This window comes from Alexandromys fortis, unplaced genomic scaffold (genome assembly GCF_014885135.2).
Source record: "Alexandromys fortis isolate MF-2015 unplaced genomic scaffold, M_Fortis_MF-2015_v1.1 scaffold_9, whole genome shotgun sequence".
Classification (NCBI taxonomy): Eukaryota; Metazoa; Chordata; class Mammalia; order Rodentia; family Cricetidae; genus Alexandromys; species Alexandromys fortis.
Genome location: NW_026067892.1, coordinates 13873150 through 13934861, shown reverse-complemented (window position 1 = coordinate 13934861; position 61712 = coordinate 13873150). Strand labels below are relative to the sequence as shown.

Genomic DNA, 61712 nt, shown 5'->3' with positions numbered 1-61712 from the left:
TTGGTCTCCTGGTGTCTTTACTCACCTATAGGGCATTGCCTGGCCACCTGCCACGAGGGATCTCTGTGCATCTGTTTCTTTGGATTGCTCTGTTGCTAGGTCCGTTTTCTTCCTTCCTCCTAGTTTCATTTAGAGTCATGCCAGTCAACAGAAAGGCATAGCAGTTAGCAGCACACCGTGTGTATTTGAGGCTCACCTCTTCCCCATGGAGCTGCCTGGGTCAGGGTAAAATTAAAACGAAGGCGCTTACATCCCACAATTGCTAAGAATGCTTTAGAGCCGTAGAGCAGGTACAGAGCCCACCTGAATGGAGAGGACTGCTTTACGACGCTTTACGACACAGGTTACAGGCCTACGAAACAGCTCTGCTGCTCCAGGCTAGCCAAGCAGCTTGTGAATAACATATTTGCTGATTCCTGTCCTCTGGTCTTTAAATGAGGGGCAATAATAGTTCTGTCTCACAGAACTGCTGAGTGACTAAACTCGATGATAATAGAGTGTGTTTTACGTAGGACAAGATGCCTGTCAAGTGCTTAAATAGGATCGCCTGTCCTTATTAGCCAGTTTCAATTTGTATATGAAGAAACTCAACATCCCAACAAAATGAGCAAGTACGAGTAATATGTAGATCATGTAGGCAGAGCAATTGCATTGGCATTCTTTCCTTTGCTCAAATCTGAATCATAAGAACTAGAAACATTTTAGTATAAATTGTCCAAGTTGGCCCTTGATCCCCATTCACTTTGGCAATGATCTAATCAGATAAAATTGAATTAGAAACTGTAGAAATGTATTGTAAAGGCCAAATACTCTATGAAAAGTGAACCAGGTGAACCAAAGAGGTGGTTTGTATAGCATTGCAAATTTCAGATCAGCCTGGGCTGCATAGTGAGACCCTGTCTCAGGATGAGGAAGGAAGGAAGGAGGGAAGGAGGGAGGGAGAGAAGGAAGGAAGGAAGGAACGAGAGAAAATAAAAAAGTACCCGTGATAGCTTTGAAATGACCATTGCATACTGTCAGTTCTAAAAAATATCAAATGTGAAAGCCATATGAAAACTCGGTTCTAACTAGGGAGGATTCATGAGCCCCTCCATCCTGAACTGAGGGCCTATAGATGACTGCTAGTAGAGAGAGAGCTGGGGTTCTTTAAAAGTGTGTTTTCTGGTAGCTTGAGCATGCTCTAGGGGACGGCTCCACAGTCAGGAGTGTATGGGCATTGCAGGTTAGAGTGATTGGGTTGTTTTTTTTAAAAAAAAAGGTGTGTGGGGAGTGGGGGGAACCACAAGGTTGGAGAGGTAGGGAGATGGGAGTGTATCTGGGAGGAATTAGGGTTGGAGTGAATAACAAATGATGGGAAAGGAGGAGGAACAAGAAACTTGACTTACTGAATATTTCTGTTCCAAACACCTCTGGCAAACAGTGTACTACAGAGCCACGTGTTTCCACGTGATCAAGTGGCTGTGAGGAGCTACTGGGCCAGGACAAAAAAGGCATCACACTGTAGAAGACCAGCGTGGGGAAAGACCAAAGTTCAAAAGTCCAGAGTTAAAATGTCTGGTGACTGGACATCAGTTTCACATCATAAAGTATCAAAAAAAAAAAAAAAAGGCAAAACCCACCTTGGCCCTAGGTGGGGCATTGTGGTGTCCTCCTGCAAATCCAGGAATCACGGGATGAGGCAGGAGGTTTAGGAAGGAGTTAGAGGCCAACTAGGAATACATGATGAGTTCTAGTTAGTCTGGGCTATACAGCAAGACTTGTTTGTTCATTTGTTTTTTAAGATAAATAAAAACAAAGGTTTTGTCCTTTTATAGAGAATTTAAAAAATAAGGAGAAAAAAGTTAAAATTGTATCATGAAATATACAAGAAATACGGAGTAATTTAAAAAAAATGAAACGAAAGGAACAATAACCACATAGCTTTGTCAACTCTTAACATCTTTATGTGTTTACTTTCAGACTTTAATTGTAAAATATAAAACACAAAAATAGCAACCCAACGAAATAAGTGCACAGTTTAATAAGGTAAACATGGCTCTACCCACAGCTGGAACTAGAAACAGAACTGGGGCACCCACACTGCAGCTCCCTCGGGCCCCTTCTGTCTACAGGCCCTCCCTTCTCCCCTCCGAGGCAGCCGGTCTTCTGACTTTTATAGAATTCACCAAGGAGGAATGTTTATTTTGACTCAGACAGGGAGAGAATCAGAAATCAATTCGGAGCATATAACGGGAAAGCAGCAGAACCGATAAACAGCATCGTCTGCAAAAATCCAAGACGCAAGAATAGCTGTTTCCCTTGGGTGCTGGAAGACTTCCTACACTCCCCTCAGATCACCAAGAGCTCTCCTCAACGCAGACATGGGCCCGACATTTTCCAAATTTTGATGTACTTTGGCACTCGAGAATCTGTTCCACCTCCGACAGTGAATGGCACACACTGTAGTTATTTTATGAAAGCAACAAAAACTGGCCAGCATTCAAAGTTGGAAAGACAATTAGCTGGCTAAAAGTTCTGCTTCTAACATCAATAACTTTACTTTCCTTTTTAAAAGGAGTTTTATTTTAGTGTGTGTGTGTGTGTGTGTGTGTGTGTGTGTGTGTGTGTTGGGGGGTGGATATATGCATGTGAGTGCAGTACCAGAAGAGGCCAAAAGAGGGAGTTGGATCTCCCGGAGCCTGAGTCACCTGATGCAGAGAGCTGAACTCAGGTCTTCTGCTAGGAGTAGTGTGTGCTCTTAACAAGTGAGCCGCGTCTCCAGCCCAAGACATTTGTTTGTTTACTTGTGTGTGTCTGCACATATGTGAGTGTAGGTGTGTTTGCACATACCTGTGAGTGGTAGAGAGTCCCAGGTGCCTTACTCTAACAGTTTTGCCCATTGCTGGGCAGCATGATCCCTCCCTGAGCCTGGGGTTTATATTTTCTTCCCGCCAGGCCAGAAGCCAGCGAGTCTCAGTAACCATCGCTTCTCTTAGAGCTGAGCCTACAGGCAGGTGAAGGACACCCAGCTTGTGAGGATGCTGGAAATTCAACGTTGGTCCTCAGAATTACACAGCAAGTGCTCTTAACCATTGAGCCCTCTCTCGGGCCCCTCAATAAGAATACTTTTCATGTCAATGAAATTGTCTGTCCTCTTTTCTCTAGCATGCAAAATGACTTTTTATTCCAAGCTGATAGTTGAGCCACATCTGGAACCTGGTAAGGTCAAGGCTTCCTAGAGATCCACGGCACTTTGCACTGGAGAGAAACTTTGTAACTATTCCTCGCTTGGTGCCTGCAGTAGACACTTCATAGACTGTAACATTAACATTAGTCCGCCTGTATGCTAGACTCTCATTGAGAGAAAATAACTAACGAAAACTTGTTCCCATAGATACAGACCCCACAGGCTTGTGCCACCAAACTGCAAGACAAATGCAGAAGCATCAGCAATGCCTTCACAGTTGCATTTACTCCTCAGCTTGGCCTCTGCATTGCTGTGACATCTTTTCTACCCCTGTCTAGGTTTCAAACCTGAACGTAGGGTTATAACTGCCGCTGGCGGCCAGTTCAGTTTCAAACCTTCCTTTCCTAGTGGGAATCAGGGTCCCTCTCTTTGACACAGGCAAAACTCCGGAAATGTCCGCTGAAGATACAAGCATTTAGTTGTACACAATCTGTCTGGCACATGCACATGTGTGCACACACATGTGAAAATCAGAGGACAACCTTGGGGAATCATTCTTTGGATGCTGTCCACCTGGGTTTGTTTTTTTTTTTTTTTTTTTTTTTTTTTTTTTTTTTTTTNTTTTTTTTTTTTTTTTTTTTTTTTTTGTCTTGTTTGTTTTTCTGTTTCTGTTGTTGCTTTGTTTTGTTCTTACTTTTGAGACAGGGTCTCTCACTGGCTTAGAACTCATTAAGTAGGCTAGGTTCTCTAGCCAATGAACCCTAGGAATCTGCCTGTCTCTGCCTCCCCGGTGCTGGGATTTCCAGCACGCACCACCATGCTCAGCTTTTTCATGTGGGTTCTGGGTATCAAACTTGTGTCCTGACAGTTGCACGTGCTTTACCCACTGAGCCACCGCCCCAAATTTTTTATGCATAATTTTTATATCAGAAGGGAAATCCACCCCAAACAAAGCAAGCTGAAGTATTTATGGAGAAGTGTGCTGGTATCTTTCAGTCTACTCTAAATACATAAAAAGGAAGCTAAATGGACTAACTGTGGAGATGAGCGGACAGTCAAGAGAGGACTGTCTAAATAAGAACTAATTATTAGCTAGATAATAATGAAAATGTTACTGACTAATGGTAGGGTTCGAGCGGCAAACGTTCACCATCCAGTTCTCTCAGCGTCGCCGTGTGTGTCAAATGTTCCCATGGTGAAGTGTTTGGGCGGGAATGAACAAGGTCTAACCCACAGCAAGCACTGCGATATCAACCAGCCCTCCTGACAGCAAGCTGAATGACGTGTCCCCGAGCCTCTGCACCACAGCGACATCTCTCGTTGCCATTCACAAAGTAAAGCTAACAATTGAATCTGGGTGGAAAAATAACAGCGTGAGCGGCCAGTCTTACCTACATGTCTAAGGACAGGCTAGCCTTCGACCGTTTGCTAGACCCTAGCTTTGGAAGGAATCTGTTTATACTGTTTAGCATCTGGCTCCCAGGAAGCCTAAATTGTGCATCTAAAAAGAAACATTTAAAGGGTCTGAGATGACTCTGGCCGTGAGGTACCTGCCTTGCAAGTGTGAAAACCTGAGTTCAATTCCCAGCACCTACTTAAAGTACCAGGCATGATGGCATTTGCTTGTATCTCCCAGGGCTGGTGAAGAAGAGGCAGGGGGATGGATACCTGAAGCTCCTGGGCTAATCAGCCTGGCTTCATTACCAGGCTTCAGATCCCAGGGAGAGACAAGGTGGACAGGCCCTATGGAATGTCATCTGAGGTTGAGTTCTGACCTTCACTCGTATGCACACACATGTACTCACATGGGCATGAGCATGCACACACATGCCACACACACACACACATACACACACACACAAATGTATTGCTTAAGCATAGCTTCTTAAATGGAAGGCTTTACATATTGACTAGGGTAGAAGTGGGGAAGGGAGGGCAAGCCAGGAAAGGGATGGTTACCCAGTGATTACAGAAAGGAGGTTAGTGTTTTCCCCATAGCCATACGAGGAGTCACACAATTATTTATAACATATAATCACCTATTAAAGTATATATTTTGGCAGTAAATCATTAAAATGCCCAAGTGTCTGTCTGTCGCCTGCCTGCCTATCTATCTATCTATCTATCTATCTATCTATCTATCTATCTATCTATCTATCTCTTTTCTTTCCCTCCATCCCTTTCGGCTATTCGATGTTTTAGAAATGGGATTTTATCAGGAATTTTAGTAGTCAGCACCAGGAGATAACACACCCTTGTCGAGAAAATTCAAAACACATTTGAATAGCTCTTAATTGACAGGAACATGAGGTCAGGTTTGCTAAATGAAGCCGTGTGTCCTCGGCTTGGCTGCAAACCAACAGGCAGAAGCCACGGCGATCCCAGCCCCACTTCTTTTCCCGTTTGATTTAGCAGCGGCCTCGAGGAGGCGCTCTTCTGTCCTTCACTGTCACCTCCTACGCCTCGAAACTAGTAACTCGGGCTGTTCGTCTCGGGCTGTTCGTCTCGGTTCCAGGCCAGAATGAGGAAAGAACAATCTCAATCCCACGAGCTATTATTTCACCCAGGCTGTTGTCACAGTCCGGGACTGCACAAGATGGCAGGACCTAGAGAGTCAGCCCCATGCAGGCCAGTGAGACGGGCTCAGTAAAGATACGACTACCAAGCCTGATGACTTCTGAGACCCACATCAGCGAGTTGTCCCTCTGGCCTCCGCATACACGCATACACAAAGTTTTAAAGGGAGTTAGTCACGTGGGATGCTGGGAAGGAATTGAGCCCCTGGCTTCATGGGTCTGTAGCCGTGTGCCCAACCATGCTTCCTGACTCACATTACAGCAAGGAGCAAAAGACCCGTGCCTTAGCGCTTCCCTGTTTCCTTCTGCCTAGTCTTCCAGAGTTCCAAAGATAAAAATAAGTAGCTGTCATACTGACAGTACCAGCTTCATTTCTGTAGAACTTACTGAACACAGGCTCCTTTGGGGTGCAACTCTGAGGCCCCGTTATTTTAATTTTATACTTGAAAGAAATCATGGCATGCGGAAATGGGGCCACGGCTGTAAGAGATGAACATACTCTCCCCTGACTCAGGCCACACTCCATGGGGCAAAAGTTCAAGGGCACTAATCATTGCCTATCTAAGCTGGCATGGCGAGGAGGCCTGGCTTGGTTTCATTGTTTATGTCAGCATCATTTCCTGCTCATGGGGCTGTTCATCTGCAGAGAGAGAGAGTGGAGGACACTTACAATCCTATTGCTGTGTGCGCAACTTCCCAGCTAGGAGGTCAGCACGGGGCCGTGACTACGGGCTTTCTACCCATTTTCCTCTTGAAATCTTCAACCCCATTATTTGTAAGTTAAGAGCTACCATTTCGGTTTTCAAAACAACAGTGGCATCTATTTTCTGCGTAGAGAGCAGGGGAAGAAAAAGCACCTCCTCCGGCTGGTTTTGATGTTCTGAACCTTCTCCTCGAGGGGGACATACAAATGCCAAGTTGTACCTCTGGACTGGGAACCCTCTCCAGCAAGCTAACTCCACAGAGACAAGCAATCCGAGGAGAAAGACATTATTTGGGACGTGACCTAGGAAAGGCTCGATGTCCAGTTGTAGCGGATACGAAAGAAGAAGCACTCAAAAGGATGCCAGGAGTCCGGAGGGGTTTGGCCACTCTCTTCTGATCACTGGAGAGCGCAGTGACCAATTCGATGATTTCAAAGGACAGGGCTGGAACTCGTCGTTAGAGAAAATCTGCTCATCACAGACAGTAAAACTGGCCATTGATCCCGTCAATGCCCCATCAGCTGGCTCAATGCTTGCTATAAAAAGGGCCCCCAAAATGACATTTGTCTAAGATACAGGAATGGGCAAAGCTGACCACTGTCAGGGTATCTGCCCTTAATAGAGCGTCCAAGGTCCCAGAAGTTGGGAAGCTCTTGAGCACACAGGGGATCGCATTGACTCTGTGATGGTGCTGCTCTAGAACTGGGGTTGGTCAGTAGACACGTCACATGGCGGGAGTGGGGGGATGTTACCAGGACAGGTTCGTATTCCTCTCTAGAGACAGTTAGGAGTAGAAGGCAAGCCCCATATCCGCCTCCCCTACTAAAGGATAAAGAATATCTTTCGGGATATAGAAACAAAATGCCGCTGAGTGCAGGGGTCCGGATGGGGGCGGGGTCCCCTCTGAGACAGCATCTGAATAGTTGGGCTCGGTGGAAGAGAGATTGAAGAGCTGAGGGCAGATAGCTGGTGAGGCAAAAGGTATTTCTGCAAGGTTGGACATAAGGAAAGGGCCAAAGAGATTATTTAGATATCGATTTATAAACGGTTAAACAAAATCTATGGCTTCAAGCTTCTATGGGTAGGAAGGAAGAAAACAAGTCCATTGTTTCAGCTCCAGCAATGGTAGCATATGCCCGAGAGGACCCCATCTACCACCAATACGATCACCCTTAAGCGTCCCCTGGATTCTACGTACGGCTAATTAAAGCCCGGAGTCTGATTGCGCACTTCATCCGCTCTATAAGTGTGAGTCAATGTATGGAATTTACATGCCAGCTTGGGTTAATCTTCAAGCCTTCAATTTAGCAATGAAATTTTCCATTTCTCTTCCTGCTTGGGGTCCTAGCTCTTTAAATTCTATCCTTATTGGCAGGCTGTTGTCATGGAGAAAAAATAACTTTAAGTAGCTCTTTGGAAAGCGTTGAGATGCTGTTCCCTGCTATTTAAAGACACCCCAGCGAAGCAAAAAGCACACTCCACTTCCATATAAGGCTCTGCCACTCCAAGACAAGAGTATCACTAGGGCTTGGTTCCACCCTCTCATTGCGGTGCAAGGCATGTCCCAAGTGTCTGAGGATCATATTTATTAAATATTCTCTATCCAGAATGAGAAGGCAAAAGAAAGGTAGGGTGCACTCTGTCATCTGGATTGACACACTGGGCGCCACAGACATTCCTTATTCATTTTTGGTTTTTCAAGACAGAGTTTCTCTGTAGCTTCGAGGCCTGTCTTGGAACCAGCTCTTGTAGACCAGGCTGGCCTCGAACTCACAGAGATTCGCCTACCTCTGCCTCTGGAGTGCTGGGATGAAAGGCGTGCGCCGCCACCACCTGGCTCCACAGCCATTCTGAAGCAAAGCAAATGAGACCAGCTCAATCCCGGACTCACCTGTTCCTCCTCTCATCTGTAGGACTGGCTGTCGTGTGTCCATGAACTACATTGGTAGAATCCATCTCCTCAAGAGCTAGAAGTCAAGCATTTCAACGCCTTAATTTTCTTCCATTCTATTTACAACCAATTTACAGGACACACGAAGACCACTTAGCCTCTGGCTGGACACCGGACATGGACGTATAAATGATGAGTCTGGCAGAGTAAGACCTAAGAGATAAGAGGCAATGGAGAGAGCAGATGGACTCCCTAGTGAGGTGGAGAATGAGTGGATCCTGACTGTGGCTGACCAGGCTTCTTAGGGAGCGGCTATTTCAACACACAAATCCCAAGTTCTTGGGTTGGCTCATTGACTCAGAGACTCTAGAAGTGGCCTCAAGAAGCAGCAAGATGTTGCCCTATGGAAAGTCCTGGATTCGCTAATTCGCTATGATTCCTAACATCCCTGATCCTCTGTTTTGTTATCTATCAAATGGGAAGAGAGCGCAGAGGGCACTTGGCTGCCTTTTCTAACAGTTCAGCTACTTGAAGTATATGTGGAGAGAGAGAGAGAGAGAGAGAGAGAGAGAGAGTGTTTTAGATAACAGACAACACCCAAAAGTCAGAGAGCTTGGTGGATAATGTTGGAGCAAAGAAATCCCAATGGATGTGGTGTGAGCCCAAGCCGGGACTTGAAAGTCACAACCTCTGATCTGAATCTCAGCCCTGTATCACGCTAACCATGCTTGGCCAAGCAGCCCCACCTGTCTGGCTATCCATTTGTTAGCATTAACAGCAGTGTCTACTTATTGGAGTTGTTACAATGATGGCGTCAGACAGAGGGGGCAGAGCACAGGGACAGGGCTCAGTGTTGGTGACAAGAACAATTCTCCCCGTGGGCGGCTTCTTTGTTATGTTTCCCATTGTTGGGACAGAACCCCCTGAAAGAGCAGCTTAAGGAAGGGAGGGTTTATTTTGGCCCACAGGCTCAAGGTGCAGTCTATCAAGATGGAAAAGCATGTGGCAGGAGCCGGAGGCCTCTGCCGTCACCGGGGCGAGCATGATGAATGCTCGCTTTCTCCCGTCTGTAATCCAGGACCCAAACCTATGGAACGGTACCATCTACTGTGGGTGGGTCCTCCCACCTCAGCTGACCTCATATAGCAAATCCCTCACAGCTGTGTCGAGGGTTTTGCCTGCCAGGTGATTCTAGATGGCATGGCCTTGGCAATAGAGATTAGCCACCACAGGTGGCGATGAGACAAAGGAAGTCCATTTGGGGCACAGCTCTGAGCCAGTGTGCGCAAGCTGCAAGGGATATGATGTCCTGGGTGCAGAGGGAGCAACTGGCTTGCTTGTTAGGAAGACAGAGGTAAGCTACGTTGGCGACGATGAGGTCAGATTATTCAGTGGTGTTGTGCAAACCCCTCAGCTTCTTGCAGCCAAACAGATCACTTCCTGGACATGGCACCCCGGGCAGACGCTTCACCAGTGACAGGTCCTCGGGCACACACAGAGAATTCAGTTTGTGCCCACACAGAGAATTCAGTTTGTGCTTCCCTAAAGAGTCCACCTGGCTTTGTCATAGTGGGTCAGAGACAGCCCAGCTGATCTCAGCAGAAGAGGCAAACACACATCTTCACGGACTCGGTATGAGGAGACTCAGCCTTGCCCTGTGTTAAACAAGCCAGGTTCTTGCCAAGAAGAGACTCCGGGAGCGAGTAGAAAGCCGGTTAAGTTTTCTTGAACTTGTAACAAATCCAGAGGTACTCCAAGGTTAGGAACCTGAGATGATTTCCCTTGGTGCCTAGGCACCCAAGTCTTGTAGGATAAGCATTATTCTTGGTTTCTATTTCTTTTCTTGGTTTCTGTTTATTTACTTGACATCAAGGTAATTTTAAACAGCTTCGTCTTCTTCATTATCGAAGAAAATATTTTGCCTACTTGAGGAGATTTTTTTTCTTTTTCTTAAAATGAAATGATTTGTTTTATCAAACGTGTTCAGGTCTAAAGGAATAACATTAGAGACTGAAGCGTTGATGATACCATTTTCTTTTTTTTAATGATACTTTTTTATTGTTTTTTATTTATTTTTTTTCATTAAAAAAATTTACACTTCCTCCCCTCCTCCCATTTCCCTCCTGCNCCCCCTCCTCTCTCCCCCTCCCTCCTTAAGAGAGGGCAGGGAACCCTGCCCTGTGGGAAGTCCAAGGCCCTCCCCCCCCACATCCAGGCCTAGGAAGCTTTGCATCCAAATAAACTAGGGTCCCAAAAAGCCAGCTGAAAAATACCTTCAGTGATGTGGCAGGATACAACATCAACTCAAAAAAAATCAGTAGCCCTTTTATACACAAAGGACAGAGAAGTAGAGAGGGAAATCAGAGAAATTTCACCTTTCACGATAGTCACAAATAGCATAAAGTATCTTGGGGTAACTCTAACCAAGGAAATGAAAGATCTATTTGACAAGAACTTTAAGGCTTTGAAGAAGAGGACACAGAAAATGGAAGGATCTCCCATGCTCTTGGATGGGTAGGATCAACATAGTAAAAGATGGCAGTTCTACCAAACGCAATCTATAAATTCAACGCAATCCCTATCAAAATCCCAACAACAACCTTGAGAGATGATACCATTTCCATGCGCCGTGTGTATATGACGAGCTTCGCGAGGCACCAGGCGGAAGTTCACGAATGTGTAGATTTGTGAATTACTGGGCAACTTGCAAAGAGTCCGACTCATCGTTTTGGAGCAGGGCCTGGGAATCTGTTTTTAGCAAAGCTCGGATCGATTTGGAATGTTCAGACTCCGTTTAGAAACCGTCGTATAGATGATGCACGGATGAGTGACTTCCGGTTCTTCGTAGCCTACCCATCGAGTGGGGATGTACTTCCCCACTCCCAACTTCCTGCTTCCTCTCGCCTCCCCCGCATTTACCAGTTTTGTGTACAGTCTGTAATCCCTGCGGTGGCAGGGTAGACAGATGCAAAGGAAGCGGTCTGCCCTCCGAGGACTGTACGCGGAGTCCGTCACTGTTTGGACAGCTGACTACAGTCATCTGCGATAGATGTGCATTCTACGTGAAAAAAGCCAGTTAGCTTAAGGTCCCTATCTGGATTCCAGGCTCCTTAGATAAGCATATGAGTTTAATTACAAGAAGTCGCTTTGGTGGAGTACAGAAAAGAGAAAGAATAAAAAAAGAGCTCACAGGGCTGGAGAGATGGCTCAGAGGTTAAGAGCACTGGCTGCTCTTCCAGAGGTCCTGAGTTCAATTCCCAGCAACCACATGGTGGCTCACAACCATCTGTAATGAGATCTGGCGCTCTCTTCTGACATGTGGGTATACATGGAGGCAGAATGTTGTATACATAATAAATGAATAAATATTTAAAAAAAAAAAAGAGCTCACAGTCACATGACAGACACTTATGTAGCCACTACTCCAACAACACCCTGCAGTTTTGAAGGGTCAAGATTTAAAATGAGATGTTTTAGAAGGATGCTAATATTTATATTGAGTTGGATAAAATACAGCTGGTTTCCAGAACGGTAGATCAAATTAATAGTGGCAAAAATAATGACGGCATTAAGTAAATGGCGTGCACTGTAAAAAGCAGGAAGGTGGCTGGCTGTTCAAGCTCACCAGCAAATAAAGCACACCAACTAAGGAGCACAATAGCGCTCAAGACCTGCATACCTGCCGGTCAGCTCCCAGCAAGCCAGGCTGATTCGTTGTCAGCTCTCGCCCCCTAGTGGTGAAGAGGAGACTTACCACGGGGCTCTGCGTTTATGAGCATTTCTGAAGCAAGTAAAGTCAGAGGAAAAACAACCTGTGCACGGAACATACTACTACACATGCATACTAAAAAAAACGCATATGAACACATGCTAACTTATAAACACACATGTAGTAATCTAACCACATACTAAGAACAAACCCATGCTAACACATACACATGAACACACACAGAAACATATTAACAAGTAGGAAAACACAGACTAGAATACACAGAGCACACCCATACTAACATACACATGAACACACACAAATACACTCACGAACACACAAAATGCTAATGCACATAACAACACATGCACACTAATATATACACATACTAACGTGCAGAATACACCCCTACTCATACATACACTAACACAGACTCATACATACTAACAGACAAACATAAACATAGATATCCATATACTAAAATACACTAACCACACACCAAGACCCATATTCATTAATGCACACTAACATACCCAAACATACTGACACATACATATGAACACACATACCATGCTAGCACTAATCCACACTAATATATACATACTAACATGTGACACGGCACACATAAATGCATACATATTAACATATATGCATGAATACACAAGTATGCAAATTTAAGAGCAAAAGGCTTACGAGCCTCCCCTGAATAATATGGCAGCCTGTTAGCTTCCTGGAAAATACATTTAGAGCAAAATAACTCCTTAAAGGGCCCTTGATGCCGCCTCCATCACCACAACTGTTCCCAGAATCCTTCCCTTAGAGACGTAAGGAAGAAGGCAGCAGGTGTCTCCTTTAGAAGAACAGGATTCCCCGCTCACATTTCCACAGTGACTTTATGCCATGGAGAGAACTTACAAAGGCAAAAGAACCGGCACGGTGGAGCTCAGCTCTTTAAGACAAAATCAACAAGCTGCTTCCTAAAGCAACTGAATTGGTGGCTCATGCGTTGAGGCTGAGGCAGGGGGATGGATGGGACCTTGAGGCAGGTGAAGGACTCATAGTGGGTTTCAGTCCAGCTTACCCTACACTGTGAGACCCCGTTGCCAAAAATTTTTTTCAAAGGGAGTGAAAAATAAATTCATGGGGAAGAAGTGTGGCTCAGTGGGCAGAGCATCTAGTGTGCAGCAAGCTATGGTCTCCGTCCTCCACACCACGTAAAACTTAGCACAGCGCTGCACAGCTGGAGTCCCAGACGTTGGAGCACAGCAACGGGAGGGTCAGGATCTGTGCGCACACACACAGTGCTCAGGCTCACTCATAGGCAGCCTCAACTACATGACAAGCCCATGGACACTGTCTCAAAGAAATAGACTAATGAAATGTATTTTCACAGTAGTTATATCCAGCCAAACTCCTAGTCATAATCGTCAGATGCTTAAATGACTTCAGCCACATTTCCCTATCTCTAGCATCCTACTCCCCCAGACACCCACAGAAACGTGTATTTCCTTCTGTGCGTGTGTATGGTAAAAAGATTTAAACATGGACGACTCACGGTGGTGTGTAGTACAACGCCTGCTTTACGGCGCTATGCACTATGGGACGGTTTGTGCGTTGGGGCAAGGGTCTGGAGATCGAAACACACAGAGAGACACGGATAACGCCAAGAATGCCCCCAGAATGCCCCTTTATTGTGTCCCAGGGAAGCTTATATAGGGTCTCCTTGACTAATGGCCACACCCTAACTCTCAGCTGCAAGCCCACCAGAAACCACTTCCCGAGCCATCAGGAACTCCTGAGGGTCTCGTGCTCAGAGCCGCTACAAAACAAGTTGTTTGCTCAGAGCAGCTGCAAGCACAGGAAAACAAGGTGTTTACTCCAGCAGGCGGGGGGGGGGGGGGGGGGGGGGGGGTCACAGGAAATTCAGGGTCTGGGGGTCCACAGTCCGCAACAGTGGTGGGGCGATTCTGAAATCGCTGAGAGCAGAAAGGGCGTTTTCTCGTCGGCGCATGTCCTTGTGGCGTTGGACTCTCCTGCTCTGAGAGCTAAGAGTGAGAGAGAGGCTTCCAAGAAGATGCCCATCTGCTCAGAGGATACCCAGATGCGCCTCCACAACATCTTTTGGGTGCTGATTATACTCCACGCGTGGAGTTGGGTGTTTGATTCTCCTGACTACGTCACTGATAAGCCTGTGGGCTTTTTTGGCTAATTGGTTCTATGCCACGAGAGGCAGGATATTAGTCATTTCAATGGTGTAGATCATCAAGGGCCTGGAAAGAGACTTAGGGAATGTTTACCTCCTACTAAACACAAATTTCTACTGAAAATCTCTCTGCCTTGAAGTACTGAACTGGCTCCATAAATGACTAAAGTCTTTTTATAGGTCATCAAAAATTGTCGTTATTTGTATGCATTGTTGCCAAAAATTGGACACACTGTTTCACTTTCTTATGTAGTTAAATTTCAATGACTATTACTCGTGCCTGTTACTTTTCCTCCTAACTAAAAGGATTTGGCTCTGGGCTGGAGAGTTGGCTCCATGGGTAAAATGCTGACTCCTCAAATATGAGGGACTGAACTTGGATCCCCGGAACCCAAGGGACCTACTTAACTTGGCATGGCAGGGGAGGACGTCTCAACTGAGAGATAGCCTCTATCATACTGGCCTGTGGGGGTTGTCTTGATTGTTGATTGATGTAGGAGGGCACAGTCGACTGTGGGGGGGGGCACCATTCTCTCTGCAGACGGTTCTGAGCTGAGGTCTAGCTGAGAATGGACCTGACAACAAGACAGGGATCAACATTCCTCCAAGGCTTCTGCTTTGAGTTTGCCCCGGCTTTCCTCCAGCAGTACCCAGTGACCAGCAACCCCTTTCCTCCCCTAGGTTGCATTTGGTCAGAGTGGTTCATCATAGCAACATAAAGGAAATTAGAGCACTGTGTACCTCCCGGGCACAGTGACATGTGTCCAGGGGACACAGCAAACTTGAGCTTTGGTAGGAGACCGTGCCTCAAACCGAGGTGGAGAAGCTGTGGAGGGAAGGCAAACCAGCATCAGCCTCTGGTCTCCTCACGTGCCACACAGGCAAGTCCGTCTGCATACACACATGCACACACATGACCCAGAAATGAAGAGGAGGAAAAGGAAGGGGGAGAGGGAAAAGAAAGGGGATGGGAGTACTGTGTACCCTCCTTCAGCCATTAAAAAAAAAAGTCCCAGTGATTTAGCATAAAGTTTTTAGTTACTTTGTGGCGGCTAGTCGATATCTCAGTCTATTTAACTTGTATGGCTAGTGGGACTTTCCTATCTGTCTAGAAGAAAATTCCCATGCCTGCAAAATTGGCAGCTTGCCCGATTGGGATTGCTAGTTTTCTGCCAACTGTAGTATCTTAGCTAAGGCAGCAGGTGGCGGTAGCTCCTTTACACGTATATAAAAGAACCTCACAAATACATGATCTCCAATAGCATATCAGTGTGCATCGCCTAACCCAGACACAAAACTTTCCACCTAACATTTTGTCCCGCCTGCAGAATGTGCAGGGGTAATGGTGGCACAGCATTTGTGAGAGAGGCCAACCAATGACTGGTCCAACTTGATATCTGTGCCACTAGAGGGAGCCACGCCTGACCCTGCCTGGATGGTCAAGAACCAAAGGCTGGATAGTCCGGTGACCTAGGCTAGAACCAAATAGGACTCGGAAAAAATAAATAAATAATTTAAAAGACAATGAAGTGATTCCTATGATACTCTGTTATATGTGTAGATTGGAGCCTAGCACAATCATCATTCTAGAAGCTTCATCCAGCAGCTTGGTGGAACCAGGTGCAGACCAGTAGTCAAACATTAGGCAGAGTTGGGGGAATCCTGTGGAAGAGGTTGAGGAAGGATTGTAGGAGGCAGAGGGGGTCAAGGAAACCACAAAAAAAACCCTTATGATCAATAACCCATAGAGACTGAACTGTATAGGTCTGACCTGTGTTCTTGGCATTTATGTTATGACTGTGTAGCTTGGTGTTCTTGTGGGACTAATACTGTAAGCAGGGGCTGTTTCTGACGCTTCTGCCTGCTTTGGGGACCTTTTCATGCTACTGGGCCTTCTCCAGCCTTATATGAGGAGAAGTGTCTATTTTCATTGTAATTTGATATGCTGTGTTTGGTTGTTATCCCTGGGAGAGCTCTGCCCTTTTCTCAAGGGAAAGGAGGAGTGGGTCTGGGGGAAGGGGAGCTGGTGTGGAGGAACTGGGAGAAGAGGAGAGAGGGGAAACTGCAATTGGGATGTAATATATGAGAACAATAAAAAAGGAAAGGAAAGAAAGAAGAAGGGAGGGAGGGATGGAGGGAGGAAGGAGAGAAGAAAGGGAGGAGGAGAGAGGGGGAAGGAAAAAAGGAAGGAGGAAGGTAGGAAGGAGGAAGGAATGAAGGAAGGAAGGGAGGGGAAAAGGAGGAAGGAAGGAGGAAGGAAGGGAGGGGAAAAGGAGGAAGGAAGGAGGAAGGAAGGAAAAAAGGAAGGAAAGAAGGAAGGAAGGAAGGAAGGAAGGAGTGAGTTAGGGGTAGAGTTCAATCGACAGGGTGTTTGTCATCTATGCCCAAAGCCCTGGGTTACCATATTTAGTCAACGGGTCAAAATATATATATATATATATATATATATATATATATATATATACTCATTTGATTTCGTCGTCTAAGGACTTAGACATTGCCAGGGATTTGGATGAAAACGTGGCTGCTAATATCGATGGTAAAAAAATCCCTTTCCTCTTAGCTAACAGGATGGGTGGGAACTGGTGCTGATGCTGCTGCCGACTCTTCGGCTGAAAGCGAACTAGCTTCCCTTGGCTTTCGCAGGTGTCTAAATGCCTACAGCGCCTCCTACCTTACTGTCTCGCTATTCCTGAAAACGAGCTGCTAAGATTCCCCACTCTCCTGGCCGGAGAGCCTTACACTGTTCTAGCTCTTCCCCGTCTCAATCACCAGCTAGCAGGAGGCGCATGCTCTCTCTTGACCAGACCTAAGGCACCTGTGTGGCCAAGCAGACTCTCCTCTTCGGGAGAAGCATTCCAAAGGTCAAGTCACCCAGAAACAAGTTGCTTCCAAACACTGGGAACCTGTGCTCTGGGCTAAAATTCCGGTTAAGTCCTCAACAATCTAAACATTTATTTGGCATGTGGGTGTTGCTATAACCCTCCCCAACCTCCCTAGGAAGGGGAGACAAGATGGACCCTCTCCCTAATCATTCTCTGAGACCATGTAGCTGGGTCCGACAAGATGGCGCAGCTGCTAAAGTCTCCTGTTGCCGAGTACGATGACCTGAATCCCATGCACATCCAGGGACCCACAAACAGAAAACCAGTTCACCGGCGTGGTGGAAAGGGAACGACCACATGCGTTATCCTTTGGTCTCTGCATACACGCGTGTGGCACGTGAGTTACCCACCCCAGCCCTGCCACCTCCACCTCTTGCTTGTCACCGTCAGGAATGGTTTCATTTATTTGTTCACTCATTTGTCTCCCCTTCTAGAATACAGTGCTTCAAGCAAAGCCCTACAGCAGGGCCTGCTTCGTGGGAAATCTCCAGAAAAACTGGTGAATTCCCAAAAGGAGGCGTTTCCTTGATGAACAGGGTCCGATGCAGGAAAGGCTGAATTTTTAGTCTTCTGAATGAGGTTGCTCTTTTGTCCGGAGATGGAATTGTGAGAAGAAATGTAAGCTGCTTGAAGAAGCTGCCCAGAACTGGCATTCCACGGGGGCAGCACCATGGTCGTTCTGACTTCGTATATTCCACCTTGTATGGAGAAGTCTCCCCTTTCACCACCCCTCACCTGACGTAGGCGTCCTTCCTTTTGTGTAGCCAGTTCAGGGGGTTTTTCAGAGCAGGTGAGGTCTTTGCCTGAAGCCAGCGTTGGCTGGTCCTGTTAACATTCTTGATGCCTTCCTCTCAATGACTACAGACCGTTTTAAGTCAGAGTGAAAGACAAAAACAGGCTCTTGAGCTGTTCAAAGGACTGGTGTGTGTGTGTGTGTGTGTGTGTGTGTGTGTGTGTGTGTGTGTGTGTGTGTGTGTGTGTGCTCTGTGTGTGCCCTGTGTGTTGGTATGGATCAACTCAGGTCTCTGGAAGATCAACAAGACATCATACCTACTGAGCCATCGTTCACTCCAGCCACGTAACCTGTCTAAACTCCAGGATGAATGACTGGACCTGGCCCTTTCTGAGGTGTCCATGCAGAAGAAAAGCAACAAACGGACCTTGAGTAGTTAGTCCAGGTTGGGTGCACTGGAAGCAATGTCCATCCACATTAAATCTTACCTCAGACCAATACTTCTCACCCATAACCTAGCTCAGCTGTTTGATTCTTTTCTAGTTTAGACAGAGAAATATAAAGAGAAGGGTCAGGATGCGTTGAAGGACCGTTCAGCAAAGTTAAAGTTGGCTGATATCTTACTGAGTGTTTCCTAAGCTTCCAAACTCGTCTGAAGAGCGGTCACCCAAGGAGCCGATTAACACCGGTTCTCAGCCCTAATGATCTGCATTCAGTTCACCTGGGATGAGGCTAGGCGTGGCCCTATTTTTAACAAGTGATTTATTTTACCATTTTATAATTGTGTGTGCGCGTGCGCACATATGCACACGTACGCGCATATTTTTAGGTAGATATGTACGTGCATTTGTGAATGCAGCTACCTGAAGAGTCTAGAAGAGGGAGTCAGCTCCCCTAGAACTGAAGTTACAGGCAGTTGTGAGTTGCCCAACCTGAGGGAGCTGAATTCGGATCCTCTGCGGGAACAGAACACTCCTTGAACTGCCGACCACCAGACTCCCTCCACCCATTTTCCATCTAACTGAAAATGTCCACAGTGAATACACAGAACAAGAGAACTGGAAACTCCCCACGGCGGTTTTACTTCCTCAGTATTTCCAAGGAAACTCTTGACCGATTGCTTTCAATATCCCCTCTTTTTTAAGCATCAAGACTTCCACTCCCAGTGTACGCAAGGCCTACAGTGGATTTGGGGGTTTTAAAAACAGGGTCTGCAGGTGACGTCTTGGGATACTTCTTGGCTCTCTGTTGGGGTTATGCAGAGCTAACTTCAGCCTCTTGACTTCTACTCTGAATCCATGCCAAGTACCACTCAGTTCAATGTGAGTAAAGAAGTTGGCAAGATGTTCAGAGTGAGGGTGTCTTCATCAGAAACGAAAAGCCATTACTAATGTGTTTTCACTCCCGAAGCCCATCTGTTCATGAGCAATGTGTAGTTTTCCTAAGAAGGACATCATAGTGTCAGTATACTAAATGCTTAATACTTGAAATCAACGAGACAGAAATATCCAGCAGTCAGACCCAGTTCTTCGCAACCAACCCGAGAGCAGGTGAGTCAGCTGCCTTAATGGCCCAAGTCAGTGAGTCATAGCCTACTGTCTGAAGGAATTCACTTCAGGAACTCAACTTCTGGGGCCTCCAGAAATTTATTAAATCTTTTAGTAACTCGTAAGCCCTTTCCTTCACCCTTTGAGTCTTTGGTTTGGTTTTGTTTGCTTGTTTTATGTGTCTTTATGTATTGTTTTCGCTTTTGATTTATTGAAGCTGGCCTCAAACCTATCACGTATCAAGAGTGACTTTCAACTTCTGACCCCCCTCCCACTTGGCCTCCTAAGTGCTGGATTACAGGTATGTGCTGCCTCCCCCAGTTTATATGGTCCTGGAGCTGGAACTCAGGACTTCACGCATGCTACCATCTGACAAGCATTCTACCATCTGAACCACATAACTGACCCCATCTGTGTTTTTATTCATCCCCAGAGAAGTCCAAGTTGAACTTAGATCAAGCTTTTGCAAGGAGAAGCTCATACTACAGCAATGTCTACTTCCTTTTGGCTTGGTTTCCCTGCTAATCTGACCCTCAGAGGAAAACCGGAGTGTCGTGAGGCTTTCCCGGATCATACCCTTAGATGTCCTAAGCCTCATAATGACTGAAAATTGAGTGCCAAGCCTGGTTTACTAGGAGCGTGCTCAGTGTAATCCTTAGGGTTTAAAATGGAATATTCTGGGGCTAGAGTGAGGGCTCAGTGGCTAAGAGCATCTCTTGCTCTTCCAGAGGACCCAAGTTTGGTTTCTTCATCTCTTGGGCAGCTCACAACTGTGCGCAACTCCAGTCTCAGAAAATCTGATGCCCTCTTCGGGCTTGTGCACATATTTGCACACACATGCACACAAATACAAATACAAACATAAATACAAATAATTCTTTAAGAGGCTATAGATACAGTTGAGTGGTTAAGAGTGCACACTGCTCCTCCGGAGGACCGGGGTTCAGTTCACAGCATCCACATCTGGCTGTTCAACAATCACCTCTAAGTCCAGCTGGGGAGATCCTAATGCCCTCTTCTGGTCTCCTCAGGGACTTCATATATAATGTACACAAACCCTTAGGCACACACATAAAATAAATACCTAAGTAAATAGATCTTTAAAAAAAAACTTAAACTAGAATAGCCCGAAGGCAGATTTTTTTTCCTACTATTTGAAGCAAAGTTGTTTTCTGTGATTCTTTTTGATTTTACTAACAGATTTGGAAGTCATTCTGACCTTCAACCATCTCTGACTTGGTTCTTTCAAACTTAGCACTTGTCATGGTCAGATAGACTAGCGCTGGCTGCTCTATTATGCTGAGGGCTTATAGTTCTGCAACATTGGACCAAATCGGAAATATAGGAAAGTTGGTTACAGAGGTCTTCAAGACAGTGAGTGTTCACTCTCGAGGGAATATGAAGCATTAATTAAGAGAAGGATTTATAAGATAACACCTTCAAAATGCCAATGGTCAGACTATCTGCGCCACATTAAGGGGTGAATGGCAAGTTGTTCACTTCAGAAATCCCACTGGGAAATCGGACCAGAGAATGGAGAGCCACTCGATCCACAGGATCTGCATAGCATTCTGTTGCAATGTCTAAAAGCACTTCTTCTGGCTTTGGAGGATGCTGAGGGTTGGATGAAGTAGAATGCTGCTTCATAGCCTCTCTGAAGCAGATAGAAAGATAGCTGGGGCCACATGGCAGAGACAGCATCGGAAATATTATGACAAATGGTCCTCCTGACCCCTCTGCTCTCATCAGCGCTGGCCTGGGCAAAGGCTGGGCTCCTTGCCAGAAGGGCTCAGGTTTAAAGGGCTAAGGCCTGGACATTTAACCAGTTTCTACTCATAACTGCACCCCCAGACAACCCAGGTGATAGTCAAATCAATAAGAAGAACGTTAAAAGTGGGCTCAGAGATGTTCTGATATCTTATAGATGGGAAAGCTGAGGTTCCAGAAGTGGATTTTGCCCAGGATCACAAGATGTATTCGTTACCAGCTCTAATATGATTCTAGAGGCTCCTTCTTTCTTTGTCATTATTAGATCTCTCTGTAGTTAGTAGAGCCATTGATCACAGTGGGTCCTTATTAGGACCAAATGTCACTTAAGGCTCTAGCTCGGCAGGGAAGGCAGTTGTGTGCAAGCGTGAGGACCTGAGTTCAAGTCTCCAGTGCGCATGTAAGAGACAAACATGGAGGCATGCATCTGTAAGCCTGGTGCTGGGAGAGGGGAAATGGGTGGACTCCAGATTTGGTGAGAGACCTTGGCTCAAAAACTAAGGCAAAGAGAGGTAGAGAGAGACAGCTAATGTTAACCTCTATCCTCCACATGCAAATGTACAGGCAGGTAAACACACACACGTGTGCACGTGCACACACACACATACACACCACACACACACACACTGGCAGACTGGAAAACCTTCCACAAGGTTATTTTTATAAAATCATTTTGAAAATATTGCCTGTCTTTGTCCATTCTTAAATCCCAAAGGCCTGTTTTGCTTTATTCTCATCAATAAAGGATCATTTTGTTACACATATCTTTCATGTGCGTATGAGTTCATGTTTGCATGGATGCTTATGGGTATGTGTGTGTGTAGGCCAGATGTCAACCTCAAGTCTCAGACCTCAGATATCCATCTGAGACAGGGAGTCTCACTGGCCTAGATTAGTAAGATAGGGAGATCCTCCTGTCTCCACCTCCTCCACACTGGGATTACCAAGCACTTACCACCACGCCAGCTTTTAAAGCAGCTTCTGGGGATCAAACTCAGGTCTTTCTTCTGTGTCCAGCAAGCATCGTACCGAGTCATCTCCACATATACATTTTGACCTAGAGATTTGTGGTAGTTTGAAAGAAAAGGGCCCCCAAAGACGTACAGGGAATGGCACTATTAGGAGATGTGGCCTTGTTGGAGGAGGTGTGGCTTTGTTGGAGGAGGTGTGTCATTAGGAGGCAGACTTGGAGATCTCAGATGCTTAAGATACTACCCAGTGACACAGTGTAACAGTGTCACTTCCTGTTGCCTGAGGATCCGAATGTAGAACTCTCAGCTACCTCTCCAGCACCATGTCTGTCTGCATGATTCCATGCATGTCTGTGTGAATCCATGCTTCCTGCCATGATGACAGTGGACTAAACCTCTGAACTGCAAGTCAGCCCCAATTAAATGTTTTCCTTTATAAGAGTTGCCGTGGTCATGGCGTCTCTTCACAGCAATAGAAGCCCTAGCTAAGACAAGGTTTATTCTAAACATGCACTAAACATGCATTTATTTATTTATAAATAAATACCGTGTGACTTATTCTAAATACATTAACAGCTACCATTTTCAAAAACAAAGCATAACCATCAGTAGAGGACAGACATAAAGACATATCTGAGTCACATACAGACTGTGTCACTGCTTTTAAAAAGAAGCTGGAAGACTTACACTCATTGATATAGAAAGGTGTTTAAGCAAACGGAGAATTTCATGTGTAAGCCTCCTGCTGAGTTCTAAATGTTTTTATACATACATCCACCCTTGTTTCTGTAAAAGATATTCTGGAAGGCTACCCAAGAGTAGTTTTGTTTTTATTGTTAGCATTATTGCTTGCTAATAATTTCACAAATAATTAGAAGGAACAGAAAAGTCAATGTGTTGTTCCAAGTCTAGAGCTGCTGGCCAAAATCAATAGATCTGACCTATTTGTATAAAGGAGCCAGTCTCCCAGATAGAGCTACTGCAGCTGAAACCAAGGAAATGTGATAGAGACAGATGGTGAGGCCCGTGGCTTTTTACCAACTGTTCTGGTTTTTCCCTTTGGCCAGACACATCCTGAGTTGTTGAAAAGAGAAACACTATAATTATATCCCGAATGACAAATAAAACCAACAGCGAAGAACATGATGGATTCCTAGTCCTCATTACCACTTCTGTCAAAACAGGCGTGGCAGCCACTCACTTGCTCACTTGGGAGCACACCTAAGGCCACACCTTGATTGTCAGATGATATCTTGTTTGTCAGGTGTCTTGTGCTTGGTCTGAAGTATAAAGAAAAATCGCCAGGGTAATTTACTCGGCGCGTTCCACAGGTGAGCATGTGTGCCCACGGACTTCGCAGGTGCCTCTTTCTCCTTCCCATTCCTGTAGCTTGCACTTCCGTGACAAAGGAACGATTGTTTGATAGAGTTGTCAACTAATCTAGCATTTCACGCGCTCCCTGGGGTCTGGGTGTTATGCTGAATAAAGCTTAAGTTTGAAAGGCCCGCGGAGGAGCTTGAGTACAAGGCTCAGTTGATAGAACTGAGAACGCTTTCTTTATGCACTGAGCGCTGTGAGCGATCCCTAGCTCGACGTAAACCAGTCCCGGGACTCAGAGGGCAGAGGCCGGAGGATCTGAAGTTCAAGATAGCCCCTGAGTACCTAGGAATCGCGAGGCTACAGGTCTCAAAAGTTAAATAATAAATAAAATTAATAGAAATGATATTTTAAAAATCTCATAATAATGTCATGGAAAGTTCAAATAGAAGGATCCTTATAAATGTTTGGGGAAAATTTTGCAAGGGTACTTTCTATTCTATTTCTATTCTATTCTTTCTATTCTATTCTATTCTATTCTATTCTATTCTATTCTATCTCTTGTTCAACTTCAGTGAGAAGAGCATTTGATACCATGCCTGTAATCTCAATCTCAGCATTTAGGAGGCTGTGGCAGAAGGGTTGCTTCTAGTTCAAGGGCAGCCTGGAGTGTCTAGTAGGTAAGGCCTTATCTAAAAATAATAATAGGTAAGTAAAAGAAGAAACAGAAAACAAAACAAGAGCTTCAGAGATTCAGTGTAGCGAGATGGATCCCAAACGCCACCTCAGGCGTATAAAACAAGAACCTTAAGACGGTCATACAACCACTGTGTTTGTAATCCCTCTCTAAGTGACCAATCAGAGGCATACATGGGATGTTCTGGGCTTACAGCATCGAAATGGAATGATGCTTATACTTAACAATGGGTAATTCAATTATGCTATGTTTGTCAGAAAGAACATACAGTATCATTAAAAACATTAATGGCAAACAAATATCAACTCTGTTTACTTAATGTCCTTCTGATCTCATGGTTCACATGCCATCACTGGCCTTGGGCTGTGGCCTGGTCCTAGCTAACGATCACCTAGGAAGCAATACTGTTGCAAGAATATCGGAGCCCCCTTGACCTTTTCTGCAGTTCCAGCCATGACTGCTGGCCATCAGGAGAATGCCTGCTTCCACCTCTTCATTTCTTAAGAGAGAGACAGCAATGGGAGAGAAGTGTATCTTTATCTCTTCCTTTGACCCTGAGCCAATGGCTGAAGCTTCCTAAGAAGTTAGAAGAATAGCCCATCTGTGGGTACTGTGCACCAATAAATGAGCCATGACAAACTAAAACAAGACATCCTGAGATTTTCTGCAAGAGAGAGGCACTTTATTATTTTTTACATCCCTGTGATGTCTCTGGCAAAAAAAAAAAAACTTTAAAAAAAAACTTTAAAAAAAAACTTTAAAAAAGACAATTTTATTTGGTTCATTTGTCGTGCTGGGAAGGAATGATGGAGCATCTCAGCTCATATCCTCACTAGGCAGGGAGCAGAGAGCAAGCAAAAGCAGTAGTGGTGGTGGTGGTAACACTGGCAATGGGATTTAAACAATCCCAAGGACCCATCCCCAGTAGCCCACTTTCTCCAGATGGGCTCCACCTCCTAACAGTTCTAGAACCTTCCAAAAGTATTACCATTAACTGAAAGACTAATTGCTCAAAAACTGTGTCTATGGGGCCTATTTCATATTCAAGTGAAAGCATACATCAGCCTTCTACATGAATGCAAACTTACTGTGTGCACAGGGGTTTGTTCACTCATGCATGCTCCCCCACACACACACACATCCATACAGAATTTAGGAATGATTACCGGGTTATTACATTATTAACAATAACTGAATAAATTTCTTGACTAGCCTGAACTCACTATGTAGACCAGGCTGGCCTTGAACTCATAGAATTCCACCTGCCTCTTACTCCCAAGTGCTGGGACTAAAGGTGTGTTCCACCTTGTCTGGCTTTTGTTCATCTTCTAATTGACTCAAAAGTTAAAAACCACTCCCTAGGGAAGTTTACTATGAACCACATCTTTGAATGACAAATGCACTTACAATGTCCCATTTCTTTGTTGTTGTGTTTTATAATAATAATTATTATTAATTATTATCTATATATGCATAATGTACATAAGATAAAAGACTAAGGAGTGCTTAGCCCTAACTGCAATTAAATCAACATCACAATCTCTCCCCAAAGCTCAGGGATCTTTTTATTTTATTTTATTTTATTTTTACTCTTTGCTGGGGGAACCCTTGTATATTAGTTCCAGAGTGATTACCAACCAACCAACCAACCAACCAAATCCCTATTCATTTATTCTCTACCACCTCTTTATCTTGATTTGATGTATGCCTTTACTCACAAAACATTATATGTTCAGTGTGGAAGCCAGGGTGAGAGGTGGAGACAGTGGCAAGCAAAGTCCATCAGTTAGGCGTGCGTGCATGCGTGTGTGCGTGTACGCACATACCCACACCCGCGAGAGACACAGGGGGAGAGAGAGAGAGAGAGAGAGAGAGAGAGAGAGAGAGAGAGAGAGAGAGAGAGAGAGAGAGAGAGAGCTCCAATTAGAGTTCTCAGGAATTGGTTATAATGAACCATTTTTGTTTTCCTGCAGATAATATTGTGTGGTCTATTACGAAACCTCATTAAAAACACAAAGTCATTTGTAATCAGATTTATTTTTTTCTTCATCAAGAACTTCTGCCCTTAATCTATTTACAATTGTTTTCTCCTACCGTAGATCCAAAGACACCGTGACACATGGCAGACTCTGTGAACCTGAACACATTGTCTAAGACTAAGTACATCCCTTTCTGAAAATAAGAATGATTTCAATAATCAGGAAAACCTAGTGTATAATCATAGCGCCAAATATCATGCTAGTAATTATAACTATTTCCCGCTCTAAATCAATTGGTGTGCAAGCTCAAAGCTCGCATTTCATTATAGCCTAATTGGATCCATAGAGCTGCGTTCTCCTGGTAACCCTAGCCCCTGTTATAAAATGGAAAAAAAAATCATCATTAAATTTGATTTACATACTTCTCTTTCAGTATCACCTACATTGCCCTCATAGCAAGGATTTTCTGTTAAAATTTTCTTTTGAATGAAGAACTGTAGTCATTTATAATAATCTGAGGAGAGCCTTTTATAACCCTCCTCAAAGTTAAAACAGAAATGTAATACTTTTCCCTCATTTTCAAAACTAAATATTATCTCAAATCCTAATAAAATATTCCAAAGAAATTCTGAAATCACTAATACTGTGACGGGTCCCCTTCATTCTGCTTGTCATGAAATATGTAAGATCAAAACACATGGTAGTGTACTAACTCTTAGAGCTCTTGCAATTGGTGTTGTGTGTGCATGTGTAAAATGTGTGTGTATGTGTGGTGTGTGTGAAATGTGTGTGTATGCATGGTGTGTATGTGGGTAAAGTGTGTGTATGTGTGTAAGGTGCGCGCATGTGTGGATATTGTGCAATGTGTGTATATATGTGGTGCATGTGTATGTAATTTGTGTATATGCGTGTGCAATATGTGTGTGGTATGTATGTGTGTGATGTGTGTGTATGTGCGGTGTGCGTATGTGCAGTGTGATGTAATGTGTTGTATGTGTGGTGTACGTGTAATATGTGTATATGTGTGGTGTGTGTGTGTGTGTGTTGGTGCATGTGCACACATGTGCATGTGGAAGCCAGGAGTTGGGTGCTTTCCTTAAGTGCACTGTCTTTTCTTTTGAGATATCCTTTTTGCCCATGAGTGGGCTGTTTCAGTTAGACTGGCTGGCTAGCTCTTCTGCGTTAGGGCCCTGCCATCTTCGTTGCACTAAGGAGCTCTTTCCAGTGACAGCCTTTCCTGCTGTCATCTCTCAAGACAGACACTGTAGAGTGTCCCAAGGACACTTACCCCGTTTTTCTCAATGTCTTGGTAGGAGACTGTCCCATGCGCTCTTCTTAAAGGGTCCAGTGAGAGCGGACAGCAGGGCACGCATGACAGACTTGTAGTTTGAGACATGAGCTCTTAGCTGTTTCTGCTGCCATAAAAAGACATTTGGAACCCAGATGTGTAACCCAGATGTTCAGTCCAGATGTGCACTCCAGATGTGCAATCCAGATGGTCGGTCCAGACGTGTGTTCCAGGTGTGCAGCCCAGAATGAACATCTGGAACGCACATCTGGAACGCACATCTGGATCGCACATTTGAAAATTAAAGATCATTGTTAGAGTCAGAAGTTTGAGTACGAGGAAGCATAGCAGAGACTTCTCTAATGGTACAATTTCCTGTCTCTTCTCTAAGTAGACAGAGAACTACTTCACCATGCCATTGTAATGGCAATCTCAGGGACCAGTCATGTCCATTGTGACTAGAGTTACTGCTACACGGGGAGGAGGCAATAATGACTCTGTCTCACAAACCTAAATCCTCACAACAGGTGTGGATTGAAGGCTGGAGGCTCCCTGAAAGATTATTTGTATGATTCTTGCATGGTCAGTCAGAGTTTGTGAAGAGTCTGTTGGTTTTAGATTATTCCCCCACAATATGAAAACCAAAATTCAGACTGGCTCTGACTCCCGGGCCCTAGAAACTTCTGCAAACCACAGTAAGCCCTGCTTCCACTGTAAAACATGATAAAGTTACCTTCGCAACTATTTTCATAACAAAGACGAATGTTGATGTAGAGCCAACACGACATGCGACAAACCGGAGGAAGACACGACACTGGAGCCTGACATGGCACACCTCATGTCTCAGTAGGTCCAACACGGCCAAGTTCTCCTCAGTCCTGGAAAGGATTGCTGTTGATGCAATGGAACAGCAGATGAAGCAGCTGCTGGCTTGCCTTCAGGAGCCATGTTGTAACAAAAACGAGCCTTCTCTGAGCGCATTGCCTCCACACTCAGCCAAGAGAGACACACATTGTGCAGAAGCCACTGTGCCAAACTCGCATCTCTCGGTACTCCGGCCACAGTTTCTCCACCTGCTTACAACAGCACAGTGCGCTTCTGTACTCCCTACCTGTCTCCCGAGGACGCTGGAAGGGCAAACGCAGACCCATGTTTCAGAAAACGTTACAAAGCCCCCACCAGCAAAATAAAATCTCCCAGATTAGCGTGTCACCTCTATGCTTGCTTTACGTGGCCAACATTTACATTAATGCATATCTGTACCTAATGTCATTACAGCCCAGGACCATCTTAGAAGTAGTGAGTCTAACGCCACTGTAAAATCCTACCTGTCATAAAGCTGCTCACAGGGAGCTCACTTGTTCCCAATGTAACCCTATCAATGCTGTGCTTAAGACATTTTGATTCCTTAATGACTTGAAGAAGTCTGCTTCTTTTTAAAAAAAAAAAAATTTACATTTTACATACCAATCCCAGTCCCCCCTCCCTCCTCTCCTTCTACTCCATCCTTTCCCCTACCCCACCTCCTATCCACTCCTCAAGAGAGCTTAAGGCCTCCCCTGACAAGTCAACTAGTCTTGTCCCACCCCCTCGTTGAAGCAGGACCAAGGTCCTTCCCCCATCCCATGCCTAGGCTGAGCAAGGTATCTCTACATAAAGAATGGGCTCGACAAAGTCAGTTCATGCATTAGGGTTAGATCCTGCTCCCACTGCAGTGGCCTCACAGACTGCCCAAGCCACACCACTGTCACCTGTATTCAGGGGGCGTGGTTCAGTCCCATGCAGGTTCCCCAGTTGTCAGTCAGGAGTCAGTGATCTTCTGCAAATTTGGGTCAGCTGATTCTGTAGGTTTCCCCATCATGGTCTTGCCAGAACCTGAAAACAACCTAGATGCCCCTCAACCAAAGAATGGATACAGAAACTGTGGTTCATTTACACAATGGAGTACTACTCAGCAGAAAACAAAAACAAAAACCATGACATCTTGAAATCTGCAGGCAAATGGACGGAACTACAAAAAACCATCCTGAGTTGGGTAACCCAGACTCAGAAAAATAAAGATAGTAAGTACTCACTCATAAGTGGATACCAGACATAAAGCAAAGGATAACCAGCCTACAGTTCACAACCCCAAAGAAACTAGAACCGTTTTCTAGAAGCAGATGGAAGCAGATACCAAGATTCATCACTGTGCTGAGCTCCAGGGGAAGAGAGGGACAAGCGATAACATGAACAAATGTTTCAAGACCAAGATGTTCCCCTGATTCTTTGTAATCTTGTCTGACTGACTCCAGCAATGTCTCCTGCAGACACAAGGCAGGCTGTCCTCCATATGATACCACAGATACATGAAAGCAGCCATCATACCCCCGTCTTGTCACAAGACCAGGCCTCATGTACCATTCTGGGTACCTGCCACTGTGTATGCAAAATTTATCAGTGTCCCCATTACAGGGTCGCAGAACCCAGCCTGCCCGTAGATCAAATTCCTCTCCGGGGTAGTCTTTTCTATCCCAGGAAACGGCTGCCTATGTCTTGTAGTGAGACAGGGTAAGTAGTTCTTCACACATGTTCATTTCGTTGACACAAGACTATGTCCTAAGCATCTACTACCTTGATGCCACAAAAGGGATAAATGCAGATGATTTCTGCCCACCTGTATCTATCTGTCTCACTTTCTTAACAATTCATTTATGAAGTTTCATGTTTTGACAAAGTAAGTTTTGCCAGTGTTGTCTCTTGTGGCACATGGTGTGATGCCCGAGCTAACAAACACAATGAAAAGTTGACAAGATTTCGCCACCTTTACTTTAAAGTTTGTAATATAAAGGTTTAAATGTGAGGTTTGTTTTGAGTGTGAGCATCACTGTGTTCTCTGTGGAAATTTAGTGTTAGAAGCGTCTGTGTCTTTTTTTTATTAGCATGTATTAATTATACCAACTTCTTTCCTTCCTCCCTCCCTCCCTTTTGTCCTTCGTTCTTTCTTTTCCTCCTTTCACACAGACCCTCATGTATACCCGCGTCAGTCTTGAACTTTCTATGTCTCTGAGGATGACCATGAATTCTTGATCTACCTCAAGAAGGCGGAGGAGACCTTTTGGGTACTGGGATTACAGACTCCACACCAAGCTCAAGTAAAGGCGTTGATTGTCTCATTTCTTCATGTGCATCCAATGTCCTTGGGTCGCTTTGTCTCCTGCCACCCTGTATTATTCTTTTCCCCTATTCTCCTGCCTTTCCTGTTCTTTGTCATCTCCCCTTTAGTCTCATGCCTTTCCATTGCTTGGTAGCTTTTGCAAATGAGAGAAAACATGTTCAGACCTGACAGAATCAAATGGATGGAGCTGATGACATCATGCTGGGCTACCGAGGCCCCTAAAGGAATCCAATTTTTAACATGAACCAGCAGTCACTGTTTGGAATCTCTCCAAACCTCCTCTTCAGGACTGTACATGCATGCCATCCCTGGAATTCAAGACACTAACTTACATTTCTGGATGACAGGGAACAGACGATTGTGCTAGTTCCCAAAAATAAACAAACAACTATAGCATGGTACCCCAACTAACCTAACCCTAGTTAAATACCGAGAGCAGATCAAGGGCATTTCACCAGTAGCCCGAACAGACTGCCAATTGGAGTCCCCTGAGTTCCCACAGCTCCATGCTCCTTAGAAGACCAGTGGCTAAAAGGTTCCTTCCTCTCTTTGCAACCTGTTCCAAGTCCTCTCTGGGATTTACAGCAATAAGGATGGGCAGCAGACCCAGGCTGGGGTACACTGTGACGTCTGTTTACGGTTTTTGCTAAGAGTTGACAAGTTGAAAACTGAGGTGTTGGGAAAGCTATTCATAGTCATAGAGGAAGGACAGGGAAGGATGCTGAGCCGGCTTCTAATGAGTTCCCTTAATGTGAACGGACGTGGAAAGAACATTGAGATATATGACCAGAGTGCGTGCAAACGAGCAAGCTAGTTTTCCTGAAGGCCAAGAGGTGTGTAAGGCCACAGTGATTATGTCCATAATGAAGAGTTTATTTGTGAAACATTGTTTCGGTTCACTGCTAGTGGTGCAATCAACTCGACTTTCCCAAAAGACTTGACCTAGAAGAAACAGGCCAACACGTTAGTCAGAAATATAGCTTTATTATCATAATATTTCATAATCTAAAAACTTCCTTTTTTTCCATCCTGGGAACAGAAATATTCTAACTTCTATACAATTAACTGGCCCTGCAGAATACTGGAATACAGCATCCAAGCCAGCAACACTTACAGATAAGAATCTGTTTTAGTTTGGGGGCGGGGGAGGGATGAGAGGAAAGAACAGTTCAACAGATCCTTTCTCCTTCCAAAATAAATAATAAAATTCAATTTCTACTTTAGTGAAAACTTGAGTATGGTTTCTCAAAAACTTTGGTGATTTATTCAGAAAGCCACTGCCTCAACTCTAAGGTTGATTGCCTCAGGGGACAAAAAAAATCTGAAAATAACACATAAATGGAACTTGGCCATGGTGGAGTGAATGATCTGTTCTGTAAGCCAGTTCCCATACTTCAACAGCAGATTTATGTCTCTAGGAAGTCTACTGAACTTAGTACATTTCCTTGTATGGGGGTCAGAATCCAGTTGAAACTTAAAAGATTTTTTTTAATTTAGTAATTAGATCTCAAAGCTATTTATCTTGTGTAACGTCTACAGAGTAGATACATGATGGTGCTTTTCAAAGATGAATGTGTATCACTGTTAGAGAGGGCTGCCATTCCTTCTAGGCATGTTAAAAACAAAACCCACCAAAAATGAATTCGTTTAAATAAAATGGGAAACAAATCTGGCTACACTAGCTTCGAAACCAAGCAGTCGCTGTGGAGCACACACTACGGGACAGGGGGCCATGCAATAATACAATCACCCAGTCACATTTTCAGCGTGGAGAAAGCTAAAATGCAACCATGACATAAACGCCAATGCTAAATAACTATGGAGGGGGTTTCTTCCCCCAAATAAACGATAACCTCACCACTTCCACAACGTCAGCCTCAACAGTGATACCTACAGCTGTGTTCTTTCCCCTACTTGGCGTCCGCCTAGGCACCACACAGAAGATCCTGCCCCCAGCAGTCAGAAGTCAATGGAGACTCAGACACCAGCCTTCCCCTGAGGACGGGCTCGAAATACCGGAAAACGATGAGCTCTCCTTTTCAGTTCACTGGCATCCTAAGCCACTGCTTTAGTGTCTATGTTTTAACGGGATGCCACTCGGGTGCTTGTTGCCACAACAGTAATTCTACTAGTGTTACCTAGGTTACGGTTTTAACTGGTAAAGCAAAAGAATCCGATTCACAGAAACAAAGCTATATAGTTTTAAAGCCACCCACCACAAGCACACACTTTTTCCATGAGTATTTAAAAATAAATTATTAATATACTTGACATATATATATATTGTGTATGTTTTATATATTTATATAATCATGGACAACATTATCCCTGTTTTAGGAAGGATGTCAGCATGTGTACACTCTGGAGACCTGATGGTACTGTGCAGTTTAAGGAAAAATATGAAAATTCCCTCCAGAAGAGAATTTAAAGAGAGGAGATTCTGGAGAGTTCTTTTAAGGGGACGATACCATCTGGGAAGGATGGTGTCAAAGGTCAGATCCCACATACATCCTCTTTTTCCCTAAAATTACAATAGAATGCAGCACACCATGAACACCCTAGGTGTGTGGCTGACAGGTAGGAACGTGGACGTTAGTCCTGGAAGCTACAGGAGGTGAAGTGAGCTTCTGGGTGGGGAAAGAAGACACCAAAGAGAAAGGCATGCTCGCTCACAGTTAGCAGATAGCAAGCCAGTGGTCCTTCCGGGAAAGCAGGTGGTAGCGGAAGCTGGGCGTCCCTGCAGCACGCCCAGGGTGCTCCCGGCACACTGAATGAGCTCTCCTCGGGCACTTCAAGCACTTGGGTACCACATCAGTGATGCTGCTGACCCCAAGGGTTTTAGCAGCTATCTAGACAGAGGCTGGCAGACAGCTCTGAGGGTGTGGCGTGCTTAGCCAAAGAGGCAGGTAGGGTGTGCCCAAATAGGAACGACTATGCTCTGAAGGACCCCAGATCTGAATCAAACAAACCTAAAGGCCATCTGGCAAAGTGAGAGCTGAGGTCTAACTGAACCCTCCCGGTAAGCCACCCAGGAGATTAAAGTCTTGATTAACCAGAACTCTCAAGGGTAACCGGAACTTTTCTTATAGAGACTTTCAAATGGATCAAAGTTGTGTCTAAACACAAACAAGAACAAAAAACCTCTTATTTCACTGCTCTCACCAGATTTACACCCCCTAGCTGGGTGTGGTGGCACACACCTGCAGTCCCAGCCCTCGGGAGGCAGAGGCAGGAGGATTACTGCAAGTTCAAAGCCAGCCTGGTATATATCAAGTTCCAAGCCAGCCAGGGCTATATAACAGAACAATGCCCTGTCTCTAAACAACAACAATAATAATATATATTATTTTAAGAAGTAGAGGAACTTCACAGTCCCATTCCTTGCCTCATAATTCAGAGAGCAGCAGACATCAGAGCCCGGCATCTTGAGTGGCCCAAGTACTAATGACCACTGCATAGAAGCCCAGGTAGAAACTGGGCCAATTATTTTAGAAGTTACAAATTCATGTTTACAAGAACTAGAGGACAAAAGCGCTTCAAGTTTTGCTTTAATTATTTCTTAGTTTTTGCCTTGCTTGCACTTAAGGTAGATTGAAATACAATCTTGGTTCTCGGAGACCCCCTTTGTTAAGTTCTGGTTAATCAGGGTGTCCCTATGTGTTCCTTGCTCTGCTATGTCTTCCTATGGCAATGTGCCCCAAAGGACAACCCTGTTGGTCCCTGGAACATCATTCCCCAAGCCCCAAGGTGATGCATCTGAACCATCCACGCTCTAGATAATATTCACGATGGCTGTAGGCTTTTTCTTCGCCATTTTGGGCCTGAAGTTGCCTTTCCGGCTCAGGCCCAGATGCTCCCCCTTTTTAGCTGGTCTGAAGAATTCTCTCGGAGACTCAGCCTGTTCGTGAATGGCCTTGGCAGGCTGCATCCCGGCTCTTTCATCCTTGACTTTCTTCAGGTAGCTCCTCCCTCTTAGATGGAAATGGGCCCTCAGCTCTGGGTGGTTGCACACAGAATGTGGGTGCCCTCGGATTCTAGAAGGGTGGAGGAGAGGGACACATAGGGAGAGGCTTCTTTATCCCTTAAAAGCAGCATAACTAACCACTGCTGTCCACCATGGCGAACCATGCTCCCGCTGAAGATAAGTCACAGATACTGATATTTTAATTCCCCACGGTCCCTGTGACTGAGTGATGCTAAATCCCAGGGAGATATTACTATATTACTAACTCTACTATTAATGATGAAACAGGCACAGAAAATGTAAATGACTTCCGGAATGCTATGCAGACCTGCAGGTTGCAAACTCATATCTCATAACGCTTTAGGTGACCACCAGGAGACTCAGCAAAAGATGGTGTCGGGGACTGGAGAGATGGCTCAGTGGTTAAGAGCATTGCCTGCTCTTCCAAAGGTCCTGAGTTCAATTCCCAGCAACCACATGGTGGCTCACAACCATCTGTAATGAGATCTGGTGCCCTCTTCTGGCCTGCAGGCATACACGCAGACAGAATATTGTATACATAATAAATAAATAAATATTTAAAAAAAAGATGGTGTCAATATATTTAAAGTATGTGATTTATAGAAATAGTGCAATAGAGTAGTAATATACTATATTCACATTAAAATGTTATATATGTGATATATATGTGTGTGTGTGTGTGTGTATATATATATAAAATATTAGTAAGGAAAAGATACAGTAGCTAAGTCCTGGGAGTATCACTCCAGTGTTGCTATAGCATCACTTGCTGAGCAGCTGCTAGCTTTTTAAAAGTGTCACAGGCCTGCAGGCAAATGTCCAGGTAAGCCTTTAAAACTCCATGTGTGGACAGCTACCTTCTCAAACACAACTGGCTTGAGAAATCCACTCATCGACATCCAGTGCAATAGGAAAGCATACAGTGTAAACATGATCCCACGGCCCAAGTATAAACAAAGACATACGTACAGACATCTGGGCTTCCTATTCGATGAGATGTCTGTGAGCTGATGGGAAACAAAAGAGAGAAAACATTAGTTCACTTAAAGGCTGGGTGTGGTGCCTGTATGTGCATGTGGTGGGGGGCTAGTGAATGGAATATCCCGTGGGGGCCCACAGCATTTAGAGAAAGACACTGGATGTCTTCCTATGTTAATCTCCACCCTAGTCTCTCAAGACAGGGTCTCTCGCTGTACCTGTAGCGTATTGTTGTCACGTAGGCTGGTGGCCAGTAAGTCCCAGGGATCTGCCTGTCTCCCGAAACATCACTTCTGCAGTCCTAGGGTTACAGGCACACAGAGCCACGCTCCACTTCTTATGTCTGCCCTGGGGATCTGAACTCAAACCCCCTTGACTGCATAGCAAACACTTCATCTACCGACTCTTCTCAGCTCCTGGACAGCGTTTTAAACTCTGTCTTCTTTAAGACGCACTATTATCATTAAGAAAATCTGTAACTAGGTGGTGGCATTACCTAGGGAGCATTGCATCCAAGAACAAGAGTGTCCCAGCTTGACATACCTAGTCGGCCTCTGTGGACACCTATCTCGGTTTTCTAAGGTGTGCGTATCAGAATATTTCAAAACTTTCCAAAAAATAAAAATAAAAATGAAAACTAAAATTAAAAAAGCTCCCCAATAAATCCAGGTCAGAAAAAAAAACCATGTCTTTAAAACCCAGCACAATGGGTTATTATTTCTCAGGATCTGGTTGTATTTGCAGCTGATTCAGTACAGCTGTAGCTAGCCAGTCACAGAGTACCAACGGAGAGGAAATGAGCGTCAAATGTTATTTCCGAAATATATCATTTCTAAACTGAGAACATATGAAGACCAACCCCACAAATGTCTCCAAGGCCATCTACCATCGAGATGATGTCCGTTCCTAATAGCCCATGCAATCCAATATCTGGCTGCGCTCTGTGGCTGGGCTCAGAGTGCCTTCTTTGGCAGTACAAATAGATGATTATCATATTGTGACCCAGATATCATCATTCCGCATATGGGGAAGCCCAGGGTATTGCCAGCCCTAGGTTCCCAACCTCCCTCAAGCTGTTCTCACTAGGATGAAGCCGGGCCACATCTTTAGGCAGATTCCAAAAGGAGAACGATGGAGAAACTATGGGAGGAAGGCCTCCTTGGGATTCGGGACAGGGGGATTACGACACGTTCGATATCGGTGGAGGATTCGGTCTCACATTGTTTCAGGCCACCTCCTCAGGTTATCCTCCAGCAGTTCGTTCCTGATCCCCCTGTTCTCCTTGATGTGATCCTCTGTATGCTCTGGATATGTTTTATGACCCTTGGTTAATAAAGAAGCTCCTTTGGCCTATGGCAGGGCAGAATATAACTAGGCGGGAAAACTAAACTGAATGTCGGGAGAAAGAAGGTGGAGCCAGGGAGACACCATGTAGCTCCCAAAGGAGAAAGATGCCAGAACCTAACCAGTAAGCTACAGCCTCATGGCAATATACAGATTAATAGAAGTGGGTTAATTTAAGATATAAGACCTAGCTAGAAATACACCTGAGCTGTTGGCCAAACAGTGTTGGAATTGATATAGTTTCTATGTGATTATTCAGGTCTGAGTGACTGGGAAATGAAAGTGCAGTCTCCAATTACATCCCCTGATCCTCTCGGCGTCCAGCAGCACCCACTGACCTCCTCAGCTCTACTCCCCAAGCTATTACCTCTGTACTCCTCTGCTGCTCCCTCCCAGCCACCACCTCTCGCCTCCAATCATAACAGCCTCCTAGCATCTCTCATTCTGATGCCCTTCCACGCTGGAAGCCTCTCCATAGCTTCCCGGTGCACTGGGAATGGACTTAAACTTCCCGACACACACACACACACAGACACACACACACACACACACACAGACACACACACACACACACACACACTGTGACTGGCAACTTTGCCTCCTACCACTCAACCATGCCAAGCTCGCTCCTTCCTAGCATCATACCACAGTGTCCTTGCCTAGAGCATCCTGCTCTGACTTTCCACAGAGCTGTATTCTCACATTATCCAGGCCACGGTGCAGGGTAGAGCTCTCCTGCCCCTCGCCCCAATGCATCCCTCCAACCCGAGCACTTCACACCTTTGCAGCAGCCACCACCATGCAAGAGTGCCATTGTTGATTTGCTCACTGTCCCCACCACGTAACATAAAAAGGACCTTGCTGGTCTTGCTCATGGCATTGGCACCTCATGAGCACTGTGCCCTCAATAAATAGATGTTAAATGAATTACTGCTAGTCCTCAATTAGCAGCCTGGAGGAAACAGTACTTAAAACAAGATTATCCAAGCTGTTTCCCGATCCCCTATCTGAGTGGTTCTGAGAACGGATTTTGGCAGATGGGATATTAGGTCACTTTGCGTCTGATTTGACAGCATTTTTTTTTTTAGAGCACAAAGATAAAGTATCTGAGTAAGCATACTGTATTTTTAGAAATCAGCCAGGTGAAAGAGAACATAAATGCTCAAGGGGATTCAGGGAAAGATGCAGGATGCCAAACATTGTTTCAGAAAAAGCACCAAAGGCGAGGGGAAGGAAGTTTCCCCTGGCACAGAAGGACACAACACTAATAGTCACCTTCTAGGGGAGGCAAGCCTCTTAGCATGGTAAGAATTGCTCTTCTCTCAGGAGTGCTTCGCAGGGAAGAGGAAGAGGAGTGGATAGCGGGGGAGATGTGGGTGGGTCCACAGTGTGTCCTCTGTAACGAGGGGTGAGAGCAGGACTGGGGGGCCAATCTTCCTAGTCACTCTGGAGGAGGGACGTGGAGGTGCTAGGAGGAAGGGATGAGAAGGGGGAGATTCAGGCAGGATGGTTGCCTGTCCTGCTGTCACCGAGGAAGTAACTATTCTGGGTGACTCCAGAAGCCTGGGTCAGATGGGTGCTCTGCGACCCGCGAAACTGTGCCAAATATCTGATCCAGCGTTCTTCCTGAGCACATCCAAGTTACTGCATCTCCATGGCTGTTTTACCTTCCGTCCAGTGGTTGCGCATTAAGCCAATAGCAGCAGGCTGCTAAGCTATAGCCTGGGGGGGGATTCTGTGTTTCCCCAGACGAGGGTTCTGTCACAGCCACTAAAGGTAGTTCTTACTAAATCTCTGTTGACCTAATAAAACTCAGATTCCAAGGTTAGGGTTAAAACCTGTGAACTCAGAGAGTTAGAACAGCAACTGGCTAACTTCCTCTCTTTGCTGGTGCTCCCAGAAGCAAGCCATTCCAACTGCCACAATGCCACAGCAGTAACAATAACAACAACAACAACAAGCTAAGCTCCTCCCTGCTACTTCCTGTCAACCAGTTGCTAACTCTGCCACTCTCAGTCCAAGTTAATTGTATTTAATTAATGCATCTGCGACACATCTTTACATAGTTAACAAAAGCAACAGGAACAAATGTAACACATCTTCATATAGTTAAAGTAGTATCACACAGCATAAACAAATGTGACACCTCTTTGCCCAGTTAAAATAATATTCTATGACACTCCATAGTCGCAGAGAGTGTGGGAGAGCAGAGTTCTCTTTCTATAGTAAAGGCAGAGTTCCTCATTTTATAGGCAGATGCATATGCCTACAATGAGGGAGAGGGGGAGAGAGACAGAGAGAGAGAGAGAGAGAGAGAGAGAGAGAGAGAGAGAGAGAGAGAGAGAGAATCCATTGTAGGGTCTGTAGACTGCCCAACTTGACCCTAGAAAAGGTTGAGAAGAAACAAAGAAAAGAGGATGAGCTACGAAAACATGTGCCTAACCCCTTCTGAAATAATCCCTTGCTCTGGGTCTCCCCAAGGTCAGAGCTCCAATCCACAACAATTAGGCCGTTTCTCTCACTACAGCCTGATCATGCTAGTCACACAGCTCTCATGCCTAAATTGCTCATTACAATCTCAACTGCACTTAATAGCATTCGGATTAGCCAATGCTTCCTTAGGCTGAGCCAGCTGGCTTAAAGGAGACCACGTGGTTGAACCATAAAAGAGACAAACATAAATACTTAATTTCCTACTATGTATGAATGAGTCTGTTTGTGTACATTGTGTAAATACATATATATTTATAAAATATGTATGTGTGTATACTATGTGACTTTGCATATGTTTAATGTGTGTGTATATATCTGTGTAAGTATAAATATGTTGCATGTGTATATTTGACCAGAAGAGAAAGGAAAAATTCAACTTTTAATTACAAGATTATATTATGTGAAATAATTATTGCTATGCCTCTCAAAAGACTTGATTTTCAACCTGGGAAAACAAGCTGAGCCAAGGGCATGAGCACAGGAATATAGAAAGGAGGAGGCCTGAGTGTGTTGGAGGGGATCTGGTTTTATATTGTTTTATATTTTATTTTATTTATCTTTCCATTTTTCGAAAGTTGAACTGTCCAGCAGGCAGATCTGAGCATCCACTTGCCCTGCCTGGAGAGTGATCAGACATCCCATTGCCCTTCAGAAGGCAGGAGTCTTGATCAAGTCTCTTAACGACTCCTGGAACCCTAACACCCACAGGGACTTCTTAAGCCTCTGAAGGCCCTGGGTGACACAGTATAGCAACACCTATCACCTGCCATGGATTCTTTTTGAATAGCCACTCAAAGCAAGGTTTACCCGTGAGTATTGTTGACGAGCATCTTCCTCCCTTGTCAAGAAAGTTGAGTGTGTACGGCTGGATCTTGATTTCCTGAAATGGTAATCCTCAAAATATTGCCTTGATGAAATACCTTCTGATCTATCTGGAAACTAAGACTGGAACTTGGATATTTCCAGCTTTGTTATTTTACAAGTTAAAAATATGTTTAACAATTATCTTGGAATGGAGGTCAATGAGGAGCAGGTGAGTGTGTGCCCCAGACTTAGCTTTCTCCCTGGAGCCCTGTACCAGTCAGGCAGAGGCACGACCTGGTCCAGGACTTAACGTGACACCTAGGAAGCCCTTATGACTCCCACAGCTCCCCTCTCTTCTATCTTAGTTCCTTCTGGATCCATTCCTACTGGACTCAGGGGGCTATGGTCGGAGGATGGCTGGGCTGGACTTACCACGTGCTCGCTAGCGTCCCGGCTGAAGCCCGAGGCCTGCTGGCTTTGATAGTACTCCAACTGCTTTTCCGCCAACTCTACCCGCTGCAGCAGGTTCTCAATGAAGTCCTGGAGCCTTGCTTTCCCTTGAACCTCCTTCTCGGCAGCTGCTTCCAGGAAATGGTTGAATGTGACAACTTCTCTGTAAGGACACAACACAAAGAAACATTGGAAGTCACTCGTCCATTGCCTACTGACGGACACCGACATCAGTGGTGAGGGCCATGGCAACGACAAAAGGAATGAGATTGCGTCTTAACAGAGGGAGACAGTCACCGAATGCCGAAATAAGGGCGTACATCCGAAGGTAGGTTAACAACATTGAAACTAGGCTCAAGGTGACAAAGTGACTCGGGGTTGGGGGCGATGTTTCAGAAAGCAAAGTCAAAATCAACCTTTTAGGTGGACACACCTGAAGGAAGTCCTGAGGAAGAAGCCACAGAGACACCTGGGAATTGTAAACCAGATGTATGCAGATGGATCTAAGCCAGTGCCAGGATGTGTGTGTAGAGAAAGAGACTCAGACTCCAGACTTAGGAAAAATGGCGTGAGAGACTACAGAGCACTGAGACCCACCCCTTTATTTCCCTAGGGGATGGTAGGGGGTGTCTGGATAGGGAAGACGGAAGGTTAGCGCCAAGGCAGTAGCTCAGTCTCTAGAGTTTCCCTGGGTTTGATGCCCAGAACCATACAAACTGGGTACCATGGTGCCTGCCCATGAGCCCAGTATTTGGAAGCTGGAGGAAGGAGGACTAGAAGTTCAAGGTCATCCTCAACTACCTAGTGAGTTCAGGGCCAGCCTGGGCTACACGAGACTCTGCCTCAAAACTAAAACAAGAAAAGGCGGGAGGTGCCTACCGCATGGGGAAGAAGCTAACAGTATTTCCTTTATAGCGTCTTTGGTAATTATATACCAGACCATAAAACACGTGCTCAAGGTACCCAAGAGAACAAGGGACCTCAAGGTAAGAGCACAAAATGTTCATGATCTGGCTTCTGATTCCACAGAGTAGTTGGTCTTTTAGAAACAGCCACTTGTTGAGTTTTGGCATAGTATCATCTGCGGTCGTCTGGAAATATTAAAATGCCCCTCAGCTGTCTCACTGGGTCTCTGTGTAATCCCACACGTCTTTCACATATTTCCATCCAAACAATAAAATGTAGAACTGCAAAAGTCTAGCTGTTCTCGGAGAAGCTAGATATTAGAAGTATTCACAGGGTGGGTGAGAAGGCTGGGTGGGTAGGAGAGCTTGTAGGAGGAGCCTGCACCCTAGTTTAGTCTCCAGGACCCACAAAAAAGGAGAACCCCAGCTTCCAAAGGTTGTCCTTTGACCTTCACGCCACCATCCACACACACAGTAATAATAATGAATAAAACGTTAAAAGTAAAGCAGCATTTGTGCGACATTTAAAACAATATCCCTCTTCTTACTAAATTGTCTGGGGGGGGGGAATAGTTATTGTTTCATAAGACCTGTGGTTTGTGCTAACAGAAATACATTTTGTGCGGTGGTTAAGGCAGACATTACAAGGGTAGATCCTGAAATAGCCAACAACCAAGATTTATTGGCTGAGAAAAAGAACATGACATAATCTCACACAATAGTGAAGCCTGGTCATGGTTTTAATTTAGGTTATGGCCCTGCTGAGTTAGAACACTGTGTGAAGAAGCTATGGAAGGCCAGAGGCAAAGACAAGGGCCAGCCTTAGAGGAATTCAGTCAGGGTACAGGGGGACACAATCTCTTAAAGCACTCCTAAGTCACTTCCTGTCCTATCATTGACTTATCACTTATTTTTTTTTAAAGAAGAGTAAAGTATTATTAAATCCACGATTTTATGAAAATGTCTATTAAAAGCAAGATCTGACTCCTGAAGGGGAAAAATACCAGCTACAGTGTAAGAAATTGCCATGGAAGCTCATTTCTATGCAGAGCGATTTGCAGCCCCGGGACTCTTGATTCAGCCCCAGGACCCAAAGGCATTTTGAAACCAACACAACCGAGAAAGGCATGGGGGGGGGGGGGAGTCCTGTCTATGCAGCCAGAAATTTAATGAGGAAAAAAAAAATTGCTTACTCATGCATTTGCTCATTTATAGGACAGCCATAAACTCTGCAGCCTGAAGAACATTAGTTTTATTTATTTCTGAATTTGTTTAGTGTGTGTGTGTGCACACACATGCACAGGCATGCACACACATGCGCACAATGCACACTCTCACAAGCAGGCATGCACACGCTACAGTGCATATGTGGAGGTCAGACGACAATACACAGCAGTGAGTTCTCCCTGTCACGTGGATTCTGGGGTTCAAACTCAGGTCTCCAGGCTTGGTAACAAATCCCCTTAATTTACTGAGTCATCTCACCAACCCGCTATATTTGCGTTATTAGAGATTGAAGCCCCCAGATTACTTCTTTGGAGATGAGTTAAAGGCAGCTAACCTTGGAGAAATCAAAATGGCCTGTCATGTGATCGGCAAATTTAGAAAGTGACAGAGGTGGTGAGGAATGGCTCAGTGAGTAACATTAGCTGTGTGTGGTGGCTCCCACTTATAATGACAGCGCTGGAGAGGCGGAGACAGACAGAGGCCACTGGATCTATAAGGAATGGTTTGTCCACCATCCTAGACCAGGTAGTGAATCCAAGACCAATGAGAGACTGCCTCAAATAAAACAAGGTCGATGACACCTAAGGAAGTACACCCAAGGCTGAACACACACACACACACACACACACACACACACACACACACGGCAGGGTGGGGAGACTGACAGAGCGAACAATAATGTATTATGATATTCACAATTTGCATTCACTGAACTGCATTTCTTAAAGGAGGGGCAATGTATCACCGATTACAGCTTGGCATCAAAAACCATCTCTTATCTTTCTAACTTTCTTCATCCCAGCACCAGTCAGAGTCTCGCCTTGTGACATGCTGTTCTCTCAGTCAGAATCTCTCCCTAGTCCCCTGTCTGAACGCTCTCCCTGGAGGACCCATTCCCAGACACACCCCCAAGCATAGTGACAGATGGCTATGGACTCCCACAATAACCCTTTAGCCGGTCAGGGAACACACCACAGACCAGTCGTGGGGCTTAGCCACTTCATCATAAAATCACTGACTTGGGGGGCATTTTAGTTACTCGCCTTGCTGTGATTTTTTTTTATTTTATAAAAAAAAGTTATGAAAGCACCTTAATGCAGAAAACACTTATTTTGGCTCAGAGACTCGAGGCGCAGCTGGTCCATGGCATCCATGGTTAGGAAGCGCAGAGGGACTCCTGCTGGTCCTCAGCTCACTTTCTCCTTTCCATTCAGTTCAGGACCCCAGCCTATAGAACTCTATTGCCCACATGTAGATCTTTCCACTCATAGACCCTAATTGAGATAATCCCTCACAGATGCGCCCAGAGATTTGTTTCCATGGTGATTCTAAATCCCATAAGGCTGATCATGAAGATTAACCACCACCGTGTGGAGTCCGCGGAGGTCTAGGAGATAACAGAGACCTCACAGATCCTTAATGGCATACAAAATGTACAACCACAGCTCTAGCTGAGCATACAGCCAACAGAAAGACCCTTGGGTTCCTTTGTTCTTTTCGAGACCAGTCTTGGGCCATACGCAAAAAAAACAAACAACAGACACCTCCGAGAGGAGTAGGGTGGGATGGACAACGGGTTCCCTTCTTCAACTCTTAAAAAGTACTTTCGGCTGGCTGGCTTCCCCTTCCCAAAGGAAGCCTCGATTGCTTCATTTAAGTGTCATTTTGAGAGATGGCTCAGAGGTTAAGAGCATTGCCTGCTCTTCCTAAGGTCCTGAGTTCAATTCCCAGCAACCACATGGTGCTCACAATCATCAGTAATGAGGTCTGGTGCCCTCTTCTGGCCTGCAGGCATACTCATAGAAAGAATATTGTATACATAATAAATAAATAAATATTAAGTGTCATTTTACATGACTGATCCATGAGCCCTTTCTAGAGTATATGAAATGATAAAAATACCTCCATCTAAAAATAGCCCCACTAGTGATCACAGCACCTCAGATGGCCTGTAATGTCAGCTATGGGGCAAACTGAGAAGCAAGAGTCCCCCCTTCTAGGCACCAGGAATCGAGCTGCAAGCTCAGAAGCCAGAGCATAGCCCCGCACTCCACAGGAGTCACGCGATCGTGAAACCGGCTACTCTCTGGTTTTGTGGCCTTTTGCCCCACCTTTCTTTTTCTTTTTTTTTTCTTTATTTTTTTTTTTCTGGCTTTCAGATAAACAAGTATGTTCTTCATTAAGTTGGGGGAGATATCTCAGGGGGTAAAATGCCTGTTGCAAGCATGAGGACCTGAGCTCAGATCCCCCCCAAACCCACGTAAAAGCTGACTTGGTAGCACATCTGCAACATCAGTGCTGAGCAGAATAGAGACAGAAGAATCCCTAGAGCTCACTGGCCAGTCAGCCTAGCGGGACTGATGAGTGTTCGGGTGGAAGTTCCAACCCAGCCCCCACCACTGGAAGGTGCCTCACTCCAGACTCTGCCCCCCCCCCAAGAAAGGGCTTCTATCCAAACAATGAGTTTCAGGTTCATGGAGAGACCCTGTCTTAAAAGACAAGGTAGAGAATGCTAAAGGAAGACACCCAACATTGGCCTCTCTAGACTCACATGCACACATACAATTACATACATCCACAAAAGCATGTACCTCTCTCTCTCTCTCTCTCTCACACACACACACACACACACACACACACAATATTTTTAAGTTTTTCTAACTAGAAAATTGAATTAATTTATCGATTCTAATCAGATTAATACTACCGCTGAAATTACTCAGGCAAGGAGAGAAACGAGGAGGAAAACGGAGAGGAAGGCAGAACCTGAAGTTTTTTCCTATATTTCTAGATTGTCCCCCATGTACTACACCTAAGAAAGCCCGTTTCACGTCCTGTTCATTCTGCTTCAGTCTGTATGTCTGAAAGCAACAGAGATCACCTATAGAAACTGAATTAAGGGCTGGAGAGATGACTCAGGGGAAAAGAGCGAGGGCTGCTCTTGCAGAGGACCTGGGTTTGGCAGCCAACACCCACATGGAGGTGGACTGACAGCCACCTGCAGCTCCAGTCCTGGGGGTGGCAGGTGTCTCTCTCTTCTGACCTCCGCAGGCACTGAGCCCACATGACGCAGATACACCACACGTGCAGGCCAACACTCATCAATTAACAACAAATAAATCTTAGAAATGGACCAACTGTGGGAAGCCCACAGATCCCTCCTTGCCCCCGTGACCTCTCCTTCTTGAGAGACGTCTTTCGGCCACCTTCCAAGATGAGAACTGGCAGAGACACTATGTTGTCCACTCACTGTGGTAGCTGATCCCCAAATGGGAATAGCATCGATAAATATTCAATTTTGCCCTTGTGCATGTGTGTGTAGCATATGTGCGCATGCCTGAGCATGCATGGAGGCCAAAGGCTGACTGTGGGCTTCCCACTCTTATGCTCCACCTTATTCCCTTGAGACAGGGTCTCTCGCTGAAGCTGGAGCCAGGGAGGTGGCCAGCAAGCCCAGCAGCAGTGTGGTAACAGGCACGTGTGCAGCCAGCCACACTTAGCTTTTAATGTGGCTTCTGGGGACGTGGTCCTCAGGGTTTGTACTGCAAGTGCTCTCTGACCTTGAGCCACTTTCCCACCCCCCAAGCTTGCCTGTGTAAGGTCCACATTCCACACGGAAATGGGTGTCGCTGACTCAGACTGCCCTCTTAGGATCGGGTTTCTATCATTTTCTCTCTGGTTGATCGGTTCCCCGAGAGTAGGGACGTCACCTTGCTTGCCACTGTATGCCCAGACCCTGAAACAGAGCCTGACACTTATCAGGCTCTCTTGGAAATATCCATCTCCTGCAGGGCTCTCGACTGGAAACACAGCAAGTGACGGAGGGAAGCCGCAAAGGGGTCTGTCTACTTGAGCTTAGAAAGTACAGGTGGAAAGCAGGGACGGAATCAGAGGCCCCCAACTCCATTCCAGGCTGACAGTGGCATATGCCCCACCCTGACTGGGTGAGGGCATCTGGAGAGCCTAGCTGGAAGCTCTGAGCTGGGTATTCCAGAAACTTAGCATCATCACCCTGCAGCAATACCACCAGGCTCCTGCCTCCGACACCTCCAATGCCAGCTGACTCTCTCTTTATTCATATCAGAAAATAAATGATGTCACCGCTACAGCCGTCTCAAAATAGCTGAGAAGCGAGCGATTCCAAAATGGGCCACGCTTGGGATTATATAAGTCCCGAGGCGTTGGATAAATCTCACATCGTCAGAAGTCTAGCAAGGACACAGTGAACCTCGGCAGGAAGATGGGGCAACTGGGTTTCACACTCAGCTTTGTTACGGGATCTGTTCCTAGGCAAGTCACTTCTTGGCTCTCAGGCTTTTTTTCTTTAACTGAAGAAAAAGAAAAGTGTCCCTCTGAAGGAGGCACAGGGCACCTTCCAGGTCCAAAATCACCAATCACAGGGTGCATTTAGGGACTCTGGTTTCCAATGTCACTGGCCCCTGCCTGACACAGCAAAAGAACGCCTCATCTCCCTTCCCTTCTCATAGGCTCTCTAGGTGGAAGGGTCTACTCTTCAATGTCTTTTTAGCTTAAAATTGTGGCCTCCACTTAGGCATTGCTAAGCTGCCCTGTCGTCAAGCATGGTGGCACACACACTTGTCATCTCAGCACCAAGGGGTTAAAGCTACTCAACAAAGCCCTGGGTTTAAAAAAATACAAAAAGAAGAGGAAGAGGAGGAGGAGGAGGAGGAGGAGGAGGAGGAGGAGCAAGAGGAGGAGAAGGAGGAGGAGGAGGAGGAGGAGGGCAGTGGTGGTATATGCCTTTAAACTTGGGAGGCAGAGGCAAGTGGATCTCTGAGTTTGAGGCCAGCCTGGTCTACACAGTGACTTCCTGGACAGTCAAGACTACACAGAAAAACCCTGTCTCAAAAAACACACAAACAAAAAGGAATGAGGGGGAGGGCTGAGGAGATACTTCAGTGAGTAAAGGGCTTGCCTTGCAAACATGAAAACCTGAATTTCCGAATTTGATCCCTGAAACTCACTTTTTAAAAAGATGGGTATGGTCGGGCAGTGGTGGAACACACCATTAATCCCAGCACTCAGGAGGCAAGAGGCAGGCAGATCTCTGTGAGTTCAAGGCCAGCCTGGTCTACAAGAGCTAGTTCCAGGACAGTCTTCAAAGCCACAGAGAAACCCTGTCTCAAAACACACACACACAAACAAAAAAGATGGGTATGGTAGCACTTGCTTGTAATGAGAGAGAAGAAAGGCGACTCCTTGAGGCTCAGCTTACCCTATTTGGCAAGTTCCAGACCAGTAAGGGATAGCTTTAAAACAGTTCCTGAAGAAAAAGAGTACAGTTGTGTGTGTGCGTGCACATACACACACTACACACACACACATATATATTATATAAGTGTATATATATATATGCATATATAAGTCTATATATAAAACAAAGTCCTGCCCCTGTGTTCATACAGGATCTGCTTCTGGATATGCTTCCTACTTTCTGCATTTAGAGAAAAATATGAATCTTATGCTCTCCAGACATCCCTAGCACCACACTAGGCACATCAAAAATAGCCCAGTAGCATGTTCCAAACATACAGGCTGAAAGCGTGTAACAAATTTGGTGTTACCGTATTGCCAAGAAACTCACAGAAGTTATATCTAGCCCCATTGTTCTGGTTAGGGATCCCTTACTGCAAGGTGGCCTGGATTGATTTACCTGATTAGAGACGGGGCTACCGCACAGCTAAGACTGCTTGTCAATAAGTAAACGCATCTCCCATCTCCCGGGCTTTTAAAGTCACACTGACTTTGAGAGGGTGACGAGAAGATTCTTTTCTCCGATCTGCACTGCAGAGCTTGTAGACCCTGCCAAGGGGGTGAAGGGCAACCGCCCCAAAGGTGACCTACTCAGTCCGTGAAGGACTGTGTCATTGCTGGGAGCTGGATTCATGCAGCTTGGAGGTGGCTCCAGGGCTTTGCTTGTTTGGTTTGGTTTTGAGTTTACTAGACTTTTGAACAGGGCCTCATTCTGGAGCCCAGGTTGGCCTGAAACTCATTCTAGTTTTCTTTCCGTTGCTGTCATAGAATATTTTGATCAAAAAGCAACTTGGGTTCATTCCGTTTATGATTCCACATCACAGTCCATCACCAAGGGAAATCAAGGCAGAATCCTGAAGGCAGACCTGTGTCCTACTCCACAGAGCATGACCCCCCAAACAAGGAACTCAATTCACCGCCAAAGAAGCACGACAGGAACCACAAAGGATGCTGCTGGCAGGCGTGCAGGTTTATACTCAGTTATCCTTACAGAGTTCGGGTTTATCAACCTAGGGAATGGTGCCACTCACAGTGGGCTAGGACCTCATACATCAGTTAACAATCAAGATAGTCACCCAGGCATGCCCACAGGCCAACCTGATCTAGGCAACCGCTCACCTGAGACTCCTTTCCCAGATGATTCTAGCATGTGTCAAGTTTCAGTTAAAGCTAACCAGGGCACCCAGACTAGCCTTGGGTTTTCGAGGCAATCCTTGGCGTCAGCCTTCCAAGTGCTCTGATTGCAGGGATATAGTACCGTTGTCCAGCTCTCCCTGGAGCTATTAATTTCCGTTTCAATGAAAGGCAGTTGAGAGGCTAATTACATTTGCTTTTTATACACGTTCGTTTGTCTTGATGAAATCCGCTCTCTGAATTTTAAAGTTTACCCAGATTTAAGTGAATCTGAAGTAGGACAGTAAAAACCTATAATTGCACAGAAATGAACTTTTAGCCTAGACCCTAGAGCCTGGAGAGCTCCCAATGGGACATCTACTAGGAATTATCTGGAGGTTTCCTTGGCTGGGAGGGGTCTTTCCTATCAGAAAGGCCATGTCTCTGGGAGATATAGTCCTCTGGGAGAACGGTACCATGGGAAGGGACCCAGCCAGGCAAACACAATCAAACCAACTTGGTTGGGATACACTGATATGGCTGAAGGGCAGCTGTCTGTGTGTTCCCATTCAGATGGCGGAGTGGGGGTGGGGGCAGGGCAGGGACCAGGATCTGCAGATACTGAGGGACAGAGGGGACTGTCTTTATCTTTGTTGCACTTTGCCCAAGAGATTCAGTGTCCTCTCGAAGAACAAGACCCTTTCAGTTCCAGTTCATGTACAGAGAATGTGCTTATTTAAGGCATGGATACAGAAACTGTTAAGATGGCCTCACATGGAAGCTGAGAAAAATGATGACTTTGTGTTTCAAAGTTTAAGGCAATGTCTCTATATTTTTATTCCAAGTTGGTTTTTTTTCTTTTTAAACTAAATATTCCTCCCCTTTTTTTATCCCAAACATGACATATTAAAAGTCAATGATGCCAAGGCCGTAGCTCAGTGGTCATATGCATCTTTAGCAAACACGAGTCTCTGGCATCAGTTCCTGACAACAGATAAAAGGATTGCCAGAGTATAACTCACACGAATGTGGACAAAGATGTCACGAGAAATCGGCTACAACGGGACATTTAGTTCTAGCAAAGCGGTGCATTCAATAGTGCATTGTTTAAAGCAGCAACAACGTAGCCGTACCATACAACAGCCTGCAGGAAGGGTGGAACTCTGCGTACTGTACAAAAGACACCTGAGAGGCAGGCCACGTGAAAGCACAAGACACCCTAAAGGCAGACCACGTGAAATCACAAGCACCTGTAAGGTCCAGGGGAACAGCGGCAGGTGTCAGGGTTCCATCTAGAGGAACCTTATGAGTGTGTGCTTGAGTTATAACAGTAGTGTGCACACACGAGATAGGCCTGGGAGGAACGCTTTCTCCTGAGGCTGGGTAGGGGTGGGCTCGGAGAGGAGAGAGAACAGGCACCCCTCCATCTGGCGGGATGCTTTGTTTCACGAGCCTCTGTTCAGGTGGCAGTTCCAGATGAACGGAAACCACCACTCTCTACCCACAGATGGACCACAGTTACTTACTGATTAACTAATTAATTAATGTTGAGAAAGGGTCTCGAGATGCCTAGGCTGGCTTTCAAGCCCCAAGGGAGCTGAGGATGACTCCCTTGAACTCCTGATCTTCCTGCCTTTCCTTCCTAGTGCTGGATTATAGGATTACAGGTGTGCACCACCATACGGTTTAATAAGTGCTGGCAGTCAAGCCTATGGCTTTGCGCAAGGCAGGCAAACACTCCACCAAATAAGTGTCTGCCTACCCAGGCATTAATCTACTCTTTCGAGGACTAAATCGCTGGTTGAGTCCACCCTCTCATATGAAAGTGAATCTTTGACAATAGCAGACATCTGACCACAGGAACCACCTTCTATTAGCCGTCAACCCACATCTATGCAGCCACTAGCCCCAAACCCATATCCGTTATTATTTGTACTATGAGCAAATTATAAACCCTAAACTAAGAAATGCAATAATCTGCGGCCCTTTTAATTTATAGCTACTAAATCAAACAAAAGCATCAGGAAGTCAGCCCAGGTTTTACTCTTAGAACTTCCCCAGCTCCACCTTACAGCATCGCAGGGTAGGTCATCTGGGTCGCCTCTGTGGACCCAAATGCCTACTTCCTCCCAGGAAGCACTCGGAGGCCAAAACACGGCAACAAAAATGATGTATCCATCAGAGATCACTTTCCTAAGCACGAAAAAAGACTTGTGGACGCTCAGGTTTGATTGTCAGCTGGATGCGGTTTAGAATGACCACGAAACACACTTCATGGTGCATCCCTGAAGCTCTTACCAGAACGTTTTACCCGAGCTGCTGTCCTATTTGCCTTTCTGGTGCTGTGATTTTAGAAAAGAAAAATGTCACTTAAGGGAGGAAGGATTTATACAGATCACAACCCCAGGTCACAAGTCCAACACATCAAGAAAGCCACTGTGGCAGGAGCGTGAAGCAGCTAGTCATATCCAGTCAGGAGCAGAGAGAAGATGGAGACATGCATGCCTCTTTGTGCCCAGCCCCCCCCCCCTGCACTGAACACACACAGCCTGTGTGGGACGCCCTGCGTAGGGAATGGAGCCACCCACTGTGGGAGAGGTTCTTCCACATCAATTGAAGTAATTAAGACAATCCCCCCACAGACACGCCCACCAGTCAATCTCACTGAGACTCTTGTTTCCAGATGATTTTAAACTGGAGCCAGTGGACAATTAAAATTAATCACAGTCAGGAAGACTCAAGCTAATTAACTATGAGACATAATCTCACCGGCTGGGTCCAGGGCTGAATAAAAAGAAGAATGCAAACTGAACATCAATGCTCATTTCTCTGCTCTTTGACTATACATGCAACATCACCAGCTACCTCATATTTCCACCATGACTTCCCAGACATAATGAACTGTGACCTTGAACTGTGAGCCACACTAAACTCTCCCTTCCTTAAACTGCTTTCGCCAGGCATTTTGTCCCGGCAGTGTAGATGAACTAATACAATAGCTGATTCAAAGTCACCCTAACTACCTAAATTTTTAAAATGTCTAGCATGACTAAACAATACCTGGGCATCCTTTCAATGGGAACGTAAATATTTAGCGATAGCAAACGGAGCTCTCTTTAGTAGGCAGTTTCCCTGGATGTTTTAGTTAGTATAATTTAAGAAAGAAAAGTATCTCGAGCAAACAAGCCAAGAGTACCTTGGAACATATTTTATATTATAACAAGCCCTCATCTCATTCTTGACTATTCTTGACTATGTAATCTACACACATCAGTGGACCCTCGCACGCCGTGGGCGCAGGTTTACAAACCAGCTGTGCTATCCTTCTAACGTCATCCATCTGAGTTTCCAAGGTAACCAGGAGTTAGATATTAATTAGGTTAATGATGCCAGGTTGCCCACCATCTCCACAGAAGGTGAATAAAGCCAAGGTTTTCTGCGTCCTGGCACAAGTGAACCAGTAAGGAACCAATGCAGCCAAGACATGTGCCAGTGACACACGGCAATGAACATCTGCTTGTAACTTGGGGAGGGAGGGTCCCCCAAGCAGGGGTTAGCATCCAGTTTCAGCAGCACTTACTCCTCTTTCCTCAGGAGCTCCTCCTCGGATTCTGTCAGGCGCTGTTTCAGCACGGCGATCATTTCCACGGCCACGTCCACCTGTCTGTTCAGGGCCCGTTCTCGCCTCTGAACTTCCTGCTTCTTCTGCGTCAGCTGCACGAAGGCTGCCCGGACCTCCAACAGTTCGGCGGTTTTCTGGGCCAACTCTTTGGTGAGTTTATCGATTCTCTTCTCGATGGTCCTGTCCACCGCCTCTACCATGCGATTGAACTTTTCTCGGACGTGGGCCTCGAAAGCAGCTTTGGTGTCAGGGGTGGGAAGTCCGGGGCTCGAGCGAGGAGCTTCCAGAGAGTCAGCCCGGATGTCCACGGCCGTGTAGGTCTGCACATAGGACACGGGCCTCTCTGCCACCATCTCAAAGGGCTTCGGGTCCTTGGAGTGCCCGTGGGAGATGCTGTACAAGTTAACATAGCTTGGCTTCTGCTTGGTCACCTTTGCGTGGCCCCGGAGCAGTTTTCCCTGCTTCGGGAGTTCTGCGCACCTGACTAGCTCTGGGTCCTTGAGAGACGGCAGGAGGCTGCATTTCGTCAGGAGGGTCCGCTCCTCGTAGCTGTGACTGAATTCCAGATGGGCCCTCAAGGACGACAAGCTTCTAAACCTGGTATGGTCCCCACACCTCGGGCAGCGGAATGGCAGGCACACAGCGACATTCTCCAGCGAGTCCTGCCAACGGTACCGGCTTTCCTCAAAAGTCCTCTGTTGCATCACTCTGAAAGTCCTGGGAGGGGGAGAAGACAGCCATTTATGTGTCTGTCAAAAGCTTCTGAAGTGACTCCAACTGACAAAGATGGCTGCCCCTTTCCAGAGAGGCGCTAGCTTTTTGTTTTTAATTAGCTTGTTAGTATCAATCAAGTAACTGTTTCTTGGGGGCTTTTTGTGTTTATTTTGTTCCTATTGGTCCTCTCCCCCAGTGCCCTCCTACATCGCCTGACCTTCCAGAGGGTTCCCTTTCCTCCTGTCCCAATATCCCACCACTTTCAAGTCACATGTATTGGAGATGAACTCCTCTCTCTTTCCTTGAGAAGTCCTTTTATCCTTATTTCATGACACACACACACACACACACACACACACACACACACACACACGTTAAATTCTAAGATCCTTGTTTGAGAGAAAACACACTACTTGTCTCCAGAGTCTCACTTATTTCATTTAACACATTGCCCAGTCCCACTCGTTTTCCCGAAAATGTCAGACTTTTAATTTTCTCAATCGCTAAGTCAAATTCCATTTTGTATTTGCACCCTACTTCCTTTCTCAACGCTTATGTTGATGGCTACCTGAGCTGGTTCCAAGGCTTGGCTGTTGTGAACACTGCAGTAATAAATTTGGGTGAGCATCTCTGTACTAGGATATAGAGCCCCTTGGGTTTATGCCCAGGCATGGTATAGCTGGGCCATATGATATTTCTATTTCAGTTTCCTGAGAAATCCCCATGCCAATTGCCATAGTGACTATACCAGTTCAAGCTTCTTGGGCTTTAAGCAACTATTGCATTTAGTATTTAGAGTTGATTTTTATGCTGAAATTCAAGCCTAAACCCGTATGCCAAATGCGGCCACATCCACCCTCTTCGGCCGCACAGGATCACTGCAGGTTACAGAGGGCAGGGCCTACAGAGGCAGAAACATTTCTAATCCAGCTCCAACCTAGCTGAGTCAAGGTGGCTAACACTCTTAGACAGATGAAAAAAAAAAAAAAAACGGAGCAGGGAGGAGAAGTGACAGGGCCCCAAGAAGGGAAGAGAGTGCTCCAGAAACAGAACTCAGGTTTTCTGTCCTCCTGAATTTGGAATACTACATGGAAATGTGTCCCAGACAAACAGGTCTTAAGAGAGCAAGCTTGGCAATCTTTTCTCAAGTTGGCTTTAAGCACACAAGCTGAAATAAAAAATTCAACCTCACATTTTTACTTAGTATTTAATTTTTATTTTAAATAAAATTTCCTTATTTGTCTCTGTCTCTCTGTCTCACTCTGTGTGTGTCTCTCTGTCTCTGTCTCTGTCTCTCTCTCTGTCTCTGTCTCTCTCTCTCTCTCTCTGTGTGTGTGTGTGTGTGTGTGTGTGTGTGTGTGTGTGTGTAGATCAGAGGACAACTTCAATGAGTTCTCGTCTTTCCCCATGTGTGTCCTGGAGAGTGAGCTCCGGTCGGTCACCCAGCTTGGTGACACATGCCTTTACCTGCTGAGCCACCTTTTCTGCCCATGACTTAAACATTTTTAATTACTGGTGTGATGACAAAAATCAAAGTGTTAATATAATAATAATGGCCCAACACGACTGAAATCTGGGAACCCAAAATGTCAGATATCATTTGATATATAGACGGGGCCATGGCTGATAACAGAACGTTCTAGGTGGATCTGCCTTGCCTATGATGCTGTTTTTGGCACAGCTTCTAGAGTGTTAGAACCGGGTGGACCTCGGCCAGCATAACTCCTCCAAAAATAGGAAGTTCTTGTTGCCTTTGCAAATTCTGATGAATTTGCCCTCGCCACAGATCCCTATGACAACCCAATTTTGCAAGGGGCCCTGTACCCATTTCCTCCAAGAATGGTCATGAGCACTGGGTCCCACTAAGAAGGGGCCCGGATAACATTTTAGGGTGAAGAATCGGTGTTACACCCTCAGTGGCATCCAGAAGCTGAGACGGAAACCCTGTTGGCCAGGCAGGCGCATTTTCCAGGTTACTAAGTCTCTGGATCTCAGCAAAGGGGAACCTTCTTGTACCGAACTGGGATGTTTAACAGGATGCAATCCCTGGCCCAGCCCGGGGCTAAAGGCTGGCAAGGGGTGCAGGGATAGGAAGAGATGCTTCTAGAGCGGCAGTAGGAAGAGAGGCATGTTTGGATGGGGGAGATGGAATAACCACGCACTCCCCAGCTCCAGGCTTCCATTCGCGCAGAGGAAACCCCAGGGCACACACAGGTTAGCAAAAAGGGCTGCGATTTCCTGTGCAGAGCTGGGCAAGCTGGGCAGAACCTGCCTGGGGTCCCCGCTTTCCTAGCCCCCCGCTCCGACTGATGATTGCATGGATTCGTGCTCACGCGAGTTCGTGCAGGTGGCTACGGGAAAGCCGGCCATTCCGACTCCCCGTGACGCTGCGCGACAGGGGCCAGCTCCCTGCGTATCCGTGGGGCAGGGGGGGCGGGCGCACGGCTCCAGCCGAGCCCACTTACCCGACTTGTTGCTGCCGCTGCAGCCGCCTGTGCTGATGGTGCGGGAGCCGAGCGAGCGGTTTTCAGCAGAGCCGTAAATCAGGCTGAGCCGGGTCGGCTCCCACGCGGGACGAGAGGCGACCGGGGCGGAGCGTGGCGCGGGCGGGACACGGGGGCGGCGCCCGGGGACGCGAGGCTGGAGCTTCGGCCCCGGGCGGCCACCCCTGGGTCCACCCCATCTGGGCTCCTCTAACGGAGATCCTGGGCCTTTCCCTCAATCCAGCTCAGGATTCCGCTGACATCACGGGGAGGGATCCAGGATGGTCCCCCGGGAGGGAGGCGGGGACGTCTGCCAGCCTTGCCCAGCTGAGATGCTGCAGGCCCAGGAAAGTGCTTCCCAGTAACAGGGGCCAGGGAAAGTGGGCGTAAAGATGGAGCTGTGTGCTGGCCAACCATTGCAGAGGGCTGCCAGCAGGACGGCCCTGGTATTTATGTTAGAACTTCATGCAGGCAACCTGGCAAGGAGGGACCACATGACTACCCTACTCCAGCCCTGGAAGAGAGTGTCCTGGGGCTAAGTTAAACAGAAGTGAAGCTAGGAAAAGTGCAGAAGTTAACAAACACTTATATTCAGCAACCTGAGGTCTGCATTCTAAGGGCAAACCTCAACTCCAGTCTCTCAGTGGAAGGGAGATTTAGCAGTCTGAGAAGTGTCATTTCTTAATAGAAGTCTCAGTGTGTGTGTGTGTGTGTGTGTGTGTGTGTGTGTGTGTGTGTGTGTGTGTAGGGGCTTTGAGGGACTGGAGAGATGGCTCAGCAGTTCAGAGCACATACTGATCTTGCAGAGAACCTACATTGATGAAATCAGCTACTGCTGTCAATATTATTTCATTTAAAATTACCAATAATTTCACAGGAGGAGCCTTTGTGCCTGGAAAATTCAGAAAAGCAGAGCCAGGGAGTCACTCCCAAGAAACGGGTGTTGGCAGCTGCGCTGGGGCCTGTTCTCCTGGAAAATATTATTCTTCACTGAGGTTATTTATTGAGTAAATTTAGTGCAATGGTTTATTAAGCTAAAAAAAGAAAAAGAAACGAGTTCCAGTCTGAGGGTGCACCCATGAGAGAGTGCATGCGTCACTTTAAGCAAGCAGGAAGCTCACCCAGTCTGCCTTTGGGGCGGATGGAAAGTGTGATCTGGGGGATAGAGGGGACACAAAGGTGTAGGGCTCAGTCCTTTCCATCACTGAGGCAACTTGTTCACATCTCCTGGTCCCAAAGTATCTCCACTTCAAGTGAAACCGTGGAGATTTTCTGGGGCCTTTTCTCCAATAATGGCATAAATGATATCAAATTCTTCATTAAACCATAATTTACATATAATGATACGATTTCCATATTAAATAACACCATGGTTGAATGATTTGATATAGTTTTAAATAGGGAAAATCTTTACAATAAAAAATCCCCAGAACAATTTAAAAAAAAAAAGTCACCTCTAAGTATGTCAATGTGTCAGGCATCAGTGACAGGCCATGGCTACTTCATGTTGTACTAAGGATTGGTGACATTAAAATAAAGCCAACTTCCACAACCCCCTGCATCAAGAGAACGTGCATGCCAGATCTTTTAGAATGCATATACCGTGCTTGCTACTTCAATACACAGAGAGTTGAATGTACAAATCCACAGTGGGGGGGAAAAAAAAAAAACTATGACAGAGATAAAACTTCAAAAACCATAAACAAAACAACTTCATATCCGCTTTCATGACTTATGTCCTAATCCCTCAGTATTGCCCTCTCTTGGGCCCCTTCCTGAAAATTAGAATAGACCCCTCCCCCCCAAATATTTGTACGTGTGCATATTATGGACTGAGGCTTGCTTATGAGGAAGAATACCTGGTTTATTTCTGAGTGTGGATCACTTCGCTTAAGATACTCTCCAGGTCCATCTATTTTTCTGCAAATGTCATGATTTTGTTTTTTTTTTTTTTTACAGCTGAACCATAGCCCATACCGTCTCTGTATGCTTCACTGGTTAATAGACATCCGGGCTGGTTCCGTGTCCTTGCTGTCATGAAGAGAGCAGCAATACACAGGACGTGCAAATGTCTCTCTGGTGTGTGCCTAGGTGTCGTATAGCTGGGCCATATGGTAGTTCTATTTGGCTGTACCAGTCTGCACTTTGGACTTGGATCAGCAGTGACCCAAGGCTCCTCTTTTTCCACATCCTCTCCGACATCTGTTGGGTATCTGGATGGTAGCCATTCTGACTGGGGCTGGCGTGGTGTCTCAAGGCAGTTTTAGTTTGCCTTTTCCTGAAGACTAGAGATGCTGAACACTTCTTGAAATACTTAAAAATGAACACAGACAGGTTGTGCACAGGCTTGAATCGGACATTACGAGAGACGTGGCTTTGGTTCATAGGCAGAAAGAGCCTTCCTTACAGTTTAACCCAGTGGTTTCAGAAGGGCCCCGTATAGGTGTAATACTTTTCCCCTAGCAATTGGAACATCTGACCTTTGTTAGAAACATGTTTTGTTGGTGATGTGGCGTACACATAGAAATCTGTGTTGCTAACTGATGGATCCCCAGCCATCTGCAAAGGTTTGACAAGCCTTCCTCGTAATTCCGATGATAAATCATTTCCCACACAGCAAGACTTTAGTTAGGAAAATCTTCTACTGTCATTTCTCAAGGAAGGGGCAAGGGAAGCTGGTCCACATGACCTTAAACATTCATGTTAGTGGCTCAGATCCCTGCTGCTCTAGCTTCCACCACAACGACGGGCCTGTATGTTTTCCTTCCACGGTGTCCCAGTACACCTACTGTGTGCCAGCACAGCTGACTTATATTCTTTAAGCTTCAAAGTCATAACTGTAATCTGGCTTTAAAGCCTCCACCGGCGTAATCCTCTAGAAAACTCTATTTCCGTTACATTCTGTTGTCATGGCAACCACCAAGCAACACCCTGGAAAGTGTCTCAAATGCAGCAGCAGTCTCTTAGCCTGGGTGAATTTGCAGGGAGTAGGCCATCCACAAAGGCTAGAAATAGACCTCTTTTAGCAAACTGAACCTCCTCCCCCCAGTACCTAGGATGGGTATGATGAGGTACTTGTGCTTTTTGGTGGGGTCAAACACAAGCCAGACAAGAAGATGGGGCAATGCTCCATGTTGCAGGCCTCCATAGAACAGTGCCCCGGCTAAAAATAAAGGCCCCAGATCTAATATCTACTGTACCCCTAGTTAGTGGTGGGAGTTTTGCTTTAATCTGGGCAACCTCCCTGGGCTTCCATGTTCTCATTGGCAAAAGGCGAGAGTTAGATGGACTGAAGTCTTTCCGGTGCCCTTCTCCTCGTAGAAGGCACTTGTCACTGATTTTATCCCAGTGACAGCCGGGGTGGGTGGCCCAGACAGAGAACAAAGCCAGCGATAGTGTTAGTGCTGTGCTTTGCTGATAGACAAGTTGGCCAAACTCACCAGACATTGCTTCTTAGGGCCACAGCTCCACGTGTTGAATGAATCCTTCCCACATCATTCCGTTCTGTCTACTCCGCCTACCTAATTTTCTGTCCTATCAAAGGACCAAGGCGGTTTTCTTTATTAACCAATGAAAGTCACGCATAGACAGATGACCCTCCTCCATCATGCCAAGGACGACTCTCCATGGTTTTCACTTTCTGTACCACTTTGCTTTCCTAACGAGGCTGGAAGAAAGGGTTGACCGCTATCCTTCGTTCAAAATGAGCCAATTTACTCAGAGACGAGGAAATAACTCACTTTTACAAAGCCAGTGCCTTAGATAGCGAGGATTTGAACCTGGTTCCTTAAATTAAGTGTCTAATGTGGGGCTGGAGAGATGGCTCATCGGCTAAGAGCAGAGTTCAGTTCCCAGCCCTGTACTCTTGTTGCGCAGCTCACACCACCTGTAACTCCAGCTCCAGGGGATGCTACCCCCTCTTTCTAGCACCTGCAGGCACCCACATTCACGCTCCCCACCCACACACCTACACAGACCAGCACTGTCACCTACTCCCCAACCCACATACACATACACAGAGAGGGAGAGAGGGAGAGCCCACAGACTGTTAGATTGTTCCATCATATGTCCTACGCCTAGGTCCCCCTACCCCAGCTTCCTAAGGACATTAGAAAAGTAACCACTGGGCATACACTATGTGGTTGGTGCCCTAGAGAAGTCCCCGTGCTCACAGATCTTCAAGCCCCTTCCTTTCTTGGCAGTTTGTAATCCGAAGACAAAACCTTTGAGACACACTCTCTAAGCAAAAGTGTTGCGGGAAAAGCTAGAGAGCTTGTTGCTATGGCATGAAGTATAGCAAAGAGGAGACTGTTCAAACATGGGGACTGTTAACTACTGAGCTGCAATTACGCAACGGTGTGGAGACCGCATTACAGAACTGATGCCCTGTCAAAATAAAACCCGCTTTCTAGGACCTAAAACACACAGGCAATTTATTCCTATGTTAGGTAAAAATTGCCTGTGTTCTTAGACGCAGAGCATTTTGCCATAGGTAAGAGAGAATTGAATTTGAAAATAAACATACATAGCCTTTTCCCTAGCACGGAAATGAAGCAAGTGGAACACATTAAAATGTGATTAACTCATACCCCAGGAGTACGGTCTGAGATGAATCACTTTAAAAGGCAAAAGAATCTCCTCTGGTACCCTCATCAGTGCCAAGTTGGTTTCCTAGGTTGTGCAAAGCAATGCATTTTACCAGGCATAATACACTAAAAATTAATTTAAGATATAATTTCTTTGGAATGTTATTATTATGGGCGTTCTTCAGTCTCTATTTTCTAATACAATTCTACCCTAAAATTAATTTTTCCATTACTTTAAGCTTTATTGAAAACGAACGTCTTGTGTCCTAATTGTAAGTACCAGTGAGCTTTCACAACTAGACAGAGCCGTGTAAGCAGCCAACAGATTACAAAATACAGCCGTAGTCTGGAGGCGCACACCATAGTGCCAGCACTCAGGAGATTAAATTCATCATGAATTGGAGGACTGTCTGGGCTACATAGCAACTTACACGGCAGCCTTGCCTACAAAGCAAAACCAAGTCTGAGACACCACACAGATTTTGTGGTGCTGGGAATCAAACGCTGGGCGTGATAGACTGCGCTATGTCCCCAACCCTTCAGAGCCATTTTTAAGACATCTTTTACATAGGTGTGTGTGTGTGTGTGTGTGTGTGTATGTATGCACAATCTCATGGCAACACATGTGAGGTCATGACACACCATTCGTGTGAAGGACAGAGGATAATTTTGGGTAGTCGATGGTCTCTTGCTCACTAAGTCATCTAGCTGGCTCCTAAGATATCTTAGTCTGGGATCATCAGGTTAGTTTACGTGTCCTTTAGAAACTTGCTTCATTTTTTGCCATTTAGATCTGCAATCCATCTATCTGTTATTAAATAATGAGCAATAACGTTTGGAAATGGTATTTTTAATTTTTTATGGTCAATTTTTTTTGTTAGAATTAACTTATCCAGCAATTTTTTTTTGACAGCATACTTCTTTCCTCTAATACATCACAGGCTTCCTCACAAGCCAGTGACTCTTTCTGTGTAGGCTTTCTGATTCATTGCTTTAGTTCACCTAACTTTGATCTGATCCTGATGCTCTCTTTAGAATGGGTTATGTTCCCATCGTGAATCTGCCAGCTTTGATTTTCCCCTCTAATTGCTTTGGATATTCTTGGCCCTTCGCGTTTCTATATGAATATTTTAGAACCAGATAT

At 45.7% G+C, this 61712-nt stretch overlaps 1 protein-coding gene across 1 annotated transcript; it reads right to left on the bottom strand.

Annotated features, from left to right (window-relative positions):
- Positions 1–31608: 31608 nt before the first annotated feature.
- On the bottom strand, positions 31609–56202 carry Znf365 (zinc finger protein 365). Its single transcript, XM_050139486.1, has 5 exons — positions 55965–56202; positions 52744–53502; positions 40627–40807; positions 35545–35582; positions 31609–34624 (listed from the first exon to the last, which is right to left on the bottom strand). The coding sequence occupies exons 2-5, from the start codon at positions 53487–53489 to the stop codon at positions 34363–34365; spliced, it is 1227 nt and encodes a 408-aa protein (XP_049995443.1). The 5' UTR covers positions 53490–53502; positions 55965–56202; the 3' UTR covers positions 31609–34362.
- Between the last annotated feature and the right edge of the window lie 5510 nt (positions 56203–61712).

Coding starts and splice junctions, on each gene's coding strand:
- Znf365 (XM_050139486.1), bottom strand. CDS start 53,489: ATGCAACAGAGGACTTTTGAGGAAAGCCGGTACCGTTGGCAGGACTCG. Junction 40,808..52,743: donor GAGCTCCTGAGGAAAGAGGA/GTAAGTGCTGCT, acceptor GTGTCCTTACAG/AGAAGTTGTCACATTCAACC. Junction 34,625..35,544: donor AATAGGAAGCCCAGATGTCT/GTACGTATGTCT, acceptor CCACCCTTCTAG/AATCCGAGGGCACCCACATT.